The sequence below is a fragment of the Gossypium hirsutum genome, chromosome D09 (assembly GCF_007990345.1).
Source record: "Gossypium hirsutum isolate 1008001.06 chromosome D09, Gossypium_hirsutum_v2.1, whole genome shotgun sequence".
In the NCBI taxonomy this organism is placed as follows: Eukaryota; Viridiplantae; Streptophyta; class Magnoliopsida; order Malvales; family Malvaceae; genus Gossypium; species Gossypium hirsutum.
Window position 1 is genome coordinate 36,667,918 of NC_053445.1, and position 72,089 is coordinate 36,740,006.

A 72,089-nucleotide genomic window follows, 5' to 3' on the forward strand; every position below is an offset into this window, starting at 1 on the left:
CATAATATTTATAATTTAATTAAACATCAAATTTATAATAAATTACTTGTACTATTTTAAATAATAACAACCTTTGCCGCATGAAGAATTTTTTTTTTGATAGATTAGGTCACAAGCCCCATTTTTGGTTTAATTATTCATTCGTCTCTATATTTTTTACACATTTAAAATTTAATTTATTTATTTATAATTTTAAAAATTTAATCCTTTTACTTTGTTAAATTGGATTAAGTGACAATTTTAACTTAAAATTGCTCTCATGACAAATATTATACAAGTAATAAACTAGGTAAGCAAATCTTAAGATTGTTAAATATGAATAAAAATAATAATCGGATGGAGTATTTATTTTTTAAACTCGTTAAATTATTTGACTAAAAACAGTAATCGATAAATAATTTAAATACCAATGTAAAAAAATTAGAGACAAAAGTAAACGAAATTAATATAGTTTGAGCGATAGTGACGTAAACCATAATAAAAAGAGAGCAATTAATCACATTAAATTAGCTTACTTTGGTCGGTGAAATATCATATAAAGAAAGATATAATTATAATTTAGCTTTGGTAAATAGATTACAAACTTTCACCCTAAAACATCATGAAGGGCATGAAAAGTGATGCTTGAAAGGTAAGGTAGTTTAATGAAATTAATTACTTGCTTTTACAAGTTTTTTCAAGAACATCAGCATTTTTTTGAAAGCAAATGAGGAAAGCCTATTTTGAATGCCATTTGAAACTGAAAGTAATTACTTGCTTGTTTTAATGGCTAACTTTTTCCTTTGTATTATCATGGCCTATGTTCAAAACACATGCTCTTCAAATCCTATACTCGTCCCAATCAAGAACAAATCAAAATTTTCCAACAGACAAGGTCCAAAAGAACTAAAATAACAAATTCTATTGACTAACAAATCAAGAACAAGGTCCAGCAGACTAAAATAACATTTCATCTTCCACAATAGTTTCATCTTATACTCACTAACAAACTAAAATAACATTTTCCAACAGACTATCAAAACAATGTCCAGAACAAACCAACAAAATCTTGTGATATTACTAGCAGAAAATACATAATTATGTTTAATAAATGATCCAAACACAATGTACTTTGATAAGTTCAAAAACCAACAATAGAACTTAATGACTGTAACAAGTTGATAAAAGGTAGTTGTAGGGAATTTTGCAAAAATATTATTGCTTTTTAAAAAGTTCCGATGAAACATTAGAAGTTTGACTATAGAATTCAGAACTTTGGACCTACAATTAAACATAAACATATAGATAGCTTGGTTAGAAGAAAAAAATCATATTACACTGATTGGAAAATCCAACTCATCATTGCTTTTCTGTTTATCAAAGGCTGAAAATATCAAATTTTATTCGTAATTTACAACAAAGTAGTTATATACATATGACTCAAATTCATATCTTGCCCAAATTCATAGATTAAAACACAAAAAGAAAATAGAAATTCTTACTCATATCAAACATCCTATTCAATCAATAACAAGCTGTCAAATTCCAAAATGTTTAATATCTTAAAAAAATCATATTTCTGTTCATCCTAATTAACTATTTAGAAAAAATGGAATACATGAAAGACCTCTAAGTACCAGTATCAGTATCTTCACCCCTAAACCCCAAAGCCAGACTACACAAATTGCATCTAACAGCTTCTAGTTTCTCTGATCTGCACTCAGCATGAAATTCAATATTCTTAACATTATAAATTGTTTTGAACATTCGTTATCATCTAACATTTTCATCTTACCTATTTTTGCTACTTTCAGAGGACCAAATTACAACAGAACAAACAAACAAAAGAACTCGAACTGCAGAAATCTTACCTATTTTTGCTACTTTCAGAGGACCAAAAGAACTCAATGATCTTACCTATTTTTGCTACTCAGTTCAGGCACTTAAACAAACAAACATTGGAAGAAATCTCATTCGCGGTTTTGGAGATTAGAAAAGGACTCGAAAATTACAACAGAACAAACAGAAATCGAAGATTAGCAGAGAAGAGAGAAAAACTTCGAACGGCATGCATTTCTTAAGCCTAACCAACAACAGAAAACACTTTTCAATTCAACATGCAATACAAACAGAATAAAATTGGCTAAAACTAACCTATTAGCAAATCGGGGCACAATGAAGAAGAACCTGAAAAAAGCAAAAGGGGAAACCGATTAGATAAAAACAATAGATCATATTTACCTCGAAAGTATTGGTTTTCATCTACAATAGCAAAGGATATTAATCTATCGGGAAACATAGACTAACCGATGACGCAAATCGGCAGAAACTGTGAGCAAATCGGCCGAAATAGAAAAGAAAATAATCGGGGGAGCAAATCGGCAGAAAAGGGAAGAAAATAATACTGGGAAAAAGCAATGAAACAAGGAAGCAATTCGGATGAAGGTGGGAAACGGAAGAGAAACAGAGGGGATCGATTAGGGGTAAAAGAGGGAAGGTTTAGGGTAGGGTCATCTAATCTGGGAAGAAGGGGGGGAATAGAAATCGGTGCTTTTCACCGATTAGGGAAGTAAGGGGATACACGCGTATTAGCAATACGCTCAACCAAACGGCGTCTTAGATTGGTATTAGGTGGGCCCCACCGATTAGGGGTGTATTGGCTAAGCCAATACACCAAACCAAACAAGCTCTAAAAAATCAGTTTTAATTATAAGTAAAAAAAATTAATTTTTTTAAACTAATTTTTTCTACTAAATTACTAATGTGTAGTTTTTTTTTTTTTTGAATAAAATCGACTAGCCATTTATTAAAATAAACTATAAAACAAGCTGAAAATGGGTCTGTTGGGTATATTTTCAGCCGAACCATTAAAGAAAAATAAAGAACCAAAAAGAAAAACTTAAGGAAAGACAAAACATTTAAGACTACCAAACAAGAAACCTAGGGTAATAATTTCTAGTCGATTCAAACTGCAGCTGGACACCATTTTCCAACGTCCTTTCATATCCAATTGTCCCATCTGCTTCAGTTGATAACCGTTTCATTTCTTCCATAATGTGCTATTCGTTCCCCTTCTTCTTTCACAAGGCGATTCTCAATCTGGGAGCCTTCTCCATCTTCCCTCCGGACTCAATTAAAGGCAGTGCAGTGCCTCTCCTTCCAGGTGCGTTTCCTCATCCCTTCTTAGAGCTTCTTTTGCAATTTTGTGGGCCAAAACGTTCTCGGTTCTATTAATAAATTGAAACCTGATTTCTTGAAAATACTTCGACTATCTTTGAATATCACTGATGATTGCTCCTATAACTGACTTGTCTTGCGTCATTGTTTGACATTTCTTTATGATTGTACGTGAATCCCCCTTTATCGTAACTGAGTGTATTCCTATAGAGATTCCTAGTTTGACCGCATGAAGTCTGATATATGCTTCTGCTACAAAAGACTATGAAACATTTGAATTTAAAGCAGTCTTTGTAGTTAGGAGTACTCCCGTCTGATCCCAAACCACCTGACCCGTCATTGATTTGAAATCTCTTCTGTTGAAGGCTGCATCAAAATGAATCGTCACCCTGGAACTTGTATCTCGCTGATTGGCACTTCTAACCGTGTTCAAGGTATTCCTTCTTTCTGTCAGGCCATCAAGCTCGGCCAAATACCTTTGAACTTTTAGTGATAACTCCCTTCCTGACTCTATTTTTCTATCATGCATGAGCTTGTTTCTCGACCCCCACAGGAACCATATTCCACAACAAAAAAATCGACATTGTTTGTGAGTGCTCCTCTTGAAAATCCAGGTAAGCCAATCTCAAAAACTTTGAAGCATAAAGTTATTAACCCAAGAAAGGTCTAACATTTGCCAAACCTCTATTGCTGCAGGACAGTACCGAAAGACATAAGATATATCCTCTTCCCTAGATTTGCAACGAGGGCATACAGTATTATTGGCTACTCGTTTAGATTTCAGATTGACTAAAGTAGGCATATAGTTCCATGATGCTCTCCAAACTGTAATCGTAATCTTTGAGGGTAGCTGTAAATTCCATAGCTGTTTTTAGAAAATTTTCAAATCGACCTATATTAATAAGTTGTTATGATCCGAGCTAGTGTTTTGTAATAGTTTGTAGCCACTTCTGACCGAAAACTCACCAGAAAGCTCTCCCTTCCACACCTGAAAATCAACGTCTAGGGTTTCCGCTAGAGGGATTTGCAAAATCCTTTAAGCAATATCTACTGGAAAGGTGCTTTTCACTAGATCTGTCTTCCACAAATTATTTGTAGCATCAATTAAATCAGAAACTAACTTAACTTAATTATCGTTTCTGTGGCTTCAATCATCTGTATCCTTTCCTGGTATCCAATGATCATCCCAAACTGAAATTCTAGTTCCCCGTCTTACTCTCCAACTCATCCCACTTCGTAACAAACCTTTTGCAGCCCAGACACTCTTTCAGGTAAGTGAAGGTAAGTTACCTAATTGTGCATTAAAAAAGTCTGAATGTGGATAATACTTGGCTTTAAGAACTCTTGCCAATAAGGAATTTGGATAAGTAATGAGGCGTCATCTTTGCTTAGCTAACATAGCGATGTTAAACAGGCTAATATTTCGAAATTCGAGACCTCCATTTTCCTTAAAAATATAAAGGTTCCTCCACGCACATTAGTGTATACCCTTTTTTTCGTGTCCATTTTTCCACCAAAACTTGGCAATAATATTCTCAATCTCAACACATAACGTCTTAAGTGAAAGGAAACAAGCCATTGTGTAAGTTGGGATGGCTTGTAAAATAGACTTAATAAATACTTCCTTCCCTCTTTACGATAGATGTCTTGTACTCCAGTGATCAATTCGCTGCTTGATTCGATCTTTTAAAATCTGGAACGACTCTCTTTTCTTCCTGCCTACCATGTTAGGCAACCCTAGGTGATGCTTTAGGTCATTCGAACTTCGCATGCCTAATATATTGACCACCACTCTTCTTTCAACTTCAGATGTGTTCTTACTAAAAAAGACAGTTGATTTGTCGAAATTAACGTATTGCCTTGAACACATTTTGTACTCTCCGAGAATTTCTTTTAAAACATTAGCTTCTCTATTAGTCGCTTCACTAAATAAAATGCAGTCATCTGTAAATAGTAAGTGTGATACCTGCAGACCACTCCTATTGGCTTTTACTCCTCTCAACAGTCCTGCGCTATTGCAAGACACATTAGTCAAGATAAGCCTTCCCCTCATATAAAAAACATAAAAGGGCTAAGCGGATCCCCTTGACACAGCCCCCTTGTCGGTTAAAAGTTCTCCCCTTTAAATTCGTTTACTATTACTGAATAGGAAACATATGTCATGCATTCCATAATAGTTTCAATCCACTTAAAGCGAAGCCCATTCGAGTCATTATTTCTTTTATAAATTTCCGCTCAACTCTATCGTATGCTTTACTCATGTCGAGCTTCACTGTCATAAAACCTTTTGCCCTACTCTTTTCTGTTTCAATGTGTGAAGAATTTCGTAAGCAAGAAGAACATTATCCAAAATCAATCTCCCTGGTACAAAAGCACACCGAGCCACATCAATACATTTCTCAATAACTTCTCTGAGCCTATTAGCAATAGCTTTTGCCATAATTTTTTAAATCACATTACATAAGCTGATTGGTCTGAACTGCTTCATATTAACGGGGTTAGAAACTTTTGGAATGAGTACAATGTGTTTAGAGTTTACCTGTTTGAAACTCTTATCCTCATTCAGGATTTATAAGCAGAATTTGATTACATCATCTCCAACAATGTGCCAACACTTTTGATAAAATAAAGTCGGCAATCCATCTTCCCTTGGGGCTTTTGTGGGTCCCATCTCAAACACTGCTGCTTTAATCTCTTCCTTTGTGTAGAGTGTCGTAAGAAATTGATTATCCTCCTTAGATATACATCTATCAATTCCCTATAGCAAATTATTGCAACTTCCCCTTTCTTCTGACATAAATAAATTTTAAAAATAGGATCTCGCAATGCCTTCTATATCTTGGATGACCTCCGTTTCTCTTCCTTCATCATCTTGCAATTTATGAATCATAATTCTCCTTCTCCGATACGTGGCTTGAATATGAAAGAAAGTAGTGTTCCTATCGCCATATTTTAGCTAATTTATGCGCGCTCTTTATTCCTAGTAGCGTTCATCTTTGTCTATTTCAAGGTTCAGTTGAATTTTTGTGTCAATCAACTTAGCCAAATTGGGACCATCTCTTTCAGCTACTAAGAATTCTGATAACCTGTCTGTAAGAAATGTCTTTCGCTTTTTCCAATCAGTTTGGGTCTGAGTAGCCCAACTCCTCAAACCGTGCTTTAGTTTATCTAATTTCTGCATCAAGTTACCTGGTGATGACCCCTAAATGTTTTTGACTTCTTTATCGAATGACTCCTCCATTGTCCACCAAGCTTCAAATCTGAAAGCTTTCTCCTTCACCCCTTGTTCTGCCTTTTTTGTATTAACTAAAAGGGGGCAGTGATTAGAGAAAGAATGAGTAAGGTGTTAGATAGTTACCTCAGGGAACATGGCCTTCCATTCTTCATTTGCAATGCCTCTATCAAACCTCTCGTGTATATTTGTCTCAGATAAATTTCCCCTCTCCCATGTAAACCATCTCCTAGAAAACCGCACATCTACTAGGTTGTAATCTGTTAGAATATTACGGAATAACTCCATTCTTTCGTCTTTAGGTAACCCTCCCTTCTTTTCAAATTCGTACATTATTTCACTGAAATCCCCGCAAACAAACCACGAAAACCTTTCTCCAGTGTATAAGTTCCTCAATGCAGCCTAGGAATTATTTCTATCATGTACATATGGGGACCCATGAAAGCCGATAAACCTCTATTTACCTCTTACATCACTATCATCTACCACCACATCAATATACCTTTTCAAGTATTGTCGAAGCGTGACACACACCTTAGATTTCCACGCCAAACATAATCCTCCTCTAGTACTTTCTGGATCAACTTCTATCCTCTTAACATACCCACAACTATAGCGAATCCTTTCCATTTGACTTCTCCATATCTTTGTCTTTATGAAGAATACCATTTGGGGATTTTGTAACTTCAATATATACTGAAGTCTCTAAATTGTCCGTGGACTCCCTAATCCACGAACATTCCAACTTAACAGTTTCATTGTGCCCAGTCGGCTTGCCTCTTGGCAACCGCCGACACAAAGTGATTGACCTCCAACAATCTCCTATTCTTACTCGCCAGAGAATTCTCATTTCTCAATACTATCGCTCCCTCCATCTCCCTTTAGCCCGCTTCTTCCTTTCTTCGCCAATCAGAACACCATCCTCCAAATCATGCTCCATATCAGTTAACGCTTGATCTAACATTGAGTTTTTCCCCATGTGATTTACTAAATTCTTTCGGCCTTCCAAACTAAAACCCATGACTGGGTCAAATGACTGTCCATATCCTGCTGTTTTATTTTCACCAGTCCGTAAATTACTCTCATTCATAAGAGTACCTTTACCGTCACCTTTTGGTTTCCCATCCCTTTCTTCTCTCAACTACACACTGGTCATTACTGCAGCCCTCCGTGACTAAGCTCGTAGTGATAGATCCCAACCCATCTCAGTTACTTCCACCCCTAGCGCCATCTATGCTTCACAAAAGGAATCATTATGCCCCTATCGACCACAGTAAAAACAGAAAATGGACAAACGTTCATACCTAAACCTTACATAGGTATAATTCCAACAGAACAAAATTTGTTTCCTCCTTTTTAACGGTCGTCACACATCAATCCTAACTCTTACCCGCATATAATTCTTGTTTTCTTTTCCCAAATTCGATCCATCATACTCAATAAATTCTCCTACAAAGTTACCCAACTGTACTGCCAAATTTTCTAAAAAAAGGCTAGTGGGGACATCATGTATCTGAACCCAAAAAGGCGCCATGAATAGTGGGATTTTGAGACTATCTTCTCCCCACTGTAACTTATGTAATACTAACAAATAATTATTAAATGTCCATGGAGACCCCTTTAACACCCTATCCAAATCCATGACATGATAGAATTGGAACAAAAATCTTTTTTCACCCAAATCCCGAATATGAACACCCCTAACAGGGTGCCAAAGATTTGCCATAGTATTTTTCATTGGGGGAAATGAATAATATTAGCAGGTAAAAAACATCCTACTAACCTGAAGACCTCCTTTCCTCTTTCTATATTCGGTTTTATTTGGACTTGTAGGATGGTATCTTCTTCTTCATTGAGTGTTAACCCTGCTAATTCGTTTTCCATTGATTTCAGGCGTAAATCCTGATCTAAAGTTCCGCTATGCTAGACAAGAGATCCTACAATCTGGGGTTGCGCCGCCACCACTCCACTTTCAACAAGAACAAAGACCAAGAAAAGGACGTGGCAAAAAGGGCAGACTAGAGACATGCTAGAGAGGGCAGACCTTAATTCACAAATATTTTTAATAATAAAAACTACCCTGTCGTTTATTTAGTTATAAGCAAAATTCCATTAATGTGTAGTATTTTTTTATTTGGAGAAAACATTAAAAAAAAACTTTTTTTAGTTTGATATATGCCCTAATTTTGTTGGTTATGAAAAGTTTTATCTAAAAATCCGTCATTAAAATTACTTTAAAATATCAAAATAATAAAAATACTGAAATTGAATATTTTCAATTTCATGCCTCAAAAAATTTGTTTATAACTTGAATATTTAAGCTTCTCCTAGATTTCTCCTAAATTATTATTATTATTATAAGTAAAAATGAGATAACACGATTTGAATTCATATTAAACGTATGTTTGACAAAAACTTTAATTACCATTTTGTACAAGTCAAGACTACTATTAATAGTTAAAATCAAGGGATTTCATGAATAAAAATTGGAGAATGAAGATCTATTTTATTACCAAGGAAAAAAAAAGTAGAAAGAATCCGAAATAACTCCATTCCTTCCCAATTATAATATATATATATGAATTTACTTTTAAAAAAATGTTAAACTAGTACAATTTTTTAAAATATATTAGTCTAACAATAAAAACTATTTTAGTTACTAATTGGCATCGATATTATTATAAATTTTTAAAGGGTGTAGATTCAAGTGAATTTAGATAAATTAATTTTTTTTTATAGGAGAGTAATTAATTATGGGTTTAAAGATAATTTAGAATATATATTTAATTATAATAGTTGTTGACACCATTTTTTTGACAAAACGGGGTCAACTTGGATTTTGAAAACGAAAACGAAAACGGGAGTCACCACCAATCTTTTTTGATGAGGTGTGATCGGGTCACCTCGTAAAAGTGGTTGTTTTTAATAAACAATTTAATTTTATTAAAACAACGAGTTTGGTCCACGAAATTCAGAAAAATGGGTTCGGGAGTCAGTTACGTACGAGGAAGGATTAGCACCCTCGTAACGCCAAAAATTGGTACCTAGTTGATTAGTTAATGTCTTAATGTCAACAATTGAAAACTTTAAAATGTTTTAAAAATACAATCCTTTATTGAAATGTTGAATTTTTTTGAGAAAATGGACATATTTCACGTTAATCGAGAAAAAGAATCATATCCAGTAAGTTAGGACACAATGTATTGAATTCCCGATATGAGAATAAATACCAAAAATTTATTAGAAAAATCCTCATCTCGAGAAAACGACGTGTCATATCCAATGCGGTAGGATACAACGTATCGAATTCCCGATACGAGAATAAATGCCGAAAATTTACTTATTTAAAAGATATTTAGCTATCCCGGATTAAAAAAAGGGATCATGCCCAGTAAGTTAGGACACGATCTTTTCGAATTTCAAAATACGAAATTTTGTTTATTTTAAAACCATATTAAATAAAATCAACTTAACATAAAATGGTAGGAATAAACACTATATTAACTTGTATAACAAAATGATGATGATAATACAAGCACAAATAATATACGCAATGATCACAAGAAATAAAATGCATAAGATAAAAGAGTCAAGTATATGAAATAATAAATAAATAAAAAACTAAAGCATTTCCTAAAAATAATAACGAACATATGAATAAATAAATAAATAAATATTGAATAGAACAAGAATAACAATACAAATAATAAGAGATAAAATATCTACGTATGTATATTAGTAGATAAATTATAAAATATACAAAAAATATAAGTACGTACATATATGAAATATTAAAAGGTATATATATGCTAGTATGTATATATATATAATGAAGTCTAAAAACAGTATAAGTGGGTAAAAAATAATAATAATAAAGATATTAAAAGATATTTACATTTAGCTAAACAAATAAAATAGAAATATGGTAATAATAACAATGTAAAAATCATAGCATAATATAATAGTGAGAAACAAACAAATAAATAAATAAACTAAGTTAATTTATAAAATAGCAAAATAACAGGAAAAAGACTAATTTGAATTTTAAGACAAATATTTGGGGAAAAATCGAAAGTGAAATAAAAAGGGAGGACCGAATGGGAAAAATGTGCAAATTCGGACACGTGTCCGCTTTCAGTGCGCTGATGGGTCAGGGATTTGATCGAAGTCTAAGCAAAATTCTGTGGGTAAATTCCAAAAAGGGTTAAAAATAAGCAACAAGACCAAATCGAAATAAACTGAAAATGCGGAAGGACCTGGACCGCAAATAACCCACCCGTACGAAAACACGCGGACCCTGGGTTGCGGGTCGGGTCAACACGGGGGTAGGAGGGGGTAAAATGGTGCCGTTTCATTTGGGTATTTAAACAAAATTTAAAAAAAAAACCATTTCAGCCCCATTCTTTTAAAAAAAAACTGAAAACTTTTCAGTTCTCTCTCACCCTTTTCCCCTTTCTGACCGTCAGGCTTCCAGGCCTTCGCCGCGCCGCCTCCATGGCCAGTGGCCGGAGTCGCGCGAGATTGGTTTTTTAACCCTGGCTTTCGGCACGCATAAAGGCGGTGCCTTTTTAAGCCAAGAGGCCGCAAAAAGGGGGGGCTCGAATCTTCCTCTAGGTCCAGATCCGACGCCGACGAGAGGCCACCGACGGCGCAAACCGATTCAGGTGAGACCCTCTCTTCAACTCTTTTATTTATTTAGTTTTATTTTAAAACGTTTTCAAAAAGAAAGAAAAAATAAAAGTAAATAGATAAATAAATAAACAAATAAATCGATAAAAAAATCAGAACGAGAACAACCTTTTCTTTTATTTCCGATCTTTGTAACAAAAGATCCCCCCTATTACAGCAAATTCGGCTTTAGCCGAAAGAAAAGAAGAAAAATAATAAAAGAAAAATCCCCCTCCTCCTTTGAGTACCCTTTTTGGGTGTTTATAACCCAAAAATAAAAAAAAGAAACCAAAAAGGTCCAAATCATCAATTTTTTTTTGTTCTCCTTTTCGCTATTTTGTTTATTTTCTCTCTCTCTTGTGGCTTGTTTGTCATATTTGTTGCAGGTACCATGTACGGAGGTGCGTGGCGTGGCGAGGGTGCAGAGGGTGGTGCTGGAAACCATGCGGTCATGCGGCGCCTAGGGTTTCTGCTCCTGAATTTTGTTTTGGGCTACTGGGCTTGTAATCTGGTCTGGTATTTGGGCTTCAATCTGAATTCGTCCCATTGTAATTGGATTGATAGACTTTTAATTTGGTTTTGTTTGATTTTATTTATTTGGATTTGGGTATGCTTTGGACCTGGTCAAAATAGGCCTATTACAATAGTTTTAATACGTTGAATTATTACCAGCAATGATTTAATAACTAACTCAATAATTAAATTAAATAATTAATTAAGAGAATTCATACATTTTACATAAACTCTTTTTGGAATAATGTAATTAATTAATTAGCATAAATTATATTAAATTGGTAATGTTTAATGTCCCACCTGATGTAGTTTGATAATGTCCCATTACCAAACACTTTGCATCATCATCATAGGAGTGGTTGTTGGTGATTGTAATCCTGCGTGTAAAGTGAACCCAATCTGTACACGAAGAAAGAAATAGTTTGATTTGATTAGTAAATGTTATTATTGGATAAATGTATTTATTAAGTAGAAGTACATTTATCTTTCTTACAAAAGACTCCATAGACCTAGCTCGGCTCAAATCGAGATTAAGTAAAAAAAATTAAATTAAATAATTTTAAAAGATATTTCATTTAAATATTAATTCTAAAATTATATTATTATTAGTAGTAGTAGTAGTAGTAAAATTGAGTATGTGGATGGATTGAATGGGTAGATTCAATCTCATAACCTAATTTTACTAAAAGCTCTAGATCAAAGCAGAAGGATATATACACTTAAAAGTGATCCACAACTATAGAGCAAAAGCATATAATTTTAAGTTTGGACAACTCAATTAGGTGAATAAAGGTAGCCTATAATGAGGAGTTTTTAAAGTTTGGTTGAAGCTTTAAAACGTGACAATACGTCACATCTCAACCATAAAGTCTTAGAAGTTAAAATTAACATAAGAGTATTTACAGCTAAATTCAGCTTTTTAACATTTCAATAATCTTGATCTTCTGAGGGCGAGGGTGGGTGGTTTTGGCTGCAGCAATCACCACCTCTTAATTAGTTACTCTCACAATTTCACATCCTCAATTGAAGTTGATTGAGACAAGGGGGATTCAAAGAAGGAAACAGTGCCTATATATATATATTGAATACTGGTCTAATCAGAGGACATAAAAATGAAGATAAGATGAAAAGGCCTTCACTGGAAATTAGAATGATCCATACACAATATTGATTATAATAAATCGGGACAAAAAAGAACTCCCTAATTTTATCAATAAACAAAGCATTGTATTAAATCACAAAATTGAATTTGTACAACATGCTGTAACAAAAAGAAACTAGCATTTTGATATCTACTTCCTTCAAATCAGCGACATCATTAAAATTTAAAATTTTCCAGAAATCTTGCTTGTTGCAATTGTATATTTTGAACTTGGCTGAACTTAAAGCCATAATCAACAATGCCTTTAAAATATATTATCACACATTTTGTTGCGTCTGTAAGTGAATTTCAGTAACACAATGCATGCACCTTGAAAGTAGACTTACAACATGCATTATATTTGGCCTTATTGCAATCAAATGCATTAAGCATCCATTCATGCTTCTATAAAGCCTTCATCTACCTTTTTTTTTGCACTATCCTCCTTATGGAACTTCTCTTTTCTGATTTATTAAAGAATTTCTTTGGCATAATTTCACGGGCAAAATGAAAACCCCATGCTGTTTTTGGTATACTTCCATTCCTAGGAACTAAGTCATCTCACCAAGGTTAGTTATTTCAAAGACTTGCTTCATTTCAGCCCTGCATTGCTTCCTAATACAAACAAATCATCTACATAAGGAGACAATTAATATCTTCTTCACTCTTTTTAACGTTGAATGTAAATTGGCTAAAGCTTTTTCGAAAGCCTAAGGTTAACAAGTGAGCATCAATCTTATTATACCAAACTTCAGGGGCTTGTTTTAAGCTATATGATACTTTTATAAGGAGATATACTTTATCTTATTTTTCCTTGACAATAAATGCTTCAGGTTGCTCGACAAAATTCTCTTTTTCTAAGTAGTCATTCAAAAAAGCTAACTTTACATCTAGATGATAAATTCTCTATCTTTTTTAGCTAAGAGTAACATCAATATTCATTTGGTATCCAAACAAGCTATTGGCACAAATATTCTCAAAAATCGACACTAAACATTAATGTCTACCCTTTGACAACCAACCTCACCCTATACTTGTTTTATAGAATTGTCAAGGTTGAATTTGGTTATGTTAACCCATTTAACCATAATAAATTTCTTGTACGAAGGCCTATTTATTAGCTCCCCAGTGCATTTTTTTTCTCTCAATCATATTCAATTCTTCTTGCATTGCAACCCTCTATTTTTCATGTTCAACAACGTTAGCAAACCTTGCTAGTTTAAAAATAGCTACATTACACCTTTGGTAAATATCAAAAACTGTGTTGATGCCTCTAATTAGAAGAATATCAAGGTCTTCATCAAAATATTGCTGAAATGAGTCATTCCAGTTCCATTTCTCTATTTCCAAAATCTTGACATCTCTCCTTACCCCAATTTTAATAGCATGCATCAACTAGATCTCATAAGCTTTTGAAGTGTTGTTATATCCAATAAATATTCCCAATTCTAACTTTTTATCTAACTTGCCTCTTTTCACTTGAGGAACATAAGAGAAATACAAACAACAAAAAAGTCTTTAAATTCATTAGCATGTGTTTATAACCAAATCAGGCTTCAAATGGTATTGACTTCTGTAATGCTTTTGCTGGTAATTTGCTTAGTAGAAATATTGTTGTATTTGCAGCTTCAGCCCAGAAACTTTTTGGTAACCCTTTCTAATGTAGAAGGCATCTGATCATCTTCATTATTATTCTAATTTTCTCTCCATGACTCCATTTTGATGTGGAGTGAGTGGTGCAGTTAGTTGATGGTCAATGATTGCATCATTACAAAATTTGTTAAACTTTTCAAATGTGTATTTTGTTCCATTATTAGACCTTATAACCTTAATCCTATGTTCACTTTCATTTTCAATTAAAGCCTTATATCTCCCAAACCCATCACCAACTTCAGATTTGTAAGCAAGGAAATAAATCTTATAAACTCTCTTAAAATCATCAATAAATGCAATGCAATACGTCCTCCCTTTCAAGGATGGTGCCTTCTAAGATAAGCTAACATCTGTATGAAACAATTGTAAATTTTGTGTTGCTTTCCAAGTTTATTCTTTTGGAAATTAGAGTTTTGTTTGCTTCCTATATTGCCCATTTAAACCAACTTGCTCATCCTCTATTATATCAAGGCAAAACTATTGCCATTCATTTTTATGTTGAACACCTCTCTACCTTCAGCATCTCTGATCAAGTAATATTTGTCTTCAAAAGCAACTTTAAACCCATTCTCAACAAGTTGTCCAACTCTTAACAAGGTTTTGATCAATATCATTGTAACATCTCCAATACCCCTAGAATCGAGAACAATGTTAAATCAAGAGTAAATATGTTAGAATTTGAGGATGTTATACAATAGAAAATTTTAATGTTAGTAGAGGGAGAAGATAGATAATGAAGGTGATTGAAAAGGCTCATATATTATGAGAAATAAATCCATGGTATTGACTAAATTGTAAGAGAGTGAAAAGTGTTAGGGCAAAAGTAAGAAAATTAAGAGTTGGAATGATTAAATTTAATTGAAGGGAAAATGTGGAGGGACTAGAGGTGAAATTTTACCAAAAAAGAATATGACTCATGAATGGTATTGTAGAAAAAGTTGAGGGCATGGTCAATGTTCAATTTAGATAAATATGGCATGAATGATTAAGGACTAAATTGTGTTAAATTGTGATTGGTTAGAATAATTTAGAATTATCTCATTTTATTTTAATTAATTGTTAAGTTGATAAAAAGATGAAAGAAAAAAAAAGAGGTTATCTTCATCATTTTTGTGTCGTCCTTCTAGGAAGAAAGAAACAAAAAAACTTTGCAAACCTTACAGTTTAGTCTTATTCACCATTTCCAAGCTTTCCAAGCTTAATACCTCCAATTTCTTTCATGAATATTTACTGAAATCAATAGAGAAGCCTAGTAGTTATCTTAGTTTCATGAGAAGTACATCCATAGTTGTGTTGGAGGAGAGAGAAAATAAGAATTAGGGTTTGATCATAAAAATTTAAGGTAAATATGATAAGTTTTTTTTTTATGAATTTCAAGTTAGTTTTGTTTAAAGAGTATAGATATGATATTTGATTATAATTTTGATAAGTAAATCTTGTATGTTTTGATATGAAAATGAAGAAAGAGAAAAGAAGTGATCAATAAGTTGGGGAGAAAGGCAAAGAGATAGCCAAACAGTAGAAGAAGAAGAAGAAGAAGAAAGCTTGATTTCAATCCTTTGATTGTGAAGTCCAACTAGAATTTTACTTAATTAGTTTAAATTTCTATAGTAAGTTAAATAGATAAAATAATTATTATATGGTTTTGTTTACTAATCTTTGTGCTTTATTTAATTAAGAATTTAATGGTGAATGATAGATATAATTATTAAATTCTATTTATTATGTGTATTATAGTGAAATGGAATAGTTACGAAAAATAGGACTTAAAATTGCAAAATATGAAAAAGTGACATGTGGAATGTTATGGTAAATTTTATTAGTGAATATGAAATTTTTATAAGATAGAGAGTTACACTTCAAGTGTTAAAGAAAGTCGATAGTTATGTTTATTACGTTGTTATAATAAGGACTAAATTGAAATAAATTCAAAATATGCAAATTTTGTTTTGAAATGTAAAAATGAAGATGATTTTAATATAATTTCCCAAGTAGACAATATGATAACTAGTGGGATAACATGCCATTAGGAACTATTTAGCGCGCTCTCTGTTCTGACATCGCTTCGGTGCCACTTTGTTTTGATTAAGCATTTTAGTGCTATTCTGTTCTGACATGGAACTCTGGTGCTACTCTATTCTATTACTGCACTTTGGTGCATCCCTATACTATTTTTGTATATCCTACGAGTTTTGTTAAGTCTACGTTGGGCCTCTGTTGAATAATAAAAGACAAAAAATAAAGTTAAGAATAAATGACAAGATTATGTGTTAGTGATGGAATAATAATGAAAGGAATTATAATGATTGAGTTATACTATGGAGATACTAATACTAAATTATTCTATACTTTTTTGTTACAATGCTATTGAACTATATTTCATTTATTTAATAAACGGCAAGTTTAATTCTCGTTGTATTTACTAAGCTTTCACAAGCTTATCGCATTACATTTAATGCACAGGTAAAGATGTAAACTGAAGATTTATTGAGGATCAGTCTCTTCACATCTCATCACATCAGCTTGGAGAAGAGTTTATTATCTCCACTATTTTTTTTTAAGTATATGACATGTTTCTAGATGAATATTTATGTAAGTAAATAGGGAACTAATTGATTCCCAAACTTGAGTTTGATGTGTTTTGGTTAGTAATATATGGTGTTATTTGGTATATGAGTTATGGTTTGTGTCTAGAATGATTATGAATGATTTTGGTATGGTTTGGATGTGTTTGAAAATAGAAATTTTAAGTCCCTTGTCCCAGGTCTCAAGACATTTGATGTGTGTTCGAGACATACAAATTTCGAAGCTAAAAATCTAAGTATGTGTGTCTTGAGACGTAAAGGATTTTGTCTCGAGACATACACTTACTTGTCTCGAAATAGGAACAACATTGAAGCTAAATGTCTACAGTGCCATGGCAATGTCTCAAGCATATGGACTTGCAGCTGAAAATTTTTATTTAAATTAAATGAGGCCTGAAATAAATTTTATATGCAACTAATCTTTATTAATAGTGTAATTATGTTACTACAAGTGTAATAAGGTCTTGAAATCATTATTAAAAGTTCAGTTTAAAAGTGTCTAAAATGATAAATGTATGTTTAGTGTTAAATGTAGTATTCATTGCTCAAGTTCACTCATGTAAGAGGTGTTACAATCATGCATAAATAAAACATCATAAATGAGCTTTAAACGTGTTAGGCTTTCTATAGCTACTGCTCATTTAACTTTTGTTGGAATACTAAGTACTTCCAATTCTGACTTTGGAGATAACTATTCTATCAAGTTCCCTGAAGAGATCTTGATCATTTGTCATGTGATTTGTACAAATGTTATATACAAGCTAGCTCTCATAAGTCCTTTTACTTTCAAAGCATGTTACAACAAACATTTTCTCCTCTTGGTATTTCTCAACTGTTGCACTGGCTTCCCCTATTGCTGTTGAGTTCTACGAATCTTCTCGACATATCTTTGCCTACTCCATTTGTTGCATTTCACATCTGTTCTTCACCAGCATTTATGCTGAAGATGATTTGTTTTTTTTACAATGAGGATAGGATAGATAAATTCCATTTGTCTCGTGGTCTTACTTGGCTTCTTATGAGTCTTTTTTATTTTATTTTATTCTATTTTGTAGCTTTCATTTGTCTGTGTATAACTGGCTTGAAATGCTACTTCTACAAAATTTTCTTGCCTCATGAGCCTCATTTGTTCTGAAGCCTAGAAAGTAGCTAGTAGCTCTGCCAAGGTAATACTTGATATATCTTTTGAATTCTCCAAGGAAGAAATTATAGCTTCATACCTTTTAGGAAGAGTAACCAAAATCTTTTCAACAATTCTTCTATTAGAAAAGTCTTTACCTAACAATCTCACCTTGTCTGCAATTGTAAGCAGTTGTTCAACGTAGTCATTTGCTACTTCAAACTCTTTCATTCTCTTCACTTAAAATTTTTGAACCAAGTCCATCGCTTGCATGTTCTTGATTCTTTCACTCCCTTCATATTCTTTTTTAAGTTACTCCTTAAGTTTCTGTAGCGGATTCAATTACATGATTCTTGTGAGAATTGATGGTGAAACTATATAAAATAAGCATGCCTTGACTTTAGCCTTCCTCGCCTTCTTCTCCTTATGATTCTTCATCTATGCAACTGTTGGATTGTTTGGATGTTATGGATCGAGCCATCGGACGATTTGTAGGAAAATTGTTTGGCTCAGTGGGGCTTTCCCCCTTGTTTTTGTTTCTTTATGCGAGTACCCTATGGTGAATGTGTGAAACTCTTCAAAGGAGTCACTTACCTTAGACTCATTCGAGAAAGTCTTAAATCTCTTAAAATTGAACTAATATCCCACAAACTATATTTCTCCCAAATTGGCCTCTTAAATAGAGGTTACATAGCTCAAATAAAACACTTACTAAAGTAATTAAAAGCAAATACTCTAACTAAGTAAAGACTCCTAATGATATAAAATACTCCTAAATAAAATCTTCTAATACTTCTAATGAAATAATAAATTGATCTCCTAATAATAATTAATTAATTGATGTCTAACTTTACTCTGCTCCAAGAAAAGAGCTTGTTCGCAAGCTCGAGATTGAATAGCTCATGCATTTTTTTGGCTCGTTATTGCACGCAAGGATATGTTAGTTCCTTTATGCTTCTTTGTTGCCGCACAACATCGTCAAGATCTTTGATTCCATCCAAATACTCTTTTTCATTGGTTCCTGAACGAGTATGATTTGTTATATGTAGCAAAGACCCTTTTCTTTTTGTTCTGTCACCTTTGCATGAGTTAACGTTTTAACAATAAGGGTTGTACTTTTTAAACCTGAACTTATTGTTGACATCCCTTCACACCCAAATTTGTTTTTAGCAATAGAAGAGGGAGTTGTCACTACCATGTTGGTATCTTTAGTACTCAAGCTTGTCTAGTGCCACGATTCTCTTCGCATGCTTATCATTCTTACTAGTTGTTACTTCTTTGTAAAGGCTTGTGCCAAATTCATTACCTGAACAAGGTTTGGGGGATTTTGCATATCTACATCAAGGATAATTAAGCCCATTAATCCTGCGGTAAACAAGTCGATGAGGAATTGCATAATCATCCTCCAGTGCTTGTCAGGCATCAAGAGCTTGCAAGTAAAAAGTATCCTAACAACCGATGTTTGGTAATATTCTCTATTGAAGACTAGTATTGTGATTGTGATTGTGACGCTTGTCTCTTCCATTTTACATAGGTCCTTCAAGATCACAAGTGTATAATTAACTCAAAAACAAAATTTAAAAAATTAGAAAATTTTAAATTATTCTAAAAATCTTACTTATTGCAACTGTATATGGTTGACTGATTTCGACAAATTATAAGGCATGAGTTACAACTCATCTAACCCAAACCCAAAATAAAGTCAACATGAAGCAATCTAAATCCTAAATTGATCTAAATAAATAAATTCACAAAGAATTATTCAAGGGTCACATCGTTCGTCTGTTCTAGTAGGCCCTACCAAATTTAGTCTGAGCTTGGATAAAAAAAAATTGATCTCGAAACAACCCAATTTGAATTCAATTTTAAATGATAACAAATATTTTAAATTTTAAATTTAAATTTAAGTATAAATATATATAAATATAAAATATATATTTGATTTTTTATTAACATTTTAAACAATGAAGTGAGCTTTTCGGCCATCCTGAAATTAGCCTAAGCTTGGATGTTTTCTTCTGTTTTTTTTTTTTTTTGGAATTAGATCACGAATCAGTCCCACCCATAACAACTCCAGACCCTAATCTAAAATAAGCTGAACACCAAAACAACTCAATCTTAAAAAAGACTAAAATATTTTAAAATTTAAATTAACCTCCAATCAACAAATTTATCAAAAACCATCTCTAATTACTTACCCTAGAACTCGTGTCACCCATCCTATGGGTTAGAAAATATCATTTTAAAATAATAGTATACTATGATAAAATTAAGTTAATAGGCATTTTACTAATTATTATTTATTATTAGAGAGAAAAAAAATCAGCTCTAAATGGCATTGTATCTTTAATGGAAATGATTTATTATTATAAAAAGAATTGATGGGTAGTTTTTTCTAAGAAATATGACATTAAGTTTATGTTATAATAAAATTTTGGGGGTGCAGCGAAGTTTGGGAAGATTGGAGCCCAAAATATAAATTTATGGTAGGATAATAATAATATCACTTGTGATTCGTAAACTGTCATTAAGCTCTTAATCACATAGTAACCGTCTTTTAACAGTTAATGACAACTGATAACCCAAGGAAACCAGAAACCTCTACATGGAAATAAAGTTACTTTCTCTTTTGTTTTTGAATTTTATACCATTCCCCTTCTTCAACCTTCTTTCTCTTAATAAAAATCCCCACATTATTTTTATATAAGTTATGTTGAAGTTGTATTTTATAATGCTTCATTTTTTCTGGTAGTAATTTAATATATAGACGTTGTAATTTGTCGATTAATGTCATTGTATTTATATTCTGATAATCAGTTACTCAACAATTTATATGTTACAGAATTGAAAAGAAAATTAGTTTAACTTTATAAAAAAATTAACCAATAACTAAACTAATTAAATTTAACTAATTTCATTATTTTTCTAGAAAAAAGAAATTCAAAATTAGACACTAATAATAACGCTTCTTTTACTAACAAAAATTACCCAACAACGAGGTAGTGGGTGGCAAATGGCAATGCTTTCACTTTTTAACTCCCACGTAGAGAATTGAATTTTGCAACTACTCGAGGAAGTGACACTTGCCATCCCACATGTCACTCTATAGCCATGTCTAATGCTGGTTATAAATCTGTTTCATTATAATCCATTACACTTTTGAACTGGATAAGAGTGAAAAGAAAGGAATATTGCAGGAAAAATGGCTCCCAAACGTCGAGCAAAAGTTGTAGTGAGGTCTACTAAGAAAATCGTTAAGGAAACTGTTCAAGTAGCTGTGATTGATAAAACAGAGGGAGAGAACAATGGTGATCAACAACAGCTGGATACGGTTCCTTTGGAAGACATAGAAGAGGCAGAAGAAAGGGTAATCACTGAAATTCCCATACAAGGGTCAACTGAAGACAAAGCAGAAAAAGAACCCCACAAAGTGGAAGCTCCAGGCGAAAAAAATAGAGTGCAAGGAGAAGAGAAAACAGAGCCAGTTCATGAGGAAGAAGAACCGAGGAAAGAAGAAAAGAAAGGAAAGAGAAAGAGAGGGAAGAAGAAAGAATTGGTGGGGCATGAAGGGTACAAGACGTACGTTTTCAGGGTACTGAAACAGGTTCATCCTGGAATGGCGATTTCATCCAAGGCAATGTCGGTGATCAACAGCTTGATGAACGACATGTTCGAGAAGATTACGAACGAGGCAACCAAGCTGTCACAGTACACGGACAGGAAGACACTGTCTTCGAGGGAGATTCAAGGGGCAGTGAGATTGGTTTTGCCAGGGGAGCTTGGCAAACATGCTGTGGCTGAAGGAAGTAAAGCTGTCACTAACTATGCTTCCTACGATATAAAACGCTCCAAATTGGTTTAGTTTTTCTAGGATGTATTACTAGATTGTAGGTAGGTTTTGATGTTCCTTGGTGTTGCCACCTTTGAATTTTGTTTTGTACTATAATTAAAAGGAGGTTGTATTTGTATGCAAGTTTGATTTAGGTTTTATAGGACATGTTTTCTACAACTATCATATAACAAAGTTCTTCATTTCCATGGTTTGCTTTAAAAGTTATTTCTATTATTAGTATTAAAAACCACGGCTTCTGCATTATTTTCAAGGAATGTTGGACTTAAAAGAAAGCAATATCAAGTAATGTTTGGGACACAGTATAATGATAAATCCTCCTCTCCAATTGATGGACATTTATGAGGACACATGATAAGATTTCGACACATATTAACAGACACAAATTAACCGCTATAACCATACCAAAAAAAAATCAAAATTTTTTAAAATATACAATTACATCTTATTATACGTTTTCAATAGTTGTAACAATTTTTTTTTCACAAAACGGTCTTGACAGTTGGGCAGCAGGAGCTTTCACCATGGACAAAATCTAATAAAAATGTACAACCTACAAGATTAAAAGGAATATTATCAAATTTTATATAAATTAAAAATAGTTTAAATATGATTATAATAAAATAAACATAGAACATTTCAAGATAAAATAAATATAGAACAATTTAGATACTAACTATATAATAAACAGAATACATAATTGTCTACCATAACTGTCTTAGACTATCAAAAAATTTATTCAAATCTTGACTGCAAAATATTTATCCGGATTAATGATACTAAAATAATGATTTTATATTTATAATTAAAAAAAATAAGAACTAGCCCTATGTAAACTAATTTCTTAGTGAAAAATAATGATTATAAGAAATATTTATTTAGAAAATAAGATATTTATAATTAAAAAAGTAAAGAAAATAATGAAAAGAGAGAAAGAACTTATAAAAAAAATGTTAAAAAGACTAAAACTGAGATGGATAAATATATTTATAAAATATTCACAAAAAATAAATGTAATTTTGATTGAAATGATAGAAATGAAAATATTAAAAATTATGGAGTTTAGAGTTCGTAATATATTTTTTAATTTCATATAAAAATATAAAAAGACAGAGAGGACCTAACAATATATTTATTATTTTTTATAATTATGTGATATTTGATAATATTCTACTTGAATTGAGACTTAATTAATACGTAACACCAACTCAAACAGTTATTTAATATAAAATATACATACTTCAATAATAATACAGACAATCATATTTCAAGAGAAAAGTAAATTAAATTTTAAGTGATGTCTTGTTACAACCAAAAAGAAAATAAGGCTTTGTTGACATAATTTTTTTCGCCTATCCTTTCTACTAATTTAGCAATACAATTTTATAGTTATTTTTAATTAAAAACAACTTAATAATATTATCTACATTAGTCCTTGTGCATTTTCAATTACTTATGAAAAAATTTTCTTTTTTTTTTATTTGTAAAATCTTACTTCTATAAAAATAACACAAACATCTTAGTACTTAACGTATAGCTTCAATTAATTAATTGATAATTTTATTATTATATTTAAATGTTAAACTAAAAAATGTTGAAAAACTATATTTTATAATTTTAACTAAACATTAAAAATTAAAATTTTAACTAATAGCTATTTAAAAAACTATGTTTATTTTCAAATATCACATGTAAATTAAACTAAAAATTAAGTAATACATATTAAAATACTATATTTTTTTAAAATATAAAAGAATTATTAAGTATTTTTCTTATACATAATTTTCAAAATACCTAATTAGAATAAATAATAAATGTTAATATTATTTTAACATTGTTCTATCACCCCTTCAGGGACATCCGATAAAATTGGAGCATTGTTCTATTAAAATATAATATTTACATAATCTTATTCATAATTATACATATATAATTACAAAAAAAGTAAATTAAATATTATCATAAAACATTTTATAATGCATAAATGAACTACATTAGTATATGCTAATGCTCATTTAAGAGTTTTACAATCAAAGTTTATTAATTTTAAATTAACATTATATGTTTATATAATAATTTTCAATAATGATTTTTTGTTTTTTCTCTTAAATTTTTAAATAATATATCATCATTATTTGGCTTTGAATATATTATCACAAATAACAATTAATTCAAGTTTATTTTAAATATTAAGTTTTTCATTCTAAACTTCTATGGATCATAATACAAATTATAAAGAATTTAAAAAATATTATTTTGTAACAAGTTTTAAAAAACAAATATAAATTATTTTAATTAAATATGCAACCAAACTCAGAATAAGAAACTAATTTTACTATTAAATTGGTGTCACTTGATTAAATACTTAGATATGTTTAATCAAAATTTGATCTTTTTTGTCTATTGAATTTGGTTTGTTTTTTAATAGTAGATGACACATTATTCTAATTTGATAAGTCTACCATAATCCATAATAATATTTTTTTACTTTGTTATTATTTTACTAAGTGACTTCCTTATTTTAGAATTGATGTCATTAAGTCACACCAAATTCAGCCAGAAACTTTATAGCAGTAGAAATAGACTGATAATGCATTAGAAGATTGGATTTTCTGTTTCAATCATATTCATACCTAATCATGGCAATGATCTCAGAAAGGGGAAAGAGAAAGGAGAAAGATAAAAAAGAAAAATAAGATACCTGGAGTGATCCTGAAGCAAAAGCTGATGAGAGATTCTATAATTGTTTCTTTTCCTTTTGTTCTTTTTATTGGATTGAGTAAGCACGGACGACCTCAATTACCGGTGCACGACACATTGGACACTTGGCTCCACTTTTGACCAATTCATTGCCACATTTAAAGCAAGCGCACATGTGCCCACATCTGTAATAATAATAATAATATGGCAGATACAGATATCATAACAAATGTTAAATAAGGCCTGAAATCTTATATGAAATTGGAGGACGAACTTCATGAGATTTACCTGTATAGTAGTGAATCGATATTGCCTTTGGAGCATATACAACAGAGCCCTTTCCTGACATTATCCCAATTGTGGGCATCCTTGGACGAGCTGTCATCAATCATCCCTGTGCAGCAGAATATCGTGATGGATAATGAACAAACCGGACAAGCAAATTATAAGTGTACAACGAACAAATTATAGTGTGAAAAAACATATTGTTAGGACATTAAAAATATAGTAGCTTAAACCCTGGTGCCAGAATCTTATTCCTCTTGATCCTCAAATGGGACTAATTAGGATAAGTAGTGCTGCTTGAGGGTTATAAAAGTAATCAAAGAGAAATAGTGCCACTTGTAAGAGACCAAGGAGAGATAAAAAGAAGAGGGAATCACTTTCCGGGATAATCCCGAAGGCAAAATTACCCGATTGAGCAGATATGATAGGAAAGAAGAAACAAACCTCGTGAACCAGCTGAACGGTTGAGGGCAGCAGAGACTTCTTGTCTTATTGATCGCTGTAAGTCGAGTTGCATTTCCATGCAGGCCCCAAGCATCCTCTGCATGCCATTCATCCTTTGCTGCAGTCTTGCCATGTCCAACCTCAAATCATTAATGATATCCCACTCCTGCACCAAATTAGCAACACGGTTCAATTAAAATGGAGACCAAATGAGTTAGATAGGTCAATCTGAATTCATCCATTCTGCAAGCTTGCTGAAACTTAAGTTCACCAACAAGGCATGATTATTATGAGATCACTACATTAGCAATATCAAGCAACAATTTTCAATTCAACAAACAAATAAAAAGAAACAATATGGTACAAGAAATATTGGATTTTGACAATGAGAGCAGTGATTAAACCCCTTGTTTGGGACTCCAATGACCAGGGTTTGAACCCTGTTGAATTCCCCTCCCCAATTTGTAATGTACCAAATAAAAAAAATGGATTTGGTTAGAAAAATATACTAACAAATTAGGATAGTAGAGCGATCAACTTTTCAAAAGATAACCAGAACAGAAGAAAGTTGTGGGCAAGAAGAAGAGATGTACGTACAATTCCAAACTGCTGATGCACATCATGTGGAACCCAATTATAATGGTATGAATCCTGGTCCCAAAGTGGTTGCATATATGTCATCCTGGGTGAAGGAAGAGCAAGTGGAGGAACCTCGACATCCCCTTGACCCTCGTTCCGTTCCCTGGTATGCCATTCTATGTATTGTTCTACAGAAGCAGGAGTGTATGGCATCCTAGGTGAAGGAAGAGCAAGTGGAGGAACCTCAGCATCTCCCTGACCCTCACTCTGAGCCCTGCTTTGCTGTTCGACATCTTGTTCAACTGAAGCAGGAGTAGCAGATGTTTCATTTAGCTCCAAGTCAATATAGAGATGATTTCGCCTTTCCCTAAATGATTGCATCAACTGGTCAAGACTCTCACGGAAACCACTATGAAGAAGAGTAGAGACACTTCTCCTACAATATTAAAAATAGGTTGTATTAGTAAAATAACTGGTCAACACTCAGGTCTGAGTGTCACTGTGAGATACAGTTATGCGTCTAACAAGGGTATGTTTAGCTTTTTCTATATTTTCCTATGCATTTGTATGGTCTTTGGAGGAACATATCCCATACTGATGTCTGAATATGTATCAAAGACAGGTTTCGGATAGAGGTGCTTCAAGAAAAATGAGAAGTTAGAGCAAAGTAGAACCAACAGTTACAGAATTACACCTATCTAACAGTTCCCTGAGCTCCATACTCTCTACATTATCTTCAGGAAAATAAAATGCGTCTGCTCTCCCACCGGGTTCTTGATCATAAGACCATTGCAACCAATTCCGTGTTGTCTCAAGCAAGCTACCATCGTCATTCCCACCATCTTCATGGTGCATGCCAGAGGCTTCTTCATTATGACCATCCATCGATACATTATACTCAACACTAGCTTCCTGCCACATTGCGTCTTCATTTTCCTGATCATCCTCCTGCAGTTGTTCAACTTGAGAAGCAGATTCTTGCCCACTCTCGCCATCTTGGGGAAAATGTTCATGAGATGCTTCACCAACTTCTTTTATGTTACAATGTTCTCGAGCTTCATTCTGTGAAGTTTCAAGGGATGACTCACTAGCATTAGTTTCTTTCCAGTCCCCATCCAGGACTTGTCCAGTAACATCTCCGCTTTGGTCCTGCCAACTTACATCTTCAACAACATCAGCCACTAAATCAGTTATACCATCCAAAACACTCTGGTTGTCAGTTTCCTTGTTCTCACGTTCAGATTGTCCATTTAAAATATCTATGACTTCATTTGAATCATCAACATGGTTTTGTTCTGTTCTGTTACCCTTAGTGTCAGAGTTAGATGGTGTATCGCAATATTTACTGCTTGCAGGACCACAACCAGAATTATCCAATCTGGAGAAAAAACCTTCCCTGAAAAAGGGCACGGTTTGCAAAATGTTACTGCCAAATGGTGAAAATGACATCATATAAATCAGATGAACAAGGAATCGTAAACTTATTATCTAGTTCAATGACCATCTTTGTGAAGTTCCTGCAATCAAGAATCAAAATGTCCTGACATTGCCATTGATAAGGGACGTCTCACATGACAAGTAAATTTGAGTTTTTTGAGTCAAATCAATAGAAGCCGCATTATTTTAAGCTTCTGTGAAAACATCCAAACTAAATTAGAGGTCTAAAGTCCTTGTCTTAAATTCAAGAATCTAAATCCAGCTTTAGATTTTCATGAATAGTCAGGTGAAAATGGAAATAATAAGACTAGAACTACATTTCTCTGCTTGAGAAGCTGGCAGCACAACTTCCGCTTGCTTAAAGTTTATCTCAAATTAAGTTCCATAAAAAAAATGCTTACAGAAAAACGAGTGGAATTCTTTCAGTACCTTAGACCAGATACGGTCTGTTTTTGTCTTAATAGGCCTAATTCACTGGCTGCTATGGAGGTAGATTTGTCACCAGCAACCCTTTTGTCATTTCTCAAGAATCTACCTCTCAACAATGACTGCAAAAAGAAAACACGATATGGAAAAAAGGAATTACAGTAAAACCAGTCCATGTTCAGTAATGTAAAAATCAAGATGATGGAACATTAAAGATAGGATCTTTATGCCCTTGATCTAAAGATACCAAGCTAAACTAAACAACGGTTGCTTTCAAACAAATCACACATATAGAAGATCCATAAACATTTTAAAAAATTTGACAGCCTTTTAGTAGCCAATAACAACAGACATCTAATAGCCTAATTCTTTTCAGAACTATAAATCTATGAACCATTTAATTTCCAGAACAAGCTACAAGCTAATAGCGAGTAACATCAACAGCCATAAGAAGATAAAAGGGCAAGCAGTTGTTGAAACAGTCATGCTAGTATTACTTTTTTCATTAGACATCTACTCTCGTTAGTATGATATATGGACTCTCTCTTTTCCATATGCATCTCATAATTGCAAAGTAGCTTCTTTCAAGAATTTTAAGGGGAAAGTATAACCAACACATCTAATACTGTTGTTAGAACATGAAATACACTTAAAAGATGACTTTTAAGCTACTGGGGCAATTGAGGCAACTAGCAGTCCCATTGCATGAACAATATTAGCTTTGTGATTGACACCAGTCCAATAGCTCTCAAAATCAAGCAAAACAATTTCAATTACCAACAAGAATCTATAAGACCAAATAACCAAGTTATCATCTACCTTACAGTGTTTTTCTGTCTTCGTTTATGTTTGAAATTCTGGAAGAACATGCACAAAATGAAAAGATATAAAGACAATAGCCAGCCACCAAAGAAAAAATGGCAATACTTTTAAAGCATCTAGTATACCTGAATGCGTTTGCGATGGGCAAAATTTGATACAGCCCGAAGCTCCAGCAAACCCTGAACCTCTGTTTGCCTTTCTCCCGCAGCCTTTTTAAGCATATCAAGCAGCGCCTGTCGGCCACATAATTTCCGAATGCCCCTATGCACATGCTCAGTTCGGTCTTCATTCTGGTTAATCTCCAATCCATCAAGAACATGTTCAATACCGGCACCAGCATCAGCCGCTTGCTCTTCTCTACTCTGAATACAAACACCTCTCTGCAGACTGTTCATCTGCACACACTCCCTTATAGGTCTGATTCTCTCCTGCTCAGTTTCACCAAGCAACTGGGCCCTTGAACTGTTATTTCTACGGGAAACATTAGATGTACGTTCCCTACCACCACTGTTCATCCACTCCCGAAAGATTTGCCTTACCCTTTCCCTTTCAACTTCGCCCAAATCAGATGAGTGTTCACAATTAAAATTACTTGAATCCGCATTCCCACTCCGTGACCTGAATCGATCTTGGGACCATTGTCCAAACTCATTCACACTCGTGCTCATATCCTCTGAAACAACAATATGTTCGCCATTTTGGCTGTCAGAATCAGTCATCGAGAGGTCATCAGTCCTTTTTTGGAGCATTCTTTTACTTCCTCTCTCTTGAGCGTGACTCACCACATGCTCATCCTCCAGTTCCCGCCACATCTGCAAGATTGAGGATGCCCGGGTGCTACCATTTTCCCGCCTTCTTGATCTTGATGGTTGAGACTGAGACTCTCTTGGAAAAGAATTTTCGAGCACAGAAACTTTGTGTAGACCAGCAATAGCCATACTGCTGCAATGTCTAAACTACCAAACTCTTTGTACCCACAGCTTTAAATGCTTGGAAGGATAATCAATACTTCCATAAACACCTAAATCTAGAAAATCTCGTCCTCATTGACCTTAATCAGCATTTGCATCAACACTATCAATCTTCAGAGCAAACACACACATAATGAACAACTAGGAATCTTAGTTTTTCTTTTCCTAACTTATTTTCATAAAACAATTGTAACACTCTTGATACTCATTCAACTTCCTCAATGTCACGTCTCACCTGGATAAAATAAGGTAGAAAATAGAATTAAAGAAAGCATAAAGTATTTACAACAAACTCCACCAAACACGATAAGAAACTATAATCTTAATTGACTTACAGGAAAGAAAAATTCCCTTGTTTGGCCGCTGAGAAAATGTAGAAAGATAATAATAAAAAAATCCAAATCTCAATTTTTACAGTCTCACGCCAAAAAAATAAAAATACAGGCGAGCAGACACACACGCATACACACAAATTAACCTTTTCCAATTTCTTAGAAATTCAAATCTAATGTTCTCTTCTTCTTCTTTTTTCTCAAAATTCTCAGCAACCAAACAAGAAAAGTAACATTGCCAAACTACATTAAAAAAAAACTGAAGATCCGAACAACAACAAAACACAATACACGCCACCAATTAAAGAGCGAAAAATGAAGAAAAAAAAACGTACCGTAGAAGCTTGAGCTCTTTGATTTTCGAAGGAAACGAAATCCAAAGAGAGACAAAAAGAGAAAGAACTGGAGAGAAATAGAGGGAAGAAGAGATTTTTTTGTGAATAATAGGAGAAAAATGGGGACACGTAAACTTTTTTTTATTTTTAATTGGCTATTTTTGTTAACGGACCCTTATGGTCCGTTTATTGTGGGGCTAATTATGAAAGATTCCAAATTTTGGATTTAATATTTTATGAATTTGGAACTTCTTTCACGAATTCGCTGTTTGGGGTTGAAATTTCAAAATAAAGGTCTGGGAAGGGTAATTGCGGAATTTCAACTAGCGAGGGAGAAATGAGGATGACCGGTAATTTCGCGGCGTTAACAGCAATTCAAACACTCTACTTCTTTTAAAAGGTTTTGTTATCCAGTTCTTTTTCTATTTACATATGATAATTTTAGATATAATTTATTTATTTTATAAAAATAATTTAAATATTTTTAAATGCAAACTCAATTAAATAATAATAATTATCATAAGAACATTTTTATCTGGTTGTAACTAATGTCTCATTATTTTTTTATGTAAATATATTTTTACTTACAACACGAGTGTCCTTATGATGAGATTAAAAACACACATCTATATTTTAAATACGTTTTTACGTGCATATGCATGTGATAAAATTTCTATATTAATAATGCTATTGATTGAGTTGGTGTCACAAGTCAACTCGACACTTTCTTAAAATTGATGATAACACCATGATAAACAATTGTGGTGCATTTAGTTTTCTTAATACGATATATTTGTAAGTTTAAATTTCATTTTCCTCACCATTTATTCTGTTCTTTAAGATCGTACATATTTAATGTGTTATTATTAATCAGTTTTAAATCCTACATTTTATTATTTATTGTATTTTATTTTTAAACACCCATATTTATTCTAAATATATGATTTCCACACATATTCAAAAAAATATTATTTTAAATATAACTAGAATTTGTGATTATTTAAATAAATCCTTAAATTTTTTTATCTAAATAAACCTTTTTTTAATCTATACTCATAAAAGCCCTTAATTTTAATTACTTGGCATTATTTGATGACATGTAATTTAAATTAATAAATTACATGGAAATTAATTGTTGATTTGGATGGACACATAAGTAAAAATAATATTTTCTAATTTTTTCCTTATTTTATATTAAAATTAATTTTATTATGGTTGAAGAAAATCATTAAATTAAATTTTATTATATGCAGCATATATGATGACCAGCCAAAAGGTTAAATATATATGGTAAGAATATTTGTACGTGAATGACAGAAGTGATAGTTTTCAAGTTGATCTTGAGATGCTATCTCTTGTTATTATAGAAGACTATGTTGGAGAATTGGGGTGAATAAGCCATTTATTTATCTTAGCATACCTATCGTGGCCTGTACCTACAGTTTCATGTTGGTTAATGATGATTCTAGGTAACTGATTTGATAAATGTTTTGGTTAAATGTGGCATTGTAGATCTGTATTATTGATGTTCCTGAGTTGTTGGATGACAACCCTTTAGTCCCTAGAGGTGAAAACTAAGGAGGCGATATAGATGGTTGAAAAAATGAATCTGGCAAGGCTGGTATTGATGTTAACAATGTTGAAATTGAACTTGTGAGGCATGAAGATAGTGTAAATATTGTCGAAAATATTGGTGAGAGAGTACATGAGGTTCACGATGAAGAAGATGATATGCGAGTAGTACAGAATCAGGAGATGCTTTATCATTTGATGTTGAGTTTTTGAGTGAAAATGAAGATGAGGAGATTCGAGGAATAAATAAATAAATAAGAACCAATACAAACAGTAACAAAGTTACACAGGAGATGATTTTGAGGACTTTAATTCTCCAAATGTTATCGTGAATAATGGTGTCGAAACTGACAGATTCAAAGGTCTTTTGAGGGTTAGTAACAGTGTTGTGAATGAGGATTTTAGTAAAGATTATGTGATTGAGTACATTAAATTTATCAATAGTTGGATGACTATCAATGTAATTAGATTCAATCAGGAGAATTATGAGTTACGGGAATTTTGAACATTAAGGTTCTAAGAGGTTAATTTTAGACTATGCATATTATGTTTTAATTCCATGTTTTTCTATGTTGAATGTGTGAAACTAACATCGTTTCCGTAATTGTATTATCGAATGTAGCTAAAGACGAAATTGGAATCATAGGAGACAAAGGGAAGTAAAAGGCGATCACCGAGTGACGACTCCGGTTTGTGCTAGCATAATTTGTTTTCCTTACATAAATTTATTAAGTATCTAGGCTTAAGAAATTACCATGATAACTTGATGATATATGTGTATATGGGATGTTACTTGGATATGATGGCTTCAAAGTGATTTATATGATATTATGATATGGAATGATGTTAGTTGAATTGTTATGATGGAAATATATGAATGATGCATGTTATGATGTTGTACGATCTTTAATACGTCCTATTAACAGTGGCAAACATAATTTGAGTATAGTTTGCATGCCAATTACGGTCTATTATGTGTGTGGAGTCTTATGGAGGGATATGATTCGATGCCTTCGAGCTCTATATGTAACAGCTTGAATTTTAAGTGGTAATGGAAACGATGATTTGAAGTCACCAATTCTGATGAGTAAGCTCATAAATTTTATTATTTAATATTTACGAGTTAAATGTGATTTTAGAAAGATTTGTGAAATAGTAATTTGAATTTAGAATGAATTATTAGGTTAATTGGTTTTGAAAACGGGGTATCGAGACCTTGATTTTATAAACCAAGCCGTAAATATTTTTATAAATATTTAAGGAGTGTCATTAAGGTAGTATTAAAGTTTTGTTAGAAAATTTTATCGTTTCGATAGTTAATTAATTAAAAAGAACTAAATTGAAAAATGTGCAAAACTTGCTAAAGTGATTAAATAGAATAAATGGTAAATAAGGGAGGACTAAAAGAGCAATTAGACACCCAAGGAATGGCTGACGCGGCATAAGCAGAAAAAAAATCTTGGAATTAGGTGATTTAAGGGCAAAATTGTAAATTTTGTGAAATTAACTTAAATAAATTAAATTCTAAACTTTTCTAGGCTATTCTTCTTCTAATTTTCAGTCCAAAAATGCCATTGAAGGTCCTCTAAGCTGGTGTTTCATATTTTTTCATCAAGTGAGTTCAATTCTTGCTCTTTTCTTGTAATTTTTGTGTTTTTAAGATTTTTACAATTAGGTCCAACTATCTAATTCATTAGTTTTTTATTCTATGGGTAATTTTGAAAGTTACCATTGATGGGTGCTGGATTTTTATGATGAATTAACATGGATTTGAAGTTTTAATTTTGTTATATGATGATTTTATCAAGTAATTTCAATAAAAATTGATTTTAGGACCAAAATTTGAAAAAGATTAAATCTTAGGGTTTGGTATTAAAGTTTGTTTATTAAAGACTGTGCAATAGCTTATAATATTTAGATAAATTATTAGTTGAGAAAAATTAGCTTATTTTGATGAGTTAATTGGTGATGGACTAAATTGCAAAAATTGTAAATGTTAGGGTAATTGTGTAATTTCAAAATTTGAAGGGTATAAATTGTGAAGTGGACTGAAGTTGAAATATATGCTAATGAATGAAAAATTTTACATTCTAGATCAAGAGCTCGTAGATCAACGAGAAAAAAAAATTAGCCAAGTAGTCTCTGAACTACTACCAATTTTACAATCCAACCCAAGTAAGTTCATATGGTTAAACTTTCATGATTATTTGTTAATTTAGGAACGGTATAATGTATTTATTCATATTTTTTTGTTGAAAGTAAGATTATTGTAAAAGTATGAAAATTAAATTGAATGTTTAAAATGAGTAGAACGCAGGATTGAGTACGATCATTCTTTGGCAAAGAATGAATTAACGGATAAGACCATGGTTGGACCATGGAAATGTTTAAATGTAAGACCATACCTGGGCTATGTCATTTTAATGAAAAGACCATAACTGGGTTATGGCACCTTGAACGTAAGACCATAGTTGGACCATGGCAGTATAAATATATGTAAGACCATAGCTGGGCTAAGGCATTCTGATGATAAGACCATAACTGGGTTATGGCACTATAAATGTAAGACCATGGCAGGGCCATGGCAATGCATGTGTAAGACCATAGTTGGACTATGGCACAAAAAAAAACGATGTACTCATATTCGTAAGCCATTCTTCGATTCAGAAAGAAATGGTAAAAGACTTATAGATTTATAGATTATTATTGATATCTGAAGGAAGTGTGTTTATTGATTATATTGTAATTGACAGGGAAAAATGTATGATTTATTTACAATTTAATTTATCATATTAAGTTCGGTAAAGCCAATGTTTAACCTATTGAACTTACAAAGCTTCATTAAGTTTACTCATGTTGTTTAATGTTCTTATAGATTAACGTGTCGTCGGAAGATCGGATCAACACATCAAGCTACACTATCCAGTTTAATTCGGTAGTTTTTACAATGTAAATTTTGGTTTATATGGCATGTATAGGGTTGAATTGGCAATGATATAATTTGAAATGTGGTTGTGAATGATATATATATTGTATGTATGTTTATGTAACTAGTAGTAGATTTTGATAAACCAATGAGATGGATTAAATAGGTAAGTTTAAGAATTTGAGTATTTAGGATGTATGTCATGCTTAAAACATGATATTTGGCTTGAGTTAATTGCTTGTTTGGGATGTATCGAGATATTAAAATGTTGTGTATAGGGTGATATCATAATGGGTGAGAAAAATGGTCTTAAAATGGCATATTTTCGTCTACACGGGCAGAGACACGGGCATGTGTCTCAACCGTGTGTGACGTACGGCTTGGCACATGGGCGTGTAGTCTGGTCAAGTGTCCCCTGCACCTTGAATTTCAAAATAGAATACCCAGGTTTTTACTTACGGCCTAGCACACGGGCGTGTGGCTTGGTCGTGTGACCCCTGCACCTTGCACACGGCCTAGCACACTAGCGTGTGGTTGGTCGTATGACCCAAGTCAGAGAGTTACACGGGTAAGGACACGGGCTGGGACACGGCCGTGTGCCTCATATCAAATGCCCACATGGCCTAAGACACGGGCATGTCTCCTGGCCGTGTGAGCCACACGGGTGTGTGTCCCCCGCTTCTAAGAAATTTTTTGAGATTTTGGAAAAAATTCCCTGAGTACTCGATTTAATCTCGATTCATTTGTAAGGTGAATACTGAGCCTCGAGGGTCCATCTAAGGGACAATATGAGTGTTATATGATTGATTCTTAATATGTGTAATAAAGGTTAAGAAATGTTCGTATTTAATTCGTAAAGTTTGGTAATGTTTCGTAACCCTATTCCAGTGACGGATAAGGGTTAGGGGTGTTACACTATACTTATGTATACCTTGGTATGTTGGATGGTTATTCATTTATGAGCCTATTGGTGTATTGGATGGACATGCTCTTACAACTTCACTAATGTGCAGGATGGGAACATGCTATTAAACTCCTGATCTACACCACAGAAGTTTGTGTATAATGTTTTAGATTTAGCATTAACAAGGCATTCTTTTTTGGTTGTCTATTGAATCTCGGGCTTAGTCACTCTTCCATCTTCAGTGTCCATTATAGGTGGCTCCCATCTTGTGAGGATTGAATATCAAGCTTTTTCACCAATAGATTTGATATAGGATTTCATGTAAGCCGTCCAATGAGGATGGTGACCAATCACCAACGTTAGGGATCGAGAGGTAGATAATCCTTCCATAGCTAGTGATTAGCAACATCAAGAATCTACACTATTATGTTAAGTGGGAGGCTCTGATACTAATTGTTGACCAGAAAGAAGTAATCGATTAATAAGCTAAATATAAAGACAAGTGACTGTAGAAGTTGGCACTTCTCCAAATACTACGAAAACACAAAGTAAACGAGGAACAACAAAGTTTGTTTACACAATTCGGTTTCCCTACGCCTGTGGAGCCTAACTCAGTGAGAAAAACACACCATCTCTAAACAACTACAATTAGTGATCATAAATTTATCACACCCCAATATAATTCCTCACTATTCTACCTTTTAAGACTGGACCTCTCACCACTAAATTCTTTCCCTGAAAACTTAGTCTATAAAACCACAACACAAAGGTTTTACAATCTTAAATGCACTCTCTCAAATAATGTTCCTCACTTGAACAGATAAGTACTCTCAATTGTTCACCGTACATCAACTTATACAAGCCTCTCAATTATATAGAATTTTTCGAGACTTACTAACATAATGAAAATCTATCACAAACTCTATTAAATAACAACTAAACTAGTTGAATACAATATAATAATAACAAATAAGGTAAACAAGGACTATTGGAATATGTCTTCAATGTTTTGATCCAATCCAAATTCCTTGATCTAAGAGATTTGATAAACTCGATTTGATATGATCTGATTCTCCAAATAAATTTCTCCAAGTAATGATTTTCATTAATGGGCTAAATATAATCCACGATCTTGACTTAGCCCAAAGATATAATTCAATAATTTGTCAATCTCTTAAATATAAAAATTTGATATTTGCCGCAGTGGTAAAGGAAGTGGGCACTTCCTTAGACACATCTCGATCATTTTATATCTTTCAACAATATTGTTGCTATTGTTATATGTTGTTCATGTTGTGTAGTCTAGATTGTTGGTAATCAAATTGAGTATAAGACTCAAAGTTATGACAATATTCAACCATCTTTGTTTTGCTATGTCAAATCAATTCCTACAAATGCAATTCAGATAAATTCTAAAGTAATTAAAATTTCGAAAGTAACCATTTTGAGAGTTTTAAAAATTGATCAAGAAGATTTAAATATAATTAAGTTACCTGTCATGTAAGTTCCCATTTTATAATTTTATTTCTATTTTTCAACACCAGATTCCTTACTTCAAGAGTCTATGATGGTTTACGAACTTTCTTCATGTTAACTCGGTAAACTTTAAAAAAGAAAGGCCAATGGAATGCTTTCTTTTGTAAATATGGCTGCCTACTCCACGTAGCTGAGATGAGTCGTGAGGATTTTAATAAATATCGTCCGAATGTAAAAAAATTTAATCAAACTTTTAATATTAAATTCACATCTAATTAAATCTTTTTTATTTATTAAAATAATTATTTAATTATTTCGTTAGCATTATCATTATTGATCATGTTGATCGTTGACATAAATTAACAGACCAATTAAATGGTGAAACGTGATAGTGTAATCTAATTTTTCTCATAAAAATGATTAAAAATTTATAAAAATTAGAAAAACTAAAAAAATTATAAAATACAATATTAAATATTAAAAATATTAAAATTAATATAAACTTATTAAAATTATAAATATATATATAAATACTTATAAATATTATAAAAACATAAAAATTTATAAAATTAATAAAACTTATTTAAAATTAAAAAATGTGTTAGAATTCTTAAAAGATATTAAAATTGATATAAACTTATAAAAATTATAAAAAATCATAAATACTTGAACTGGACCGATTAGCCCAAAATCGGTAAGAGTACTGGTCCGGGGAAAGCCATTATATTGGTTAACCTGAGAACTAGGCGGTTGAATTGATTTTTTATTTTTAAATATTTTTATCAAACAAAAATTTCATTATCCAACTATTAGAATATGTCAAAATGAAATTCTAACCAAGATTTTCAGAACCGGACCGATGGTCGAACCAATCAGACTATCGATTTGCCAGTTCGACTGATTTGTCTAGCTCAATTAAATAAAACATTAAAAAATATAAAATATAAACAATATTTTAAATATGTTTTATTAATTTTATATTTTTTTATAATTTATTAGATTCTTTTATATTTTTTTATAAATTTTATAACTTGATATCAATTTTCATCTTTTTAAATATTTAATCATTTTTATATTTTTGATAATTTTTTATTTTTATGATTTTGTCTATATTTTTTTATGATTTTTTAATAATTTTATGGGAAAATATTAAATTTAAACCATAAGTCGTCACGTCACTATTTGATTGGTTTATCAATTTATTTTAACGATCAACGAAAACAATGACAAAAACCTTTAACAGATGAGCTTAATTAATTATTTTAGTTCATGGTAGAACTTAATTAAGTACAAATTTAATACAAGAACTCAATTGATTATTTTAATTAGCAGAATGAACTTAATTAGGTGTGATATATATATATTAAGGATAACCAATAGGGACTGTTATCAACTAAGAATTTAATAACACATTTTTTGTCCAACCACCTCCAAGTAGTTTGAATTACTGCAAAATAATTCAATTTTTTCTTACAATGACGAGGTGTATACCGGTTAATACATTTAATTTTGCATTTTGTGAGAGCAAGTAAAAAGAAAAACAATTTTCACAAAGGACAAAATGGCAACATTAGAACACAAATTAGCCATGTAAAAATGGGAAAAAGACCAGACAAAACAAAACTAGAGTTCTACTTCACATGGTACATTCTCAAAATGTCTAGACCAAGAAAAGTGCAGTTTCACCGAGGGACACACAATTTTTAGAGTACGATGTTTCGACTTCCACATACCTACCTTGAATCGAACCCTCGACTTGTAATGAACGTCAACTTCGATCTCTCCAGATGATCTTTCACCCCTGAGGTCCTTATACGTCGATGGCGACAGTGCCAAATTTTGAGCCACGAGCTTGGATTCTACTCGAGCCGTGTCCCTATGAGGTTGATGGAAAGGATCGATTGTATCAAACGCGAGAGTTTGATCTTTGTACGACACCACAGACTCCATGGAGTCGTAGTAGACGGAAGTTTTGGTATTGGGATTATATGCCATGAGCACAAAATCAAAGGTGGCATTGATATGCTTATTGTTGAGGTTGAAATGTTGGAGTGAACCATTTTCAAGGATGTAAACCAACCTTTTAGGCCTAATGACTAACCAAGTGATGAGGACGGCTAGACCAACAAGAACAATAAGGGTTAGCAAGCAAACGGCGACACATCTTACTAGGTTAAAATGCTTAACTGGCTGTTGTGTAGCTGGTGCTGTATTACCAGCCATTTTTGAGGGACAGTTATGATTTGGATGCTTGCTACCTGTTTTATACAGGACAAAAAGTTGGCAAATATTTTGCCTAATCAACTTCTTCAATATATATACAAAGGCGAAGGGAATTCTGAATGGTTTTTCTTTTTCATTTTCCCTATTGTCTTTGTTCTTTATTGATTCCCTTGGAGGGACTTTAAGGTTTCTTGAATGGAACTCAAGACAGATTCATTTTATGTTCTTTTCTTCTCCTTCAAATGATGCAAGATTCATTGCTGTACTCACTCCTTGCATCTTAGGCCAAGCTAGCTCAAGCCTGCAGCTGGGGTAATATCCCAATAGAATTTATATTTGATATTCATTAAAAATTTTAAAACTAAATTCACCTAATTTTATTTTTAAGCATTTGTTATCATTTTGTTAACATACATTATAATATATATATATATAGCAAACATTAACCCATATATATATACTAATTTGCTTTTAGACTTTGGACCAACGATGAGTGGAAGAATAAACTTTTATATAAAGTATCAATTTGAAGTCTTAACAGGCTTTGCTTGTAAGATAGAGAGATAATTGTTAAAAAAAAACCCAAATTGCTTATGTGGAGAAGCTTAGTGATTACTCTTTGGATGGACGTTTATTTTCAGTATGGTACGCTTAATTTTTTTTTGTCTCACGTTACAATATTGTAACACCTCAAACTCGACTTAGAAATCATAACCAGATATTGAAGAATTACGTTAACTTGTTTAAAATCCTTTGCTTCAATCAAACTAAAAACGCGTTTCGGAAATATAAAATTTGGCAAAAACTTTCACAAATGTCTAGAAAAACTTAATTTCGGAAACGCTTAACTTAATCCCAAAATTTGAGTTCAAAATCGTGTTTGAAAATATGTATTTTGACAAATCATTTCTAGTTTTAAGGAAAATACTCGTTGAACTCGTTTGTTTATTTACTGAAAAACTTTTTAGGGATTATCTAATTTGCAACGGAAAACTTTCAGAGTTTTAATTTTGAAAACCGAATTTTAAATTTAATTTGTGAGGTTTTGTAGTATCACGTTTGCAAATATCAATATCGACGAATTAAACAAAAACCAAAACAAAGCCCAAAAATAAATTACAGTTCCCAAAAGACCAAAATAAAAAATTACGAAAATCACCATTTTTTTAATTTAACTGATTAAACCACCTGAGCTCCCGCACGTCATCCAATTCTAATCTACCGATTACCTGAAATGTCAGTAATAAAACAAAAGGGGTGAGCTATAAAGCTCAGTGTATAACTAAACCTAAACAGAGATCAAACATAACACAATATACAAATCAGAGTTTCACAGAGAATTTCGTGACGCACAAGCAAATAGAACTAAGAATGCATGATTATGCCGATGCAGAATTTTCAGAAAACCAAAATGTAGATTTTTTTCAAAAAACTTCCTACCCAACTCCGCTACACACCAAAATAGTGTTCTCCAGAACTCGTCCAACCAAATCACACCAACAGATAATTGTAGACATTACCACCAGAGTTGCAGTTAAAACTGTCAAATCAGAATATAAGTGGTCGAGCCACTATATTTCAATCAAGCTACCAAAACAAAAATGTGGACAAACTACCAGATGAGGCAGATCATTAAACTGCCAGAACTTCCTCCTTATAAAAACATCTCAACCCCATGCATGTGATATGACACACAGAACAGAATCAAGACAATGTCATACTTAACATGCAATCAAATATGGCGATTTTAAAAATTTATCTCATATTAAGAGATCAAATTAATAGAAAAAAATCATGTCATAATATCACAAAACATGAGTGTCAAAATATAACATAGTCCATTATCACACAACCGATCAAACAATCACAGAATACAAGTCAGAGCATTTACCTTAGTTTCAGAATTGGTAAACATATTAGTACTTCTCAATCATCATTTAATCACGATTCAAAACATATATTAATCATAACTGATTAACGTTTAAACATAAATAATTAATGCACAACTTTTACTTGTTAAAAACTCACACTACTTACAGTATCATACTTAACATATATCTTATTAACATGTGTACATAATTTATATTTTATGCTAACAGAATATCAGGAATCGTGATTTATGGCCTAATTTGTATCATGCGGACCCTACAAGAAGCCCACATTCGACTCATACATTGAATACGACTCTAGGGAAACTTATCAATTTTTGGGCTCACACGGCACACGGCCTTGTGGCGCTGACAGTCTCAATTTTTAGCTTTTTTTGTTCATTATTTTCTCGAGTTTTCATTACACACCTGGTTGTTTTTTGATGCCGATTTAACAAATGCAATTCCAGCACCCTAAAACGTCATCCAAAACAAATCAATGAACAATGATATACCAAATTCAAACACTAAATTCGGCCTTAACACCAAACATAATAATCCCTTCAAAGTATTTGATTGCTTACCACACTTGCAGCAGTATTTCCTAAAACCCATTATACGTTGAATAAATAAATGCTAAAACAATCCTCACCTATAAGAGGCCATTAACGATCAAAACAAAACTAAATATGCATTAGAACCATTCATCTTACACAAAACCAGAAAAATAAATAACATACTATGGTAAAAATAAAAAGAAAAGAACATGAATGACACTTACATAATGATGAACTCACTAACTCTCGTTCAAAATGCACAGCACAAAGGTTAGCAGAAAAATAGAGTCTCTATAATAATAATTGGAAACAAAATAAAGAAGAGAAGGAGTTTTTGCAGAGATCAAAATAGAGAAAAGAATAAGGAATATTTTGGGAAAAGAAACATCAGATTAATTTCAACAACTCTAGAAAACTAAGGTGAAAAACAATATAAGGGAAAAAGTTAGGAACATGGAAGAGAAATTAGGAGATAATTCTTTTTTTTTTAAAAAAAAAACCACCCACTAACTCCTAATACATCTGATTAGTTATCCTTATCAAAATTTGCCCTGAGTTTAAAACAAAAATAATTCCTACTTTGCATATGTAGTGATTCAAACACAAGACCAAAAAGTAAGTTGACACCTAACCACTGAACTAATAAACTCATTCTTATCATCAATTGAGCAAAAATAATACTTAAGCTATAAGCTCAAAGATAGGAGTTTGGGCAAAAATTAACAAAATTCATGGAACAGTATTTGAACCCAGAATCTCACACACACAAGCACAATACTTAACTATTAAACCAAATTAATTTCCTTTAACATAATTTCACAATCCAATTTCTTCTACCCCGATTTTCGGGATGTGACAAGTATTGCTACAGTATCTAATCTCAATGTCACCGTTGTTTTTACACTAATTGTAGGTAAATGCACCGACCATCCATTTTGAGTAGATTATTTTATATTAATTTATGATGGACTTGGGTGGTCGTGTCATCATAAATATAATAAAAATTTAGAGTGTGGTTTGGTGAAAGATTTTAAGTATTTTTTATTTTTAATAAAATTTTAAAAATAAATTTACTTATTTGGATAAACATAATAGATAATTTTAACATTTCAAAGAGATTTCAATTTGAGTAATTCAAATTCTCAATTGAAATTATCACAATAAAATAAAAAAATTAACTTTAAAATTCAGTTTTTATTTTTATATTATATTATTAAAAATATTTATATATTTTTATAAATTTAATGATATTCTTATTTCGTGTTTTTATATTATTTATTTTTAATATTATTTTTTAAATTATGCGGTCTTTAGAATTTTAAAATTCATTATTCAAACAAACCATCAATTCTCTGCTTGGATTTGGATTTCAATTATTATGTAAATGATAAGAATAAAGCAGACAACTAGTTAAAACCCAATAAAATATATATTAGAAAAGTATAAGAATATGGTTTATCAAATTGTTTACTACTCAATTTACACTATTTCTGAAATACTACTTTCCAAAAGTTAATTAAAATTTTTCATATATTTAAAGGATCATTAGAATATTATATCCTCATACTCAAATTTCCATATTAAAAAACTCGTATTTGTATCTAAATAAGCATTAAAAGCGAATATATAGAAGAAGAAAACAAGATAATTCAAGAAAAACAAAATCTCTAATGAAAATCTGATACCCATGATCAAGACTTAAGTTTCAAATAAAATACTTTGGTGAAAATGAGGGGTGTAACATACTGAAAGTAGCACCAAAACTGATAAATTTAGAAGGTAATGAATTTTGGGACAGGGACTTGAAGTTCTTACCTTCTTTTATGATTCTAGCTTCACCTCTAAGCAAGTCCTAAGCCGCCCCCGTTAGTTAAGTATTGGGCCGTGGTTACATGAGGCATTTTTTCGAATGAACAAAATCGTGACCTTCAAAAACAATAATACCCCATCATGAAGACAATCCTTGGCATGTATGATCCGATGTGATCAAAATCTGCCTAAATTTTAAGTCAAAATTGAGGTTTGCGCCATCATTTGGATGGAAATTTCTACTTGGTATCTTTCCTTTGCTCCTCCTTTTGCAATAGCGGTGAGAAAACAATACATATGCTTTAGCTAAAGCACTAATGGAGACAAAGTAAAAATCCAAATCCAAGCAAAGTATTTTTTTGAGGCAAAGCATGTTATAATTAATCTTATAATATAATTTTTAAGTGTCATATTTATTCATTATTTTTTAAATAAATTTATAATTATAATAATATAATCCGAAGAATAACAAATATAAATTAATATTATAATGAATAATTAGACTAAAAAATCAGAATTTATCTAGGGGAATCACCAAAAGTAGAGCCAAGCCTCCTTTTTTTTTAATTTAGTGGAAATTTATAACTCCAAAAATAGGATTGAGATTTGCTATGTATAGTTAAATTGTATCGTTAAATTAAATTAAATTGGTACGCTCAATATTTATATTTTATTATTTAAATCTTTGACTGAGTTGGTATCACAATCACAAATCAACCGGGCATCAATTCAATTAAAAATTACTAAAATGTCATTTCATATTTAATATAAGTTATATTCTCACGATAGTACTTTTGTTTCTTTATATTTTAAATACAACCATTAAAAATATTGCATATGGTAAGATTACCATAAGCATTTACAAAATTTTATCTTTACCACTTCAAATAATGTTTTTTTTATATATTTTGTACATTTTAAAATTATTACACAAACTTTTTCACCCACATTATTTTGTGATATTTTAATATATACTTATTAAAATAATTATAACGATGGAAGTTTTCAAAAATAAAGGTGATGGTATTAGGTATAAATTATTTTAGGTTAAATTATGACTGTGATCCTTATACTATATTTAAATTTATGATTAGTATCTACATTTTAATTCAATCTAATTTGGTCCATATATTCTTATAGTACCATTAGTTGGTCCAAATAATTAATATCATTATCTATTCAAATTAAATTATTGAGGCAGATTTTTCTTAAAAATATACATTTTAACTAAGATAATTTTTTTTGTGTGTTAAAAAATAGTTTTTTAAAAAATATATCAACATTTTAATCAAAGGACTAACTAATGTGATTGTCAAAATAGAAAACTCAATTATATTAAATTAAAGTATAAACATTAAATTTTAAATTTCATCATATCAAAATTGAAAATTTATCATTACCTTACTATTAAAAAATACTTTGGACCTTCCTCTTACTGACACGTGGACATCCACCAATCCTCCTTTTCTGGGCAATTTACCTAAAAAGCCGTTTTTTAATTATTTACCGGAATGGGTCATTTTCCGGGAAATCGCGTCCACGTCAGCGCGATGTCAGGGTACGTGTCAGGACATCGCGTCCACGTCAGCGCGAGCTGCTGACGTGGAAAGAAATCGCGTCCTTGAGGGAGCGATTTCCTTCCACGTCAGCAGCTCGCGCTGACGTGGACGCGATGTAGGCCGCGCGTGAACAGTACCCCAACTGTCAAAATTTTGACCGTTGCCCCCCTAAACGGTCAAAAAAAAACTATAAATACCCCTCACCCCTTTATTTTTTTTCACAAACAAATCCTATCTAATATTTCCTCTCTAATCCTCTCAATTTCCTTCCAAAATTCTCTTGAACCCATATTTAATTTCAATTTCCTCTCAATTTCCTTCCAAAATTCTCTCAAATCCATATTTAATTTCAATTTCCCCTCAATTTCATTTTTTAAAATAATTTTATATTTTTTTATATTTTTTTAAAATAATTTTAAATTTTTTTATATTTTCATCAATGGCCGGATCATTAATTCGTCTTGATAGGAATCACATATCGGTGGAGCAAATGAAAATGGTAAGTAATAAATTTAATTTTTAAATATTATTTAAGATTTTTTATTTATGTATTTTTAGATAATTATTAATTTATTATTTGTTATAAAAGTCTGAAGATCGGGTATTGGAATGCAATATCCGGAATATGCATGCTCCTCCATCACCGTTAGTAGAGAACTACCTACGGGAAGCGGGTTTTTGGCATGTGGCGACGGTAGGCCGAGGATGCAAGTTGGACCTGAAACTGATCAGTGCGTTGATCGAGAGGTGGAGACCCGAGACGCACACATTCCATCTTCCATGTGGAGAGTGTACTATCACTCTAGAAGATGTCCATCTGCAATTGGGATTGCCGGTGGACGAGCACCCAGTCACCGGGTCTGCCCAATCTAGCAATTGGGAGGTGGTGTGCTACGAGCTTTTCGGCGCTATTCCGGATAAAATGGATGGAGGTAAGGTCGAGATGGGCTGGTTACGTGCCACCTTCCACGATCCGAATACAAATTCAACCGAAATTGAAAGAATTTGATATGCTCGATCATACATTCTTCAAATAATTGGAGGTTATCTGATGTCTGATACGTCACTGAGCCGTGTACATCTAAGGTGGCTGCTAAAACTCGTTGATTTTAAAGGAGTCTGTGAATTTAGTTGGGGGTCTGCCGTCTTAGCAACATTATATCGGGAGATGTGCGGGGCGACACGACCGAGGAGAGCAAACATCGGAGGTTGCCTGTCACTACTGCAATCATGGGCACGGTTTCGCTTTCCATTTCTACGTCCTCGAGTGAACCACCCATATACATTCACATTCGTAACGAGGTAAATTTTATATTACATTTTGGAATTATTATGTAGATTTTCTAAGAATAAAAGTATGCTAAAAATTTATTTAATTAGGTGGAACCATCCGGTAAGTTATTGTGGATTACCGTCTGAACTTGAAGATATACGGCTTCTATTGGAGCAACGGTCGGAAGCAGAAGTAAGTATTATTGCAAATAGATATTTCTATACATTCGCTAGTCGATTGATATTTAGTATTTAGTATTTAGTATTATGCATATAACTAATATTTCTATCATGTTCATATAGTTTCAATGGACACCATACAAGGATCCGGCAATTCGGGCAGTAATCCAGGAAGAGTTTTTACAAAATCCAAACGCTTGACACGCGAAAGTGATGTTGATCAACTATGCAACCGTGGAGCCCCACCAGACAGACAGAGTGCTACGACAGTTTGGATGTAGACAACCGATTCCTGCGGACCCTGAGGTGTTTGACGATCACCACAAAATCGACCTTCGACTATTAGGTACGGATTGGCCTAGATACTGGTCCGAGTACACGGAAATGTGGGAAAATCAGCATGAATATCTACCTACTCGGGAACAAATCATCGTTCCGGAGTTAGCGTGCGTTCCAGAATACATGCCATGGTTTAGGATCCATGGCAAGCCATATTTACTTATGCCAGAGGAGAGGCAGCAGCAAATACGTGTCGGAAGGGAAAGGCGCGGGCCTCTAAATCCAAGACGAGAATACTACAAAGGCAGCACATCAACGAGGCCCAGACAGTCACCCGGCTCATCATCAGCGGCCATGCAATCACCGTCCCCAACGAGAGCACCGACGCAGTCACCTGACGCAGCAATTCAACAGATGATACCCATGCAACCGCCTTTCCCTATGATGCCAGGTGTGTTTCCTAGCCCTTATATGTACCCTAACACTTACATGTATCCTTTTCCGAATCCTATGGCTGGTTGGAGTCAAATGCCCGGTTCAGCTCCATTTCCTGTTATGCCGAGCGGACCGCCGATATCTATGCCAGCGGCGCAGGAGGGATCGCAAGGGGAGCCGTCGGGGAGCTCTCCTTTTTACCACTCGCCACCAACGTATGGCTTTCAAACACCGTCGTCGTTCATGATGCAAACACCTCCACATATACTATTCTTTGAAGGTGGATCATCGTCCCAAGTCCGACAACCAGATGTCAAACCGGAAGAACCACAATCACCACCGGAGGAAGAACAACCGCCGCCGGAAGCTAGAGGAAGGAGGAATCAGAGCGTAACCGTCGACGGCCGCCATGTGGAACCGAATCCCCCGGGCATAGACATTGATTGCCGTATTTAAATTTATTATCTGATGTAATAAAATACAAGTTTATTTAATATAATAAAATAGAAGCTCTATTTGATGTAATAAAAATCCTAATTTGATTAAAACCCTAACTTAATTAAAAACCCTAACCCTATCCTAATTTAATTAAAAACCCTAACCCTAACCTAACTTAATTAAAAACCCTAACTCTAACCTAATTTAATTAAAAACCCTAACTTAATTAAAAACCCTAACCCTAACCTAATTTAATTAAAACCCTAACTTAATTAAAAACCCTAACCCTAACCTAACTTAATTAAAAACCCTAACATAATTAAAAACCCTAACCTTAACCTAATTTAATTAAAACTCTAACTTAATTAAAAGCCCTAACCCTAACCTCACTTAATTAAAAACCCTAACTTAATTAAAAACACTAACCCTAATCTAACTTAATTAAAAATCCTAACCCTAACCTAACTTAATTAAAAACCCTAACCCTAACCTAATTTTACATAATTTGATAATTTTACTAACCATTAACACAATTGTTGGACTTAATAATTTTACATAATTTGATGATTTTACTAACCATTAAAACCCTAACTTAATTAAAAACTCTAACTTAATTAAAAACTCTAACCCTAACCTAATTTAATTAAAACCCTAACTTAATTAAAAACTCTAACCCTAACCTAATTTAATTAAAACCCTAACTTAATTAAAAACCCTAACCCTAACCTAACTTAATTAAAAACCCTAACTTAATTAAAAACCATAACCCTAACCTAACTTAATTAAAAACCCTAACCCTAACCTAACTTAATTAAAAACCCTAACCCTAACCTAATTTTACATAATTTGATAATTTTACTAACCATTAACACAATTGTTGGACTTAATAATTTTACATAATTTGATAATTTTACTAACCATTAAAACCCTAACTTAATTAAAAACTCTAACCCTAACCTAATTTAATTAAAACCCTAACTTAATTAAAAACCCTAACCCTAACCTAACTTAATTAAAAACCCTAACTTAATTAAAAACCCTAACCCTAACCTAATTTAATTAAAAACCCTAACTTAATTAAAAACACTAACCCTAACCTAACTTAATTAAAAACCCTAACTTAATTAAAAACCCTAACCCTAACCTAACTTAATTAAAAACCGTAACCCTAACCTAATTTAATTAAAACCCTAACTTAATTAAAAACCCTAACCCTAACCTAACTTAATTAAAAACCCTAACCCTAACCTAATTTTACATAATTTGATAATTTTACTAACTATTAACATAATTGTTGGACTTAATAATTTTACATAATTTGATAATTTTACCTAATTTAATTAAAAAGTTTTTGGCTTAATAATTTTACATAATTTTACATAATTTGATAATTTTACTAACAATTAACAAAATTTTGGGACTTAATAATTTTACATAATTTTACATAATGTTAGATTTGGTAAAATATTTTGACTGGTACTAACAATTAAGAAATTAAACTAATTTGATAATTTTACTAACAATTAATACAATTATCAATTAATAATTTAATAAAATATTTTTTTCTAAAATTACATTCAACTATTGCGATTAGGGCATGATCGACTTGTATGGCCTGGGTTTCTACACCATCCGCACAACTTCTGTTGACTAGTTGTTTCTCGGATATCCATATTGTTCCATATTCTAGTGGAGCAAGGTCGACCCTTTGGTTTGCGATGCAATTCTCTATCCGGTAACAGCTTAAAAGGAACAAGAGATACGGGCGGCCACTTACGTTCATCTGGGACCGGTGGGAAAACGTGTCTCCATACGTTGTACATGTTTTCTAATTTGTACACTTCGTCCACATAACTCATCGGATCCAGACGGAGTTTTTGACAAGCTGCAATAACATAAGCGCATGGATAACGAAGTGCATCAAACTTCCCACAATCACAAGTCCTGTTTCGCAAGTGTACACGATATTACCCGCCAACAACACATTGGTGCAGTCTGTCAAACTCTGTCACGCGAAACCATAAATTGTCTCGATCGTGACACACTGTGTGCATGATGTTTGCCCTCGCCTTCGCCTTGTTAATTTCTTGAACTACCTTACTGCACCATACATGGCCACCCTGCATCTGGCCTGCATAAGTTGCTGCTCGCTTTGGAAATAGCACCGCCAAACGGAAATATGTCTCTCGCACAACCGATGTTATTGGTAGATGGCACGTTCCTTTAAGAACAGAATTTATGCATTCTTCCAGGTTCGACGTCATATGGCCATATCGTAGGCCTCCGTCGTATGCTTGTGCCCACTGTTCGAAACGTATGTTACAAAGGTAGTCCGCCCCTTCTCCGTTTTGGGATCGTAAAATTGCCAACATCTCGGCAAAACGATCTTTATTTATTTCATACCCTGCCAATATAAGATCATAGCGAATATTTTATACCACTTCTACCAATAAAACTAATTCAAATTGACAAACGAAATAATACAGTTATAGACTAAATACCCATGTTGGTCACTTGTCGTCGTTCGCTCTTAGATGGATATTTCCTGTAGTAGTTCGAAGCAACGTGTCTTAGGCAATATCTATGGTGTGTGCGCTGCCACAAGCTTCCCTCTCGATCAAATGCAGCTAGTATACCGGCTCCCCAATCTGAAATAACACAGATATCAAGTTGGTGGCATACATGCCTTCTTAACCTCGAGAGAAAGAAATCCCAGTCATCAGATGACTCTCCCGGTGTTATTACAAATGCAATTGAAAGAATTCTCCCACCGCCGTCATGTGCCACTGCAACCAATAGCCGATGAGTATACCTACCGAACATGAAGGTACGGTCAATTTGTACCATCGGCTTGCAGTATGGAAATACGTCTCGGCATTGCTTAAAGGTCCAAACTAGGCGTTTGAACACTTGGCATCCACGTATCGGCCGTTGTAGTACGCATGTTCCGTTTCAAGGTCTGTGATGGCACCTGGGACGTATCTCTCTAGCACCTGACACCACTGTCATATTTCATTATATGAGGCGTCCCACCCACTATGCATATTCTCCAACGCCTTCTACTTAGCTATCCAAGCCTTGCGGTAAGAGGGCGTGTACCCCATTTGGCTACGGATATTGGCAATTATCACCGGTACTGAAGTCCTAGGATCTGCTTTTATCGTGGGCAGTATCAAGCTAGCTAACATAGCTGAATCCATTTTGGGATGATCTTGTAAAACACCTACAGAGGGAGTACATTAAATAATGCAACATTGCAAAATAAAATTATTATTCAAATACATTCAATCTTGTACCTGCAGCACATGTATGTGGACCTTTGTACTTTTTTATCTCCCACAACCCTGTCCTTTTCCTTAACGAGGCCACGATTTTTCATGAACATGTACCGTCTTGCACCGCACACTTCGCCTCAAACTTATCAAATTTTGATTTAACGACGTGGTAATTAACGCCGTTTTTGATGCTATGCTGTTTCAAAGCACCAATAAAACTATCCTTGTTGGTAAACTGATTACCAACTTCAAGTTCACCGAAATCTACCCCCGAACTTGTACGATCGCGCAACCGGTGTGGTAGATTTGGAAACTCTAACGTATCATCCGCTGATAGATCGACATTATGCATGTGGGCTGGAGGTAAGTATGCTCTGAATCGTGGATTTTTTTCTTCATCTGAACTCCTTTCAGCATCTTCACCTTCTGTTGGAATCGGCTCCGGTTCAAAAAATAATCTCACTTCTGCACCATCCGGCCCGGGCTCTCGAGGTGGATCCACATCAGAGTCATCTTCTAACCCACAATCATCTGCAACGTACGATGTCCCCTCACCGGTTGACGTCGTAGGTAGTACGCCATCCCTTCTTCTGGGCATTTGATAACGTCCCCAATTGGATGTAGATTGCCATCCACTAGAACTTGATGCAGTTTCCCAGTACGTATTTCCAGCATCAAACGTCGAGCCACCGACATACATGTCCTATCCACCGACAGAGTGTTTTGCAGGAGATGTGCATTCGACACCTCTACCGAACATGGTTGTTCCGTATTTTGTAACCCGCTAACCGAATGTCAGTCAGGGGTGGTGTATACATCTCGAACACCGGACAGAAGTACATTAGTTGGCGACGTAAATTGTACATATAACTCAATATAAGTTGCTCCACTAGCAAGATAAGTCTGCACCATTGCCTCCAAGCTACGAGCACCTTTTATGTCGAACGAGTCATATGTCACTGGATCAACACAAGAACAAAATCGATACGTGATTGACAGAACTTTCATTGGCGTCGTTCCGAAGATTTTACGCCTAATTCTTTTACGAAGTTCTGTCAAATCTATGTTCTGGTTAAATGACAGTCGCACCGTATTCTCCGACAAAAAAACAACACCATTCTCGGTGTGGCAAACCTCACCATCATAGTAAATAATAGCACTAATACGTTCACTCATTTTGAAACTCTAACTTTCTTAGCCTCTCTAAATTGTTTCTGCTATGACTTATGCATTCTAAGAACATTTTCTGCCTAATTTATAGCCTCAGCCCAAACTTGCTACTATAGCAAAATCGCATCTACGAGGGCGCGATTTCACAATTTCTTCTCAAATAGCATCCTGGTAGAAGCGATTTTATACTATTTGCTCAGAAACGTCAAAAAAAATTATTTCTTACATGACCTACTGTAGCAAAATCGCGTCCACGAGGGCGCGATTTCACAATTTCTTCTCAAATAGCATCCTGGTAGATGCGATTTTATAATATTTGCTTAGAAATGTTAAAAAAATTATTTCTTACATGACCTACTGTAGCAAAATCGCGTCCACGAGGGCGCGATTTCACAATTTCTTCTCAAATAGCATCCTGGTAGAAGCGATTTTATACTATTTGACCAAAAACGTCAACTTGAAATAATTTATTCTGGGACCTAAAAACCCTAATAAGCCTGAACCCTAAACCCTAAAAGCCAAAAAAAACCAAACGTGAAAAAAACGTCAAAATCGCGTCCCTAGGAAAGCGCTACGTGTCAGGACATCGCATCCACGTCAGCAGGTCGCGCTGACGTGGACGCGATGTCCTGACATGTACCCTGACATCGCGCTGACGTGGACGCGATTTCTCGAAAAATGGCCCATTCCGATAAATAATCAAAAAATTGGCCCATTTCGGTAAATTTTGAAAAAAAACGGCTTTTTTAGGTAAATTGTCCTCCTTTTCTTTTCTTTTTTTTTGGCATTTCACGAAAATGATTTGATTTCATTTTTAGTGTTTCAAGTATACTCAAATTTAAAATTTAATCATTATGCTTTTATTTTTAACATAATTTAGTCCTATATTGTCATAATTTTATTAGGTAGCCTGAATAGTTAATATAGTTAAATTTTCAATTAAAATGTTACATGGTTATATATATTTGAATGCTTTAAAGGTCTTAGAGACAAATGCATCTTTTGAGTTTGACTTACTTTTTTTACATTATAAGACAATGGTCAAATTTTAAATTTAGCCCTATACTATGCTAAAACTAGGATTAAATCCATATACTTTATTTTTTGACATAAATTGGTCATTCTAGTTTTATAATATCATTAATTATTCTAAATAGTTAATGTTGTTAACTATTTCAATTACAATGTTGTACCCATTTTTTAAAGAATATTATTCCAACAAAATAATTATTCTATTATGACAAATTCGAATGTATGCTTTTAAGGAAAAAAATTCACATTAACATTTTCAATGCAATTTTTTAATCACATCATTACTAAGTGATTTTTGTTTAATTTTAAAATGTCACACTATTGAATTTAACTAAAAGATTGAATACAGGTAATAATTGAACCTAAATTCTAAAAAAAAGAGTAAAATAATGAGACTAAATTTCACTTGTATAGGGACTTAGATCATATTTTAACCTTCGAAATTTTACTCCATAATTTGATTTAAAAAAACAATCAACCTATTTCAAAATGTCACATCAGTGAGTTGTTTTCGACCGTTGAGGCAGTTCGCATTTTAAGCATTCCTCTCTCTCGTTTGGCTGGTGATGATTTGATGGTCTGGAAAGATGATCCAACAGGTTGTTACTCTGTCCATAGTGGTTATAGGTTGCTTCATTGGCCTATGCAGCAAGTCCCTATTCCCTATAGTCCCTCTAACCCACTAAGTTCACGTGATTTGTTTACAACAATTTGGAAGGTTCGGGTCCCTCCTAAAGTTCACATAATAGTTTGGAGATTCCTTTGCAATTATGTACCCACATTACACAACCTTTACAATCGATATATCTCTACCACACAATTCTGCCCTAGATGCCTAAATATACTTAAGACGCTTATTCACATGCTTCGAGACTGCCCTTTTGCCATTTCGGTTTGGAATCAACTGCTCGTATCCTGGGATGGTACCTACAAGGATTCGGATCTTGTGAGTTGGTTGGGTTTTCTTTGTCAAGCACATACTTGGGACAAGTTAGCATTTATCCTTACCACGATTTGGGCACTATGGTGGTCATACGACAGGTACTATCACGAGAGCCTTGGTTCGACGTCTATTAAGTTGGTCTCTTTTATTCGATCCTACATGGGTGGCCTATCGGTGCTGGCCATGCCAGGAACGGTTCCGAGAGTTTTGCGTACTGCATACTAGCATCCTCCGTCTGCACCTCTGGTTAAGGCTAACTTCGATGCTGCATACAGAAGGGGGTCACACTCTTCTTGCTCGGGGATGGTGGTGCGAAATGCCCAGGGCTAAGTGCTTGGTGTTTGTACTAGGATCCATGGTTAGGTTTCGTCGGCTTTTGCTGCAGAAACGTTGGCTCTTTTGTCGGCGTTAGAATTCGCTCGGGACCTTGGTCTAGCTCGGGTTGTGTTTGAAGGGGACTCTCTTCATGTGCTACACAAACTCAATAGCACATAGGCTGACCGGTCAGAGATCCAGGCACTGATTACAAAAGGGAGGTTACAATTAATTACCTTTTTTTTGCTGCGGCTATAGTCTGTCATTACTTCAGAGAGCATAATCGAGTTGCTTACCAACCCGCGGCGTTGGGATTTCGTTGGACATCGGATCGTTTTTGGGTTGAGGAGGTTTCGTTTCAGGTGGAAAGCGCAATGGCTACGGACAAAAGGTTGAACACTTCTTTGCCTTAATTTCGTCACATGCATTGGGCTGGAACTGTCGCATCTCTCTACTTGTCCTTGTTGTGTCTTCTTTTCTTTCCATTGTTATGCTTGCAAGCTCATCGGATTTGGCTTTGGGATTTTCGGCTTCCATCAGCTGCTTATAGGGCAGCCTTTTGAGTTTCTTTTTCTTTTATCTTTTGTTTTTTCTTTGGTATTTTTCTGTTTGTATTAGGACATGCTACAATTTGCTGCTTTTGTCTTTGGACTTGGACCTCGCCCATGCAGGTTTATTTTTCTCTAAGACTCTATGGAAGCCATTTTCAAAAAAATAATAATAATGACAACAATTGGATCTAAATTTTTTAATTCAAAAATTAGAGACTCTAAATCTTTAAAAATAAAAATAGAATTAGAGTATATTTTAATTTTTTTAATTTTTAATCTACAAATTGACACAAATAAATAATCAACCTAGTGTGAATATATTTAAATAAACTAACGGCCATATCCTTTCCCGCCACCACCGTAAAAAAATTCTCATTTTCACTATACGACCATATTCCCCGGTATTCTCGAGCATTCGCAAAATCTATTATTTTCTCTGACGCGCCACGCAAAACAGTAGGCCAAACTCTAGTAAGGAACGCGTAATTCAAACCAACGGCTGCTCGACGTGAACTTCACGAGCAATGAATGCATGTGGACGTAGTTGTCATCCCTTAAAGCGCTCGCAAAACTTATTTGGCGCAATCTGATTGGTGGGAGAAAACGTTAATTGGCCCAGCCGCGAAAATGAAACTAGGAGCAGCTGGTAACAGTCGAGAATGCCCCTACATCTGCTGAGTTTTTAATTTTGTGTCCTTAGCCTGAGGTTTTATCTTTAGATGTTTGCTAACAAGTCCTTATACGTTTTCTTTATTGCAATTTTTACCCTGATATCAAATGCATAATTATAGTTTGATATATCATCTATTAATAGAATTAGAGTTACACCATATTTTCTGGAAAAAAAAAGAATGAAAAGAGTATAGTATACTTGAATTTAAATTCTATGAAATATAATAATATAGGGTTCAGTATTGAAGATGTTTTGGCTACTTTTGTGAATCATAAAGATATTTTTCATAAAATAAAAATCATAATATTCATTTATGTCTTGAAATTTGAAGTATGATGTATGGTAGATGTTGAATTATATACATACTAACATTCTAAAACTTGTTGTTTTTTATTATTATTATAAAATGAAGCACAATTGATTTTCTACTTCCTTGCTCTATTTGATATTTGATTTTATCTAATGGAAAATTTTAATTGGGTGGACTTGATATGGTATTTTCACAATCACTTAACTAATCATTAATTTAATGTACAATGTCTTATTTGGTACATGAAATATACGAGCAAGAGCAAAGTCAAAAACCTTTTTAGATGGATAAGTTGATGAGACATTGTGCGTGATGGAAAATTTTATGTAAATTTTAAAGTTGATTGATAGGAGATATTTATAAACATTCCCCTTAAAACTTTTTGGTAGTATTTTATGAAATATTTAAATTTTATTTTATTTTCCAAAAGTCTATAAAAAATTCAGGATTTAATTCCTATAAATTCATTTTATAGTTAACTTGGTTTAGAATTAGAATTTGAAGTTTACAAAGTTCCCAAATAGAAGGGCTAACTAACTCAAAAACCTAAATTTGAGGGGGCCACCTGAAAAATAACAAAAATACATGACCCACCAGACAAATCTAAAACGATGTCGATCTGTAAGGGCTAGTTTCGTCATTCTACATCTACGAATGTTATCGTATATAAATCTTTCTCCTCCCTAGTTTGTTTTCGTGTTCTTGCCCCCCCCCCCCCCCACAATATGTGATTCAGACAACCCCACGAAAAACCCTAAGATTTATTTATTTATTTTTCTTTTTTTGGCTATTTGGAAATACCCTAAAACCCTAAAATTTCCTTCCGTTGACTTATCTCAAATGCATGTTTTTTTTGTGAATCTCCTTTGATTTGTTTTTGGCTCTAGGGTTCTTGATATATCGGAGGGTTTTGTTTATTTATTTATTTTAAATTTAAATGGCGAATCATACTGAAGGGAAGGATTTCGTGGTGCTATCTCGGGTAAGAACGGGTCTGAAGCGCGAATTCGAGTTTGCTTTGAAGGTTCAAGCGGAGATGTGTGGGTCTTTGGGTCGGACTCGGTCTAGGAAGTCACAGAATGGACCAGCGTTGAGTCCAGGTAAGAGGAGTAACAAAAAATTGAAGAGAGAACCTAAGGCTGAGGAAGAACCGATAGATTTGATGAGTGAAGAAGAGGCCAAAAGCGACGTCGTGGATGTGGAAGAACCGAAGACAGAGGTGGATGGTTGTGAAGAAGAGGAGTCAAAAAGGGTTGAAGCGGGAAAGGAAGAGGAAATTAAAAGTGTGGTCATTGAAACAATGTTTGAAGATGTGGTTGGCAATGAAGGGAAGGGAGAAAGTGAACCCGAAAAGACAATAATAGGTACGCTAGATGAAAAGGAAGAGAAGGTATCAAAAATGGATGTTGACATTGGAAAGAAACAAATTGAATTGGAGGATGCAACGAAGAATGTAGAAGGGGAAAAGGGAAAGGAGGATTTGGTGATAAAAAGTGAGCCCTGCAAAAGGGATTCGGGAGTGCCTTTTTTTGCTAGTTTCGAGGGTAATAGTAAGGTAGAGGAAGTGGTGAAGGAAGAGAAACCTTTACGTACATATACCCGATCCTCGTTGAAGCCAAAGGTGGAGACGGTGAAGGGAGCTGTTTTAGGAGATGCTGCTATTGTGAATGCCAGTGATGTGAAAAGTGGTCGTGATGATAATGGAGTTAAAGGTGTGGATAGTCTGATAACGCCCGAAATTAATGTGTCTACTAAGTTTGTTAGAAACTTCCCTACAAAGTTAAAGGATCTTTTTGATTCAGGGATGCTTGAAGGGGCAAATGTGAGGTATGCCCGAAGCTCAAAGGTATAGTTCTGGAAAAAGAATTTGTAGATGAAATGTTTTTTTTTCATGCTCTTTTATTTGGAATATGTTGGTTTTTGAATGTTCCTGTTATCGTAGGTTACAAGAAATTCAGGAAGTAATGAGCTTCGAGGAGTAATCAAGGGCTCTGGAATATTGTGTTTTTGCAGTGCTTGCAAGGGGGTTAATGTAAGGGTTTATTTATTAATGGGTTCTTTTTCATGATGCCATATTTTATGTATTTGCGAATATGGTAGTTTCTTTTATTTGATGATTTATCATGAATGTAGGTAGTTACTCCTACCTTATATGAGAATCATGCTGGTAGCTCAAACAAACGTCCTGCAGAGTACATTTACCTTGAGAATGGGCATACCCTGCGTGATGTAATGAATGCCTGCAAAGATAGTTCATTGACCACATTAGAGAATGCTCTGAGGATGGTGATTGGATCTTCAATGAAGAAATCCAGCTTTTGTTTGAACTGTAGAGGTTAATCTTCCATTTCTTTTATATTTTATTTTCTCTTTTCTATTTTTGTTTGTCCTCCAAGGGTTTAACATTCTGTTCCTTTTATTATTGTAGCATCTATTACTGATGCTGATTCTGGAAAACCTATGACTCTATGTAATTCATGTGTGGATCTAAAAGAGTGTCAAGACAGCTCAATTGAAGTGGCTGATGGTGCTAGTGATAGGTATGGTTTGTTCTGTGTTTTGAACCCGTCTTTTGGTTCACCACCATGCTGACTTGTACAAAATCCAAGAATTCTATCATTTGGTGGCCTTGTTATATTAGTAATAGGCAAAGTAAAGCATTCTTGCAATTTCATCCTATATGGAAACTTCTTACTGTTTTTAGGAATGTTACCATGTTATAACCCTTTGGTCGCATTCACATTTGTTTGCCTGCAATGCTTTGACTGCATTCACATTGCTTTTACTCGTGCAGTATTTCATTCATTCTGTAGGATCAAAGATAAGATATTATTTCTCTTAAAGTTTTACTTATTCACCCCTCATTTTCTTTTTGTTTGGTTAAATTCAGATCACCCGGATCAACTGTGGTTCCAAAGTCACCAATCAGTGCTTCAAAATGCAGCTCGTCACAAACTAAGAGTCAGGGAAGAGTAACTAGAAAGTAAGTATTATTGTTGTTGTTATTATTATCATTATAATCATATTCTGTTTGTGTGTTTAACGTTTCACTACTGTATATAGTTGATGTGGTCACTTATCTTTTTGTTGTTTTGCTAATCTCTTGATGTTTTTTTTCTAAGAGATCTGCGGATGCATAAATTGGTATTCGAGGAAAATGGGTTGCCAAATGGAGCTGAACTAGGGTATTTTGTTCGTGGAAAGGTTAGTGTTAGTTTATTTTACCATAAACTTGTCTTATTCTAACATGTCTAATGTAAGAGGTGATTTGGTGTGTTGCAGAAAATGCTTGTTGGTTATAAAAGGGGATATGGAATACTTTGTACCTGTTGCAATTCAGAGGTACCTTACTTGTTTTCCCCAATTAAATGTTGTTTCCTAATTTTTCTGTCCTTTTATAGTCTTCATGTTAAATGTGCAGATAAGCCCCTCTCAGTTTGAGGCTCATGCTGGTTGGGCAAGTCGTCGCAAGCCGTAAGTCTCTCTTCAGTTCTAGGTTGTCAAGTTTTGTTGTTTTTGGTCATCTTTAATCTTATGATTGATATGTTCCAGTTGTGAGCTCCAGGGCATGTAGTTTCTGTATATCTTTCAAAAGTGTTTGATATTATGGTTATATTAGGATGGGCAAGTACCACCAATTTTAAGCATGGATGGAATATAATGAAACTATGTGCATTTATTGTATGTGTTTTTCACGCTATAAACATGAATGTGTTTTTCACGTGGTGTTACTTTCTTTACAGTTTTCAACACATTTACACATCAAATGGAGTATCTCTCCATGAATTGTCAATATCCCTGTTGAAAAATCAGAAGTACTCCACAAATGATTGTGATGACCTATGTAGCATCTGTTTGCAAGGAGGGGATCTATTTTGCTGTAATACATGTCCAAGGGCTTTTCACAAAGGTCGGTTTTCAACTTTTTCCTTCAATATTCTATTATCTTCCAAACTTAATGATGGCTCTCTTTTTTGGGGATAAGCTTATATGATTATTACCCTTAACAACTTCCAAAACAATTTCTCAGTGTCTGCCTTCTTTTCCTGTGTGTATGCACGCATGTGTCTATCCAATTTTTTTTGTTCAGTTTTGTCAAATTATAACTATTATCTTAGAATCTTTTTTCCTTGAACTTGAGGGTTACAGCTTTTGCCTTTAGTTGTCTTGCCCATAATGAAAATCTTAAGGGAATGGCTCTAGTGGAGGCCATGTTCCAGTTACTTACCCATGTGGTTAATGGTATTACTCTTCATATGAGGATTGTGTTTCCTCCACCTTTTCCCCATCCTTGCAACTCAATTTAGCATCAGGAGATGAGAATCTATTACCATATTGTGCCCACTTTTAGGATTTCTTCCTATTTGGTTTTTGTGTGCTTTTGTGTTTCTCTTGGGTTGCTAGTGTGCACTGTGCCTTGGGTCATTTGGACGGGGTTATCATTTAAAATTAATTAATTATCCAGAAATGCATTTTTGTTATGGGTATGGATTCCTGTTGAGCTCTTGATACTGGCCGATTGCAGAGTGTGTTTCTCTACCAAGCATTCCAACTGGTACTTGGCACTGTAGATATTGCCAGAATACCTTCCAAAAGGAAAAGTTTGTGGAACGTAATGCCAATGCTCTAGCTGCTGGAAGAGTTGCGGGAATTGATCCAATAGAACAGATAACAAAGAGATCCATTCGAATCATCAAAACTCCTGAGACAGAAGTTCCCAGCGTATGTGTGCTATGCAGGTCAGGACCATTCTGTTATTACCATTTAGAAGATGTCTTTGTTGTTATGAATCATTCCTATTCATCCTCAATAAACCCTCCTGTCCTCACTTCATTTAAAGAATGGGAATCTTTTAGCTTTAATAAATTTATAACATTTATGCTTAGCAAAATATTTGCTATTAACTGGATTCCATATGCAAGCAGTTGTTAAATCTAACATTATAACATAGACCTGGAATCTTCTAGATTGTTAAAATCTCTGGATTGATTCACAGTCTGCATTGCTGAGAAATTGCTTGTTAAGCCAATCCTAAAGCTTGTCTTTATTTGCAAATTGACTAATTTCTGATCTCCACATGTTCTGGTGCTGTACTCAAGCGGAGGCTTAAATTTTGCTGTTTCAGTTTTTTTTCTCTCTCCTCTCTATAATCTTTTCAGAATTTGTATGGTTATTCTGTATTAATATGCTTGAAATTTTGCAGAGGTCATGCTTTTAGCAAATCAGGATTTGGTCCACGCACTGTTATACTTTGTGATCAGGTAGCTTCTTGGTTCTGTTTGTGTATGTGGTTGTCAAATTCAAGCTTGTACAGAATATTCTAACCCTGTTACTGGCACTTAATGACCTATTTTATTTTATTTTTCCATAGTGTGAGAGAGAGTATCACGTGGGCTGTCTGAGGGATCATAATATGGATGACCTTAAGGTACCATTTCTCTCTGTTAAATAGTTTCATAGTTTTCCTGATTTTTCCTGTTTAATAAATGAGTTGGACACCATGCTTTCTACAGGAGTTGCCAGAAGGAAAGTGGTTTTGTTGCACAGATTGCAATAGAATTCATTCTGCTCTACAGAAATTGATAGTTCGTGGGGAAGAGAAGCTTCCTGACTCGTCTCTGCTTGTTGTAAAGAAGAAACATGAAAAAAATAGGTTGGAGAGCAAGGCCAGTCTTGATATAAGATGGAGGGTTCTCAGTGGGAAAATGATATCTTCTGATGACACTAGAGTATTGCTTTCCAAAGCTGTTGCAATCTTCCATGTATGTAGTTTTCTTGCTGATGATCAATTTCGATACCAGCATCATTAGCTAGGAAACATTTTGTTTTTGGCCATCTTCTTTAGCCTCTATGGCATTCATGTGAGCTTTAATTCTTGTAGTCACTGCAGTGCATCAGGGATTAGGCATCTTTTTGTAATTTGTGTTGATCTGTCTTTGATGTAAACCAGAAGCTATCCGGTTTAGTACTAATTTATTGATGATGTGATGTTTGTGCTTTTATTAGGAACGCTTTGACCCTATAAGCGACTCTGGATCAAGTAAAGGTGATCTCATTCCATCAATGGTTTATGGGTAAGCAATATTTTATTCTTGTCTACTTAATGTTTGCTAATAATGTAGCACTGAACTCCCAATAAGTCAGCTCTGTGAATAATATCACCAAATGGTATTGCAGGAGAAGTGTGAAGGACCAAGATTTTTGTGGCATGTACTGTGCAATATTAACTGTCAAGTGAGTCTCTCATCTTATTTCATCAAGTTTCTTTTCAGTATTATCTTTATAGAGTGAGGGGTGTATCTGAGTGCCCTGAATCTTCTTTTCCTATCATGCAGTCAAGTGGTGGTGTCAGCTGGTATTTTTAGGATATTTGGGCAGGAGGTGGCTGAAATTCCCTTAGTTGCAACTAGTACCGAAGGTGAAGGACAGGTAACATTCACTGCTTGTGAAAAAACATTTCTCACCCAACCAAGCTCTTTGGTAATTTGGTAACTAAAACAAGATTTGACTATGCAGGGTTATTTCCAATGCCTTTTCACTTGCCTAGAAAAGCTGCTTGGGTTCCTAAATGTGAAAAACGTCGTGCTTCCAGCAGCTGATGAAGCAGAATCCATATGGACAAAGAAATTCGGATTCAGCAAGATAACCAAGGAGGAGGTATGATCGTAATATTTCTGTCAGCCTGCAGGGTTGCTTTCTTTGGTTAAATTGTAGTCTTATCTACAGATGAAAATAACATATCTTCTCTCTATGATTATGCATATGCTGCAGCTAGACAAGTATAGAAGAGACTACCAAATGATGGTCTTCCAGGGTACATCCATACTGCAGAAGCCAGTCCCAGCAATTCGATTGATCCGTAAACCAGAGCATGAGTGATGAAATTTTGAGCATTGCAATTGGAAAGCTATTGTTTTTTTTCCCCCCTTCAAGAGTCTTCCTCCTAAAATGTACAGGTTTTTTCTTTAAAAAAAAAGAATTGTTGTGCAGGAAATACAGGTCAATCAAAATTACCATAGTACAATTTTACCTTTGGGGTTTTGTAGCACAGAAATGAAAAAAGAGAACACAGTGAGACAGACAATGACATATACCCGGAAAAAAAGTAATGAATTTTGATAATATGCTTGAATAGGTTTGTTTGCAGTTTTAGTCGTTTACTCGAGTAATTTTTAACAGAATATCATCTATTCTAGCTTATGGTCGAGTTTTATATATATATATATATATTAAATATCTTTTTGTATAACTTAGTTATATATTTTTATTATATTATATGTTATATTTATTCTATTAGTATATTCTATATTAATATAATAATATTATATATATTAATTACCTTTTTGAGATTGCTTTATTTATTAATTTATTAATTTATTTTGTTCTCTTTATAAGAATCATCTCTTCTAAAATGCTACTTTGTAAGTCACATGCAGTGATTTTACGCAACTAATTTTTAAATAATGTATATTTAATTATTATTTATTGTTGATAATGATAATTTTTTAAAATTTTTAAATAATATATTAATTTGAAATTATATAAGAAAGTAAGTTAAAATATTATTTTTGATAAACAAAAAAGGTAAAGTAACGTATAATAATTATAATAAATATTCATAATAAATACGAAAGATGTTTATATTAAATTAATAAATATATTTACTAATAGTGACTACAAAATAATCGTTTTCAAAACAAATCTATTAAATATTTTTAATTTATACCAAACAAATAATAAATAGATAAAAAGGACAGTTTTGGAGAGTATTTACTTCATACAATATAAACAACTTAAGAAAAATTTAAAAAACAATAGTATCATAATATTATATTACATTTTTATCAATTAAAATGAGCTTCAATCATTTTCGGTGCCATTGTTGTTCGAATATGATTTAATATTGCTTTTTTGAAGAGCCATTGCCTTAATGATTTTTTTTTGTTAAAATTATCCTATTTGGATTTAATATTATACTTTTATTTAGTCATTTCGAGCCCATTTGATGAGTGGTGGGCAACAAACCCTAGTTTCAAAGGGGTTGTCGTCGCCCACCCTAGTCAGTCCCAAAAGGACTGTATATTTTCTATTAAAATATTATTATTTTGTATTCTCTTGTTCAACTATGACTCTTGTGATTTTCTATAGATAGATACTGTGGACTAGGGTTTAGGGTTTTAGGGCTAGGTCAAGATATACAACATTAAGCGTTGTTACTCTATCAAATTTGAGTGAGATTTGTTCTACAAATAAATTCTATTCTTTGAGACTGTTTAACTTTTGGTTTCTAGCCCATGGAGAGATATTGATCTTCCTTATCGAAATATCAATAAAGTTTTCATTGTGTTAATCGATTCATGAATTTAAAGTCCATACTCTAAGCAAGTCAAGGGTTTGAAAATAACAAAGAAGGTCGTGTTAGTAAAAAGCTAGAAAATGACCTATATTGCTTAACCCAAAACACAAATATTAATTTGGTTAGAGTTTATTACTATAAATAACACAAGAAGTCAATTTTAGAAGGAAAAAAATAATTTTCTGTTGTGCAACAAACTTGTTTTTTAAAACGAATTATTTCAATAGGAGGCAATTGCTATACATAGTAAGTACCCCATGTTGGGACAGGGGCCCTACCCTATGCTACTATCTCCTAGCAACCAGGAATCTTTGACAATGTCTAGTAAATCCTCCAGTGTGGACCTTCAACAATTATTGGCAGAGTTTTAGGATGTTTTCCAAGTTCCTAGTGGTCTACCTCCCTCCTGATTGCAAGATCATCGGATTCCTCTTCACGATAAGAGTAAGGTGGTGAAATTCAGATCTTACCATTACCCTACAGTCCAAAAAAGTGATATGGATGAGGCTGATAGAAGAGATGTTACAAGGTGGTATAACCAGAGATAGCAACTATCTCTTTGCTTCTCCAATTGTCATGGTGAAGAAAAAAGATAGAAGTTGGAGATTTTGTGTAGATTATAAACATCTTAACCAGTTTCCCATCAAGGGAAAATTCCCAATACCTGTCATAGATGAGCTACCTTATGAATCGGGGCATGCCACTTACTTCTCTAAGCTAAACTTAAGGTCTGGCTACCACGAAATCAAAATGTGGGAGAAGGATATTCACAAGACAAATTTTAGAACTCATGTGGGCCGCTATGAGTTGTTGGTTATGCCTTTTGGCCTAACCAATGCTCCCTCTAGCTTCCAAGCATTGATGAATGTTTTCTTGAAAACCCTCCTGAGGAAGACAGCCTTTATGTTTTTCGATGACATATTGGTCTACCCAACTGTGTAACAGCCCGATTTCGACCCTAATCAGACATAGTGATTTCAAGACCACAAATCCAAGTCAAAAAAATATTTTAATGTTATTTTGTGTGTTTATTATGTGTGAATTTGATTGTGTGAAATTTTCGTGTTTTAATTTTTGTCGTTTGAGTGACCGATTAAAGAAAAAAGGCTTAATCGCGTAAAATGAAAAAGTGGCTAGTTAATGCGTAAAGTGTTAAATTGCTAATGTCTTTTTAATGTGGAGTCCTTAATAGGTAATTAGCCCACTATTAAGTAAGTGGGTGATAATGGTCAAGAATGACCTTGTATTATAAAGTATATAAATTTAGAAACAAAGGTTAAATTAGTAAAATAATAAATGGTTAATATATGTTAAAGTAAAACAAAAATGAAAACCATAGCTTTCATCTTTCTTCATAGCCGTATGTAAACAAAAGAAAGAAAAAGAAAGAAAACAAGTTAAGGTTCGACCATTTTTTTTAAGCTTGATTCAAGGTGAGTTTTAGTTCGGTTTTTAATAATTTTTACGTTTTTGAGATCGTTGCTTTGGATACTTCAAAACCCATGTTTTAATTTTGTGAATTGTTGATGGTTTTGAAATGTGCCATTGATGAATATTTGAGTTTTATGATGTTAGTAGGTGAAATATGAAATATATGTGTTAGATTAATATGTTTTGTCTTTGAATTTTTGGTGAATTTGAGTAATTAGGGCTAAATTGTGAAAATAAAATTTTGAGGAACTAAAATGTGAAATAAATGAAATGTGACGACTTGTATGAAGACAAGGAACAATCAGCCCTAGCATGGTATGTGCAAATTTTGTGTATTTTGTGTTTTATGCACTAGGGACTAAATTGTAAAATGTTAGGGGCAAAATAGTAATTTACCCATTTATGTGTTTTTGGACTAAAATGAATGGAATTATATTTAAACTAGCTTATTTTGAATACATTTAGATCAAGAACCAAAGAAATCGGAGTTGGATCCAAGAAAAACCAAAGTCGTCGATTAATCGTCCTATTTCGATTTTCATCGTCCGAGGTAATCTTTAAGCAAATAAATTCGTTAAATTAAATTTTATATGAATTTTATATGCTGAATTTAATTGTAGAAATTTTCATATGTTAGCCGAATGTGAAATGGTTGTGAAATTTGAGCAAAAGTTCGATTCTATTTGAGATACTATGTTTAAAATGTTTAGTTTACATTTTAAAGATTTATTAGTACTTCCTATATAGATATGAATTATGTGTAAGATCGATTTTGTATTAGTGATAATCGGGTTTTACGCCTAGCAGGCTTTATGCCGGTGAATTATATCAGGCTTTATGCCTAGCAGGCTTTATGCCAACGAATTATATCAGGCTTTACGCCTAGCAGGCTTAATGCCGGTGTACCATAACAGGCTTTATGCCTAGCAGGCTTCGTGCAGGTGTATCATATTAAGATTTTTGCTTAGTAGGCTTTACGCCGAAGTGATATCAAGTGGGATTAATGAACTAAAGTGATCAGGTACGTGATGTTTACTTAGCTATTTGAAAATTTTGGTAAGTAAATTGGTTAGTTATCGCAAAAATGATATATAAAGCTAACATAAGTATATGTGTATATGAAAGGTGAGTTCGGCCCTATGTTAATTGGATGCAAATGATTGGAAGCCTGAGTATAATCAAGTAGTCATGACAAAAATGATTTGAGATATATGAATGTATTAGTGATATATAAACATGTGTATATTCGATCTTGATATATTGCCTATTTAATGATACATTATATAAGTATTTGCTTAAGACTTTTTAAGCTAAGTTAGCTTACTTTGTGTATCTATTTGTCTTTGTTTTATAGATTTTGGAGGTCGTTACGTGCTCGGGGGTCATCAGTAAAGTCATTCACACTATCGACTACTTTCGGTATTTTAAAAAAAAATTCATTTTGAACTTATGGCATGTATAGGCTAGTATATATATACATATAAATTTGGGTTTGATTTTGATTATGTATATAAAGAAAAAGCTATGTGAAAAAGGCTTATTTCTTTTTGTTTGATTTTGGTATTTATACATATAGAAGATGATCAAAAATGATGGTTTACTTACTTATATTCGGGTATGGCTTAGTTTATATTATATATGTATATTTGGTATGTATTATGTTCGAATGTTATGATGCAAACCGAATGCAGTGTGTATATGAAATGTGGATCATTAAGTTGAATATGTATGGCTACTAATAGTAGTATGCCATATATGTATGTGCTTCGTTTGATTATGGTATGCATGTATTCGGTTATAGCTTGTAAATGAAAGCTTAAGTTTGGTCTTAAATCATTTGAGAAATTGACTTAAAATGATGTTGATAATTTTGTATAATTGTAAACTTATATTATAATGATGGGTAATTACTAAAATGGTTTGGTTGATTAATAAGTACAATTTAATAAGAATATATATATGTTCGGTCTTAGGTATAGATATAAAATTAGGTTTTAAGGTGCTAATATATTTGGACATAAAATGTATTAAAACAATGAGACATATATGGATTGGTTGTGTTTCATATTTGAATATGCTAGTTGATATAATTTAGGTTTTGTTATAATATTATATAAGTATATTATGGATTGAATAATTTGTATACAATGATGTAATATGCTTAAGTTAGCTAAGCAGTGATTATGGAACGTGAAGGTTTTAAATTGACTTGAGTGAAGTGGTTTTTTTTTTTACACAAATTTGGTAATAAGCAAAAATGTAGGTTGACATAAAATAAATATATATGTTTGAATATGTCTAGAATATTCATGTTTGTTTATGGTAGTAAGATTGCAACATTGAACAATTTGAATGGATTAGTATATGTCAGTAGAATTGACTATTAAACATGGATCATGTTATTTTGTTTATATTTATAAGTTTGAATTCGTAATTTTTGAATGGTATTGATTCGCTAATTTATGATTAGTCTTTTTATTGAACTGTGAATATTTTTAACTCTGATAATAAAATAAAAGTATAATTATGCCTTGGTGAGTAAATGATTGGGGTAAATCACGATTTGTTCGGTAATGCCCTGTAACCCTAATCCAGCGACGGATAGGGGTTAGGAGTGTTACAAACTGACTGTTCTGATCACGTGTCACACCTTAAGGAGGTTTTGCAGTTTTTAAGGGAACATTAATTGTTTTCCAAAAAGAATAAGTGAGGCTTGGATACCACTCGGATTAAGTACTTGGGCCACATCATCTCCAAAGGATCAATAGCCATGGATGCTTCAAAAGTAGAAAGTGTGCTTAATTGGTTTGCACCAGTATCAATCAAATAACTAAGAGGATTCTTGGGGTTGACTGGTTATTATAGAATGTTCATTAGGCTTTATAGGGTTATAGCCAAACCTTTGACTGCCCTTTTAAAAAAAATATGGAATGGGAGTGGACTGGTGCAACCAATGTAGCCTATCAACAACTTAAGCAGGCAATTTGTTAAGCACCAGTTCTTGCCTTACTTGACTTCCAAGTTCAGTTTTTCATAGACATTGATACTTATGGTTAGGGCCTTGGAGCTATGTTGCAGCAAAAAGGGAAGTTGATTGTTTTTTACAGCAAGAGTTTACGGATCAAACACCAAACCCTCTCTATTTATGACAAGGAGATGTTGGCAGTTTTATTGGTAGTGAAGAAATAACACTCCAATTTGATAGGGAGGCATTTCCAAATAAGGATTGATCATCAAATTTTAATATTCCTCTTTGACAGGCAGGCTATCAACCCCTACTAGCAAAAATAGGTGGCTAAGATCCTAAGATAGGATTATCTAATCACCTATAGAAAGGGTACTCAGAATGTTGTGGCAGATGCCCTATCAAAAAGGCCTCAACTGTAAGAAGGTCAACTCCTTCAATACACAGGTAGCACTCCTTGGTCTAACATGTAGACCAAAATAGTTGATTCATGTTTAACTGATTCCAAGTTGCAGTAATTCTGCTTGGAAGTTCAACAGCAACCTCAACTACATCCCAAATACTCTTGGGATGGAAAAATACTCAGAAGGAAAGGGAAAGTGGTGGTTGGGGACAATGGCGGCCTTAGAAGGGACCTCTTTCAATATTTTCTTATAGGGGCAGTAGGAGGTCACTCGGGTAACATGCTACACAACAAGATTGTAGAGCTTCTCTATTTGAAGGCCTTTCTTGATGTGTTAAACAGTAGGTGCAAGAGTGCATCTGTCAGAAATGTAAAAGTGCCAAATCAGTCCGTTTTAGGCCTTGGCAACCTTTGCCAATTCCTAATCGAGCATGGTTAGCAATCAACATGGATTTTATAGAAGGCTTGTCACACTCCAAAGGGAAAGAGACCATATTAGTGGTGGTGGACAGGTTGACCAAATATGACCACTTTCTGGCATTGTCTCACCCATTCACTGCCCTCACAGTGACCCAGGAATACTTTACACATATACAAGCTACATGGCACACCTGAATTGATTGTATCTAACAAGTAGTTTTTGGTAGGAATTATTCAAGAGATTATACAAGCTACAAAGGTTCTTAATAGGTACCTGGAGGGGTACCTTGGATGCATGTCTGGTGAAAGGCCGAATGATTGGCTACTTTGGTTGCCTTTAGTTGAATGATGGTACAGCAGCACTACTTGTGATTTAGCCATTTACTTTACACCCTATGAATGGCCAAGATCTTCCACGCCATTTACCCTACCTAGCTGGCTCTTCTCCTATAGACATAGTGGATCACAGCCTCCAACTCAGAGAAGCAGATAGGCAGCTCCTCAAGTTCCACTTAAAGAATGCTCAAGATCGGATGAATCAAACAGTTGATCATAGAAGGTCTGATAAGGGGTTTTAGGTGGGAGACTACATGTACTTGAAGTTGTAGCCCTATAGACAACATTCTATGAGGAAAATCTTGAACCAAAGTTGTCCCCTATGTTTTTTAGCCCTTATGCAGTGATAGCTAAGGTTGGAAGGGTTGCTTGTAAGTTGCAGGTATTAGATAGATCTCGAATCCACCTCACATTCTATTGGAAAATTGGGTTTGAAAAACGCAACGGAAAATAGATTTAAGGAAAAATCAGTGTTGTATTTTTTTTCCAAAAACAAAAACTTGGTTGTAATATATAAAGTAATAAACACTTAATCAAAATTGTACCTTTTCAATTCGTCTAGGATGAACGCTATGACCGAGTAGTCTTCTTCGTTATCCCCAAGCTTACATTTGCTAAGTGTGGGCTCGCTTCGAATAAAAAAAATTCACAAAATTATCAGTAGGGTAATTTCGTAATTTCTTTAAACTTTTTGGTCAAGTTGTAAATATGAAAAACATCTCTAGAAAATTTTTCAAATAATTTCTTCGTAGAATTTTCTCTCTACAACTTTCTCTTGAATTCAAGTGTGTGTAAAAGAATGATCCATGACTCTATTTATATAGAGGGAGTTTAGAGAGTTCAACTATGATTAAACTTAATCACTTTAATATTAAATTAACAAAATACTATCAAAATAAGTATCAAATTAAATTTAATATTAAATATATTAAATCTATTAAAATAATATTATTTTTGGAATAGTTAATCTGAAATCAAATTATTCAGTAAAGTCCAATAAGAGTGTGATTTTTTCACTGTTCAACCGTCGAAGGACCACCCGCTAGCCATTGGAATGTTGTCACCGCTACCACCGACAATGTCGGGTCTGGGGGTGCCATCGTAGGTGTGAGACCATCATGGCACCCCGAGTTAGTTCAACTATTATTGATTTGTTTTAAGCCTAGTGACAGCCCAACCGATCCGACCCAGCCACTGGTTGAACCATCGGCCTAGTTTCACATACCAGGTCTGGTGCGATCATTTTTTTTCGATCTTGGTTTTGAGTTCACGAGCCCAAATTTTGATATCAGGTCCAATTTTCAAGCTCAATTACTCATTAGGCCATTTGTTTCACCTGAAAATTAATTTCCAAAAATATCATATTAATTTTAATTTATTTGATTAATTTAATTTTACTTAATCAAAATTAATTTTCTCAAAAATCACTTAGATTTTCCAAATTAATTTTTTAAGAAAATTATTTAATCAAATCCTCTAGTTGAACAATTCTTATGACCACCTAATTTAATTTCACATCAAATAAATCAACTCAATTAAATTATTTCCAAAGTCGTAGAATTTTCTTCTGATTCAAATGCAGTCTAATTAAGCTTTCGTTGAGCTAGCGGAGAGGCCAATCAGATATATACAATTAGACTCTAGTAATTGCAATTATGTCAAGAAGCATCGTTCCGATAATTCGTGTAACACCCCTTACCCGTATCCAACATCGGAATAGGGTACGAGGCATTACTAAAACACATATACTTGTAAACGTATTTAACCGAGTTATAAAATTTCATCTAAATTAAAACTTTCAAAATAATTAACATGTTTCTATAACTTTTCACAATATATCCTCAAAATATTATAATCATAATAATTAGGGCCTACGAGACCCGATACATACTCATGCAATTCAATGCTTCATTTCTATTCCATTCAATTCGCAATTTCTCATACTCACAATTTAAATCATATCACTAGCAATTTCCATTTAATTCACGTACAACTCAATGACATTAAGTTCAACACTAATACATACTTACCATTTAACTCAACGTTTATCAATTATACCATTCAATAACACATTTATGAAATTCTCAATTTTTGCAATGAAAATGTCACTTTAAAATAACAACATCATCCTGGTATAAATACACTACCGCTTAACCATTTAC

The 72,089-nt window shown here is 33.3% G+C and overlaps 4 protein-coding genes across 4 annotated transcripts; 2 read left to right on the forward strand and 2 right to left on the reverse strand.

Annotated features, from left to right (window-relative positions):
• The first annotated feature begins 21,215 nt into the window (after positions 1–21,215).
• Positions 21,216–22,104, forward strand: LOC107891592 (histone H2B type 1-P). Its single transcript, XM_016816437.2, has one exon. The coding sequence runs from the start codon at positions 21,271–21,273 to the stop codon at positions 21,928–21,930; it is 660 nt and encodes a 219-aa protein (XP_016671926.1). The 5' UTR covers positions 21,216–21,270; the 3' UTR covers positions 21,931–22,104.
• Positions 22,105–22,223: 119 nt separating this feature from the next.
• LOC107891591 (uncharacterized) lies at positions 22,224–30,468 on the reverse strand. Its single transcript, XM_016816436.2, has 9 exons — positions 30,250–30,468; positions 28,737–29,817; positions 27,793–27,911; positions 26,621–27,322; positions 25,945–26,362; positions 25,348–25,513; positions 24,907–25,012; positions 24,620–24,803; positions 22,224–22,471 (listed from the first exon to the last, which is right to left on the reverse strand). The coding sequence occupies exons 2-8, from the start codon at positions 29,547–29,549 to the stop codon at positions 24,686–24,688; spliced, it is 2,442 nt and encodes an 813-aa protein (XP_016671925.1). The 5' UTR covers positions 29,550–29,817; positions 30,250–30,468; the 3' UTR covers positions 22,224–22,471; positions 24,620–24,685.
• On the reverse strand, positions 29,788–39,350 carry LOC107892909 (uncharacterized protein At1g08160). The gene is made up of 2 exons (XM_041100215.1): positions 38,865–39,350; positions 29,788–29,817 (listed from the first exon to the last, which is right to left on the reverse strand). The coding sequence occupies exons 1-2, from the start codon at positions 39,348–39,350 to the stop codon at positions 29,788–29,790; spliced, it is 516 nt and encodes a 171-aa protein (XP_040956149.1).
• A 17,382-nt stretch (positions 39,351–56,732) lies between these two features.
• On the forward strand, positions 56,733–63,148 carry LOC107891593 (uncharacterized). Its single transcript, XM_016816438.2, has 18 exons — positions 56,733–57,862; positions 57,959–58,048; positions 58,150–58,351; positions 58,445–58,556; positions 58,907–58,999; positions 59,139–59,220; positions 59,299–59,358; positions 59,438–59,490; positions 59,760–59,926; positions 60,542–60,755; positions 61,220–61,277; positions 61,388–61,444; positions 61,530–61,778; positions 62,023–62,090; positions 62,194–62,250; positions 62,352–62,445; positions 62,533–62,673; positions 62,788–63,148. Exons 1-18 carry the CDS (start codon positions 56,954–56,956, stop codon positions 62,893–62,895), a joined length of 2,814 nt encoding a protein of 937 aa, XP_016671927.1. The 5' UTR covers positions 56,733–56,953; the 3' UTR covers positions 62,896–63,148.
• The last annotated feature ends 8,941 nt before the right edge of the window (positions 63,149–72,089 follow it).

Coding starts and splice junctions, on each gene's coding strand:
- LOC107892909 (XM_041100215.1), bottom strand. CDS start 39,350: ATGGCTGGTAATACAGCACCAGCTACACAACAGCCAGTTAAGCATTTT. Junction 29,818..38,864: donor AGTCGAGGGTTCGATTCAAG/GTAGGTATGTGG, acceptor TATTTTATCCAG/GTGAGACGTGACATTGAGGA.
- LOC107891592 (XM_016816437.2), top strand. CDS start 21,271: ATGGCTCCCAAACGTCGAGCAAAAGTTGTAGTGAGGTCTACTAAGAAA.
- LOC107891591 (XM_016816436.2), bottom strand. CDS start 29,549: ATGGCTATTGCTGGTCTACACAAAGTTTCTGTGCTCGAAAATTCTTTT. Junction 27,323..27,792: donor CAGACCGTATCTGGTCTAAG/GTACTGAAAGAA, acceptor GCCCTTTTTCAG/GGAAGGTTTTTTCTCCAGAT. Junction 26,363..26,620: donor CTCAGGGAACTGTTAGATAG/GTGTAATTCTGT, acceptor TTAATATTGTAG/GAGAAGTGTCTCTACTCTTC.
- LOC107891593 (XM_016816438.2), top strand. CDS start 56,954: ATGGCGAATCATACTGAAGGGAAGGATTTCGTGGTGCTATCTCGGGTA. Junction 59,000..59,138: donor CAGGGAAGAGTAACTAGAAA/GTAAGTATTATT, acceptor TTTTTTTCTAAG/AGATCTGCGGATGCATAAAT. Junction 61,445..61,529: donor ATAATATGGATGACCTTAAG/GTACCATTTCTC, acceptor TGCTTTCTACAG/GAGTTGCCAGAAGGAAAGTG.